The 72,089-nt window shown below is 41.2% G+C and overlaps 1 protein-coding gene across 1 annotated transcript; it reads left to right on the forward strand.

Moving 5' to 3' along the window:
* Positions 1-37,506: 37,506 nt before the first annotated feature.
* On the forward strand, positions 37,507-55,988 carry E2F7 (E2F transcription factor 7). The gene is made up of 12 exons (XM_051795718.1): positions 37,507-37,769; positions 40,912-41,187; positions 43,088-43,256; positions 45,325-45,606; positions 46,251-46,409; positions 47,454-47,591; positions 48,380-48,574; positions 49,210-49,294; positions 50,471-50,990; positions 51,875-52,136; positions 53,352-53,776; positions 55,063-55,988. Exons 1-12 carry the CDS (start codon positions 37,689-37,691, stop codon positions 55,237-55,239), a joined length of 2,769 nt encoding a protein of 922 aa, XP_051651678.1. The 5' UTR covers positions 37,507-37,688; the 3' UTR covers positions 55,240-55,988.
* The last annotated feature ends 16,101 nt before the right edge of the window (positions 55,989-72,089 follow it).

The following is a 72,089-nucleotide window of genomic DNA, read 5'->3' on the forward strand; positions in this document are numbered from 1 at the left end:
GGGACAAAAACATTCTGGACAAAACATTTTACCCCAAATAAAAGTTGAAAAACAAAACTAAGTTTAATTTTAATAAGGAGATTTAATTCAAACCAAAATTTTACTTAGGAAAAAACACCAAAACAAACATTAAAAAAAATATAATTAAAGTCACCCAAAGGTTTTGACTAAATCCACAAAATATCTCCCCACTGCTGCTCAGTCTGTGCCTTTGTAACTGCTAGATCTCAGCGAGCCAAAATTCAAAGAGCGTTTTACTCCCTATCTATCAACTTTGTGGAGGAAGCGTTTGTCCCACTGACAGAAGGATTATCAAGACAGTGGATTGTTTAAGAGCATGAAGATAGCTTTAATTTGGGATGAGAGCAAGAAGCTGCGTTAACAAGGGGGAATTGAGCCCAGCTATTCCCCTTCTTCCTCCTGTGCGGGACATAGACAGGATCAGCCCCAGGCATACTGCAGAGCCTAGCAGCCCTCCTACTGGGTTGGAGGAAGCCTCTCGCTGTAGGGCACCTCCAACCTGATGACTGAACTCCACATCCCCATGGCTGAGGTGCCACAGCATGCCTTCCCCAAATGTACCCTCCCCAAGCACCTGACAGGCAGTAATATCAGCCCTGTTGCTGCCCCTTTGGGCCTCACTGCTTGTGAAATGCCAGTCAGGATTGAATTGTGTACCCAAGGCCACAAGATGGCTTTGCAGCTGACCTAGGAGTTGTACCTGCACCTTGTAATGCCCAACAAGGCATCCCCCCAGCTTCACATGGCTTCAGTTTGAGAAAGGAGCTCCATATGGGTAAACGGACGTATAAAATGGTAGAGATTTATGGATTCATGATTTTATCCAAGATGTTACGGCGCTTTAGAGTTGTGTCAGAACCAAAACCTTTGATCATACACACACAGATTTGGGTGGCATTTGAAATCTGGATCCACTTCTAAGATCTGCATCTGACTCATCTCTAACTACAGACATGGTGTTTTACAGTTTTATTTCTATTCCGGAGGGACATTTTCATGCATGCCTTGTAGCAGACAGAGGGGGTGGGGATCTCTATATGATTTATATTCAAGGTAATGCATACATATCTACATCTCCATTTCTCTAGCACATAGAAAGATATAGATTTAACTTTATTCATTTGCTGCACTAGGAAGCAATGCAGCTCCCTTGGCAACACATCTAACCAGACAGGAGTTAGGTAGAAGAGAGATTCAAAGACAGTCTCCTAATTGACTTTTTGAAGACGTAAGCCATTTGTAGCTGTAGCAGTAATGACAGTAAAGATTGGTTAGGGACAGTAGAGAAAAAATTCTCCATCACCAGTCTTCATCTAAGTGAATGCTGGAACACTTCAAATGTTTTCTGAAGATGCCCCAGAAGAAGCATTTCTTGTTTTGTTTCATAAACTGCTCTGCTAGTTTGACTGTTGAACAAAAATTCCCAAACACTTGATATTTTAAAAGGTTAAGACTTCTGGTCTTTTAAACATAGTAAATTAAACTCTGTGTAACAGAAGATTGTATTACTCTGGAAGAAAAGGAATTTGTTTAGCAGGGAAGAAGTGACCTCTTTAAATATGATTCACTTATCTGTGGGTTTAGATGAACAGCTATTTTTAAACTGATCGGGAGCTCAAGGTGTTCAGCTGGCTCTGGCAGAAAAATAAAATGTTTTCTGAAAAACAGGTATTGGCTGCTTCTTTTTGTGGAGAATGTGAAGTCTAACAGGTGTAAGGCAGAGCAAAATGAACATGAAAGCTAGAACACATTTCTATATGCTATTTTGAGAGCTCTGGGAGAGACTGCATCAATTTCCACATGGAAAAGCAGCAGCATATGCACATGGAGTGGGATATTTCTGTTCTCCAACCAAGACACGTATCTACTCGATGGGCTACAGAAATGTGAAACCACTCTTTGAATTCCTGGGGCAAAACACTGATAAGTATCAGGAACTTGACATCCATTGCAGTCAGCAGTATTAGTGACAGAGCTCCCTCTTGGCTGCTCCCTCATCTCTGTGACCCAGGGATCTGACTGGATTTGTTCCTCCTTTAGTTGCTGCTTCACCTGTCTGTCGAAATATCCATGACTAAGGTCAGATTTAGAGTCCTTTTGGATTGCATTCCCATGTTTCACAGCTGTGCCACAGGATCCCATCTTCTGGTTTCTAACTCTGAGACACCTGACTAAGCGATGGACGCAAATTTACAGAAGGACCCAAATCACGGATCCTGAGAAAACTTAGGCCAAAGCCTGTGGGTGAGTCAAACATTAAGGAGCCCAGTTTCCACAGTACAAATCACTATGTGGTGGAGGCACATGGTTTCTCACACCATGGGGTGCATGGGGAGCACCAGACATCCAGCAGAACAATGCCGAGAAGTCACCATTCTGAGCAGGGAACTGTCATACTTAGTATGGTATTTTGACCTTGGCTGGATGCCAGGTGCCCACTCCACCGCTCTGTCACTCCCCTTCCCAGTGGGGCAGGAGAGAGAGTAAAGACGGGAAAAAACCCCAACTTGTTGGTTGGGACAAGGCAGTTTGTTTAAAGCAAAAAGTAAGGTGAAACTTGCGGGTGCAGAAGTGAAAGACAGCGGGGTTTATTCTCTACTTCCCATGAGCAGCGATGGTCGGCCACTCCTGAGAAGCAGGGCTTCAGCACGCATAACAGTTCCTCAGCAGGCAGCCATTGGAGACAATGAATGCCTGCCTTCCTGCTCCTTGCCTTAGCTTTTATATCTGAGCTGACGTCATATGGTATGGAATATCCCTTTGGTCAGTTTGGGCCTACTTGAGTCCCCTCCCAGGGTCTTGCCCTTGACTGAGGAAGGGATGTTACAGTGCTGGTGCTGTGCTCAGCAGCAGCCACAACACTGGTGTGTTATCAACACCCTTCTAGCTGCCAATGCAAAGCACAGCACTGTGAGGGCTGCTATGGGCAAATGAACTCCAGCTCAGCCAGACCCAAAACACCTAGCCAGGAGGAAATACAAGAAAAATGGGACTGCAAAGCTGACTAATTTCTCACACTGCTCTGACAGTGATTCTCAGCCATGCATCTCCTCCTGGAGCTATAACTTTGAGGCAGGTTGGTCACAGAGCAGTCACAGCTGTCCAAAAAGAAACATTATCTTAAGCATTTGAGATATCTTGGCATACTCAAGAAAGGGCTGAGCAAACAAAACAAAACACAACACAAAAAAAACCCACAAAAAAATCACCAAAACCCATGGAGTCCAGATTGCTCTAGAGCACTGAATATAGTACTAGGTATCATCCTGGCAGGTGAAGTTGACCCTTGTGCGCTCTAGCACACCAAGCAACCACTACTCCACTGGTCCTTCAGAAAAATCCCTTAAGAGCTGCAAAGCCATGGCTTCATGATCTTGGAATGCCTTTCAGGACTCCCTCAAAGGCCAGGGTGTTCCTGCTGAGCTCTGCCCTTCAATGCTGAGTGGAGAGCTGATGGCCTATGTTTAATCCCTCTGGAGATTGGGACACGCATTTTGAGCTGGCATTACAATAAATGCACCTTACTCCAGTTAGGTTTAAACTAATTATTCACTGGCTAGCACTGAATCAAGGCAAGCTCAGAATAAACTGCAGCAATTTCAACTCTGTTCTTACTTCCCATTTACACATAACATGTAAAGCAGAACTATTATCTGAACTGCTGTGAACCTCTTGTCAAAAACAGCATTAGTGGATACACGAGCTTCAGTTACTCTGTCCACATAGAGGACCAAACTCTGCTAATTCCACATAAGAAGGGAAATGTTGCCAATGTAAGCCTGGAATCAGAGAGCAAAATCTATCCTCCCTGTATGTGGCAATGTGCAGAAACCTCTGCCATGCAAACTGCTGGATTTACAAGGGTCAGCATGTTTTTCCAGGCCCAAAGGGTGCTGTTAATGATGCAGCTAAACAAAGAAGAAAGCTAGTTGTTGCTAAAAGGTTTGATGCCACTTTCCCCTTCCTCTCCACTTGGCAGTAACTCTTGATTCAACTAACAGTCTCTGGGCAGACAGGGTAGCGCCAGTACCAGGAAAGTGGTGGGAGTTCAGGAAGAAACACAAAACACCCCTTTCAGGGACAGTTAGCTATTGAATCAAACCATCCGCAGCATCAAATTGCAGCCCCAGAAATGGCCTCAGGCCTTTTCCAGTGCAACTTCCCTTTAACCAAAATCCCTGGTGAAGTGTCTCATCTCCTTTTTATCCCAGTTGCTGGATGGAGGGTACTGGCTTCTGCTGCCACAGGTAGAATAAACAGCAGGTTTCAAGTGTGATGTAGCTGAAGAGCCCTTGTTTGTGCAAGAGGATTTTGGTGGCGTTATTTATCACAGACATTTCTCACTCCCTGTTTACACATCTTTTTTAGCTTCCTCAACTGACTTGTGAAGGAATTCCAGAACAATCAGCAGAGGATGTAAAGTTGAGAGCTTATCACCCAGGCACCATAAAGAAACACTCATCCTGATATATATCATGATAGAGGAAGGAAGTGATTTAGTCTTCTGCAGTGTGAATGCTGGTGCTCTACAGCTCACAGAAGCCAGCACATACGAAAGATTTCCAAAGGCTGGTGAGTAATTCAGTGTCGACTTTTTCAGCTGTGTGGAAAACTACAAACACAGCAGCTCTGCCATATTTGTGAAATGTAAAATGAAAAGATATTGATGGCTGGTTTCTGCAGCTGGGTTTGTTCTGCTATTTAGGTCCTGTTTCAAATGGGAAAAATTTAGAATAGTATTTTAATGCTTACTTTGACAGTATTCACATGTCTAAGCTTGGACTATAGGCATATAGAGCAATTCTGCCTCAATTATTGTGCTTCTGAAAATGTCCTACAGGAAAAGAGATGGCAAGGCAGCATGTTCATGTTCAGTAGCTGTATAGACACTGGAATTCATCCTGATTTTTTCTGTCTGGGCCTAGACGATTTTCAGACTTGGTTTCACTCTGAAAATTTCTGCATGAAACTGTATAAGGCAGAGAGAGGAAAAATGAGTGAACAGAGACAAAAGGTATTAGATGAATGTATTAAGACCAAGAAAACTGGGTGTTTATTTAAGAACTCCAGGAAAGCATTAAGAAGAGAAAGATTGCAAGTTTTCACATATCTTCTTAAAATTATAATCTGGACAGCCATATTTTTGGTTTGATATCACTTTTTTTTTATTGTTTTCTAGACAGAAAAAATTGTTGTCCTTCCCCCAGACCCTGTAATACAGCTGATGTGTCAAAATAAAAATGACTTATGCTGTGAAGGCAGAGACATAAGTGAGGGCCAAGAACCTTCATACCCCCAAAAGGAATAGAGTCCTCCATGCAGGGGGCTCCCACAGGTTTCAGATGTATTCCTTCAGCTAGTTCTTCCTGACTCAGAATCCTATATGCTCATATTAAGAACACATCCTTAAAGTCTGTTTTTAAAGGTTGAGGTCAGAAATTTGTTATACGGCTCACCTTAACTTTAATTGAATTTTATGTTTATATCATTTCACATAAAAACTTGACTTTAAATTTCGTTTTTTTCATCTCTGGAGATTGCACAAGTCTGAGAAGCAAAGCATTATATTGCATTGCCAACTGAAAGTTGCTGTTTTCACAGTAAATGAGTATGATGAATTGGTGCCTGTGACTGTGGAGCCAGCTCACAGAAACACCATGTCTTCTTGATAAAGGGTTTGCTAATACTATTTGCAAGGCAGAAGCTTGGTCATTAACCATAAGCTTGATACTTTACATCACCTTTTAGTCTCACATCAGTATAAAAACACCAGAGGGGGTCAATTCTGTCCACTATACGGAACATTAAACCTTGTATTATACTGATGCTTTGTTCCATCACTGCGGTCATTACAGGTAATTTTTGACACAACCATTCTGAAGTGCAATGCAACTATTCATTAGGAAGAACTAAGCAAAGCTATACCTTCGAACTATGGGCATAGTGCCTTGCAGTATTAACAGCTCCCAGAGGCAAAAGAGGTTTTTGCCAGCTCTGGCTTGGACCCACAATAAAATTCCAGCTACTGCATTTCCCAGTCAGTGAACAGTATCAGCTCTATGCTATGACATTATGAATGCTGGACATACAAAAAGTTCCCCTGTCACTTTTTTTTTTTTTTAAATGAGTAACGGAATGATTCAGACAAACACTTGATCTAGGTTTATATTTTTCCATGTGGAATTTAAGCTTCATTTTTAATATAACCTGCAGCTACTGCTCATTGCTTGGGACAGACTGACACAGTTCAACAAACAACCCCTGTGTAAGACTCACGGTTTAAATGTTCGGAACAAAAGGGAACACATAAACATATGAAGCACACTAGCCTTCTTTAAGGCATGTTTTTTTCTCTATCTTCTTAAATACATGGAATCTACCAGTCATTTTCTCTTCTCAGAATAGTATATACCCTTTCCAGACTTTTGCAAAGTATTCAACTCAAGAAGGAATGAAAGAAGTGGGATTTGTGAATGCTCAAGACTGCCAAGAAACCAGCTGAATGTAGCACAAAATCTCTTAGGTTCCAAATATTTAATCTTCTTACAGTACTCTTGTGTTAGAAGACAATATTTATTTACTGCTTTCATACTACAGTAACAACATACATCCTACATGAGATCCAATACATTTTTCTTTTCATGGGGACAGCATCCTAAGAAGTGTCTGCAGGTAGATTTAAATCTCAAACTATGCAAGGGAAGATCATCATCAGTTGCTGCTGCCGCTGCTTTGGAGACTGCTGCTGGAGGTACTGCCTGCTGCCATCTATTGATGCACTGCGGGAAGGCACTGAACCAGCAAGTCCCCACTCAGGTTTTCTGTGAACATTTTCCTTTCTTGGGTTAGAAATCCTGTAGATCTGTGAAACTCTGAGAGGAGTCCTTACTTGGTGACTCGAGAGCAGCAGAATTATTTAACACAGCTCAAGCTAAGAGTTCACTACAGACAAACCTTAGCTATGTGGCCTTAGGATGGACTAAACTCCAGAGCCTTAAACACCGTGAATATCCTTATTGCATTTTCTTCCTCTTCCACTGGGAAGCATTAAGATCTTGACTTTTAAGAGGCCCATCTTATGGAGAAGTCACAGTACCTGTTCACTGCAGCTGCCTTTGTCACTGCTGTTCAGAAACAATTTTCTTTCAGGTAAAGAGAGAAATCAGAGTCTGTCAGCCTGATACTGGATGCCTCAGTCCTAAGCAGCTCAGCATCCTAGAGGTGACCTACCCAGAGGCAGTGCACAGAGTATCAGCTGTGATACAAGCCAGTCCTCCTGTATGCTCCTGGTGTACACTGAGAGAGCACAAAATGGTCACACTCACCAGCTACATGCTGCAAAATTCACTGAGGTCAAAAGAAAAGAAACAAAAGCAGCCCTAGAGGTGGAGTCTTAAGTATGGCTGCCAGTTCTTAACCCTTTGGGTGAGTAGGGACTTATTGGAGGTGACTGCATCTTTGCAAGCACAGAGCACACCAAGGAAATTTATTTGAGTTTCCCCCATGCTAGGCAGCAAAGGAATGGGAAGGTTTCAGTCTGTGAACAGACAGTAGAAAAATTATTACAGAGCATTGTAATGAAAGAAGCAAGTTTTAAAAGGGAATCTTTACTCATGATCTGATCTTATTTAACCCCACTGAGAGGAATGACAGGATCATCTATGATCCTGTAGATAGCAATAAGTTAGAGAGGAAAAAGACAGGCAACCAAAGAGCTGTGATCTCATTGGAATAGATATTTTACTTACTATTGGCATCCTGCTTATTCATTGCTTCCATGATCATCTTAAAACAAAAGAGCTTTCCTCCTTTCATCCCCCCTTATTCACTTTGATGCTGCTTTTATGTGCAGATTCAGATGCTGAAAGCAGAGAAGTACTGACCCATAAGGTCCCCAGTGGAGGTAACAAGATTTGGGTGGGAGTGGAGATTGTGGGCTCACACCTATTTTGTTTTGTAGTATTTTAATAATCTAATTTTTTTCTAAGTAACAGCTGGTGCTTCCCCTGGGTATTACCAGGGGACAGTTTTCATGAATGCTTTTGTACAGCCTGCACAGGATAGTGGGGCATTAGCAAAAGACTCCCTCTGCCCCCAGTTTTCATGCTATCTTATGAAAAAGTCACAAGGAAATTTTCAACCTTCTGAAACCTGGTCTTTTTCTTTTGGACTACACGTCATTTATGAGAGGCAGATGAAGCAGATGCAGCTATAATAAAACATTCAAAACTCCTGATTTTTGAGCCTAAGAATGGGCGGTAAGAAAGAGGCAACTGAAACTGTCTATTGAATAACAAATAAACACTTGCACCCTCTATTTGACAGGGAGGCCTAGACTTCATGTGTGCACTGTTTTTCTTCATGCTTCACATATTTCTATTAGATTGCCTTTGGAGTGTGAACACAAAGAAAATAGGTTGGCAACCTGTCTGAAGAGACAAATAAACTTGACAGGGTATCTAAGGGGAGTCCTGTACTTTCTGAGTGTTTCCAAGTTTAAGCTCAGTAAAAAGATTTGTTTTATAGATTAATTTCTTGAAAAATTAATTTTGATTTATAGAACCAAGCAAGACTTTTGTGAATTAAGATTAACCATTCAAATATCTCATTCCATAACTTAGCTCTCCCAGCTGCTATCTTGTGCACTGAGTAACCATTAGAATTTCAGTTTGGATTCTTGTGTTCTGCTGATATATGCCACAAAAGGTTTAGATGGGATATTAGGATTTTCTTCATGGAAAGGATTGTCAAGCATTGGAACAGACTGCTCAGGGAACTGGTTGAGTCATGTTCCCTGGAGGTATTTAAAAAACATGAAGATGGGGCACTTTGGACATGGTTTGGTGGAACTTGACAGTGTGGGTTAACAGTTGGACTTGAGGGTCTTAAGGGTCTTTTGTAACCTAAATGATTCTATTATTCTATGCTCAGCATTCCTCTTGCCTCCATGCAGAGAGGTATCACACTCCTTTGACCAGCATTACATAACGATTTGAAGAACTACAAAGAAAATACTGACATATAGTCAATCTACATGTATTACTTACTAGCACTTTCAAAAGCATGACAGTGTGAAACACAGCTTTTACCTCTCTTTTTTTGTTGATTTAGGTGGTTTCGGTTTGTTTTTTGAACTGTGTATGGAAAAGTCCATCCTGAATAAGTTGGTAACCAGCAAGGTCAAAAGAAAGATTATGTAACTTGTAATTTGCATGGGTGTATTTAAAAGCAGTACAAGTATGTACAAAAGAAGTTAAACTTCTATTTAATGTTTCTTTTTTATATGCTTTTGGAATTTTATGAATTCCAGTTTCATAATATAATATTTTTTCTAGATAGAGAGAAATCTGAATAGCTCATGCACTGCTAAGACTTTTAAATCAAATTTTAGGACTCATAGAAGAAGCAACTGTACATTCTTCAGCTTATATTTATTCTTAATGATGAATCTTTCTCTCTTTTCTTGGCAAGTGTTTTCTCTCACTACACGTGGGCACCACAATATAAGAAAGATATAAAGCTATTAGAAAGCATCCAAAGGAGGGCTACAAAGATGGTGGAGGGTCTAGAAGGAATGCCAAACTAGGAGTAGCAGAGGTCACTTGCTTTGTCCAGCCTGGAGAAGACTCAATTGCAGTCTACAGCTTCCTCATGAGGGGAAGAGGAGGGGCAGGTACTAATCTCTTCTCTCTGGTGACCCGTGATACAACCCGAGGGAATGGCCCAAAGTTGTGTCAGGAGAGGTTTATGTTAAATATCAGGAAAAGGTTCTTTACCCAGGGGGTGGTCATGCCCTGGAACAGACTCCCCAGGGAAGTGGTCAAAGCACCAAGCCCAACAGAGTTGAAGAAGCATTTGGACGACACTCTCAGGCACGTGGTGTGATACTTGGGAGTGACATGTGCTGGGCCAGTAATTGGAATCTGATTATCCTTGTGGCTCCCTTCCAACTCAGGATATTCTATGACTCTATGATTCTATGGTTCTATGATTCAATGATTCCATGATTCAGAGGCAGTAACATTTCTTTTTTTGCAGATCTGCAACAGAGACAGAGGTGTGGAATAGTTAGTAGCACACAATAAGAATATTCCAGACCCCTGGTAATCTGATCATGTTCTATAGGACTCTGTCTATTCCTTTGTGAGGTTAGTGCATACTGTATCTGCAGGTGGATCAGCAAGGACATTTACACATAGAACAACTTTCATCAGAGGACTAGAACTCTGAATTATCCTCCACAGTTTCCTGCAAGGATACTGTATGTGTATCTATATTACAGAATATGAGTTTGATGTACAAGGTCAAAAGGGACAAAAAGCTTATGCCAGCAGATTTTATAAATACATATTATAAATGAAATTTTAGTGTCAACAGAATAAGAAAGTGATTTAATTCCCAAAGATACAGCCCAGAGACCTCACTAATGTGGTCAAGAAATTTGAGCATGGTTATGTCATGCTCAAAACCAGAAAAATCAAACAAGCTGTGGGCAAAAGAGTTGACTAGGACAAGGAAATCTGGAAAGAAACTCTTAACATTTCTCTAACCATAATGACTTAATACCTTTCACTAACAACTCAGGTAAGGCAGACTCAGCTTTGGGAAATTAATTTATTGCCAATCAAAAATCAGAGTAGGGTAATGAGAAATAAAATCCAATCATAAAACACCTTCCTCCCACCTCTGCCTCTTCCTGGGCACAACTTCACTTCTGATTTTTTCTACCTCCTGCGCTCCAGCAGTGCAGGGGGAATAGGGATTGTGGTCAGTTCATCACATGTCTCTGCTGCTCCTTCTCCTCAGGGGGAGGGCCCCTCAAATTCTTCCCCTGCTTCAGCATGGGATCCCTCCCATGGGAGACAGTCCTCCACAAACTTCTCCAGCTCCCATGGACTGTAGTTTTTCACAAACTGCCCCCATGTGGGTCCCTCTCACAGGCTGCAGTCCTTTGGGAACAGACTGCTCCAGTGTGGGTCCCCTGCAGGGTCACAAGCCCTGCCAGCAAATCTGCTTCAGTGTGGGCACCTCTCTCCATAGGGCCAGAGGTCCTGCCAGGATCCTGCTCCAGTGCAGACTTCCCACAGGGTCACAGCCTCCTTCAGATATCCACCTGCTCCAGTGTTGGGTCCTCCAGGGGCTGCAGATGGATCTGTGCTCCACTATGAACCTCCATGGGCTGCAGGGGCACAGCTGTCTCACCATGGTCTGCACCATGGACTGCAGGGGAATCTCTGCTCTGGCACCTGGAGCACCTCCTCCCCCTCCTTCACCAATGACCTTGGTGTCTGCAGGGCTGTTCCTCTCACATGTTCTCACTCCTTTTTCATGGCTGCCATGTCACAGTATTAAACACATTATCCCAGAGATCCTATCACTGTCGCTGTTGGGCTTGGCCTAGGCCAGTAGCGGGTCGGTCTTGGAGCCAGCTGTCATCAGCTCTGTTGGATATGGGGGAACCTTCTGGAAGATTCTCACAGAAGCCACTCCACTACCAAAACCTGGCCACATAAACCCAATACAAGTATACAGAAAAGGGCTTTATGAACAGTGTTTAAAAACACAAGTTAAAACCTGTGAATAATCAGGAAAATAGAAGAGCATATGGTGTTTATCTGTCTCTACCTTGAGTTCAGACAATGTGTAGATTTAATTTAATAAATCCAAAGCACAGGTAACTTCCTTTTGTATAAGAAAGTTAACAGAAAACTGATTTCTCTCCCCAAACCCAAAAGCACTTTTTGTAAGCATTGGCAAACACTTTCTGCACAGGTTAAGCAGAACTTCTTCCACCTTGCTCATCAGTAGCAGTCTATTCCCCTTTCTTTACAGTGAACTGTCAAAAAAAAGGCAGAAAAATAAGGAAAATAAATTTAAACCACTATAGATATTTTTTAATTTTCTCTATTGTAGGCACTAGCTCTGCTATAAACAGGAATGTTTGATTCCCTTAAGAAAATGCTATTTTTGTCATAGATATTTTTGTCCCCTATTTTTATTAACAACAACCAAAAGCCCCACAACCACCCTTCATTTTTTTTTACAAAATCTTATTTTTTTGCTACCTCAAATAATGATAGACAGCTTGACTTATGCTCCCTAGTCTCCCCTCACTTCTCTTAACTTAAAATTGAATGAGAGTAAATAGATGAAACTATCTTTTCTATTTCTGATCACTTCCTTCAAGCAAGCGATCTACTGTACAGAACAATAAGTTTCAGAAAGTATTCCATGGGGAAAAATATATATAAAAAATGTTGTGATTAAAACAGTATCTGCTTATTATCATGAAGCTAGCTGTGTGCTTAGCAACAAAATATCATTGTTAAGCAAGGACTTAAAACTTGCCTAAAACTCTGCCATGCATGAACCCCCAGCACCTTACGCTCAAGTCATACTGTCTCCACCCCTCTGTCCTTGCCTCTGGCACATATTAGGTTCAAGAATCACATCTCCTCTCTTGCTCCAGAAGTAGCTGGCTGTTAATTTCAGAGACTTCTACGAATCTGGCCCTTTCTACAGGGCTTGTCAATTGACATCAGCCAGTAGTGGGTGAACTACTCTGCTCACAGTTATCTCTGCTACTGATCACACATCATTATTCATGATGCTGACCTTGGTAGAATAATTTCTATTTAAAATAAGGCAGTGGAAAGTATTCCTCAGGACTCCTCACTAAATCAATTTCAAATTTCTTTGCAGACATCTTTTTTTTTGTTGTTGTTCATATCTATGTATACTCTGGCCCAGTTATTTATCTGCTGAGATGATTCTGTCAAGTGTTGCTCATCTTCCTGTCTATTTTTGAGGCCAAACAAACAAAAACTTACTTTCTCTCTCCCTCAAAAAAGACAGAATGAAAAACAGTGGAATGAATAAACTGCTATATCCTAACAAAGATTAGAAGTGTTGCATTTTTATTGTCAGAAGATAGAATGCTGTAACTTACTGGAAATTCGCTATTCTGAAATAATTACTAAGCTGGTAATTTTTTTCAATACTTCATAAAGGATAAAAATACCTCATTTAAAATATGGCAAATAGACCTTATAACACAATGAAAGAGGAGACTTTGAAGAGAATCATCTTTAGATTTAAAGCAGGATTAATAATATGCCATTGGCTGCTGAAACTAACTGAAAAACTAATAGCAATTAGCAAGCAATCTTTCAGTATAATTCATCAATAATAACTCAGTTTTGTGAGGCCCCTGTGTTCCTTTTGTCTAATACAGAAAAGCTTCAACATTCAAAAAGTCTTTAAAATTAAAAGTTTGATCAAATTCCAATAAAAAGCTATGCCAATGATTTGAGTAGGAACTGGATTGGATAACCTTCGTGCAGGCAGTACTTGAGCAGGTGTAGGGTTACTATATTACTTGTTACAACTATTGACTGGGAAAGTAATTGGTGCTGAGTGCTAAAAGAGATGACCTATATGTAAGGAAGTATTGAAAAGTGCAATAGAAACATGGTTAGATACAAGATTTGGCAAAGGAAAAAAGCAGTGGAAGAAAAAGGCATTTCATGAGATACAATTAATTGTTTAATATTCTTTCCATCAGTTCTGGAATAGCCTGTTTTATAAAGTTCTTTAAATATCTGTATTTTCTAAGAGATAATATCCATCAACATCATCTGAAAACGTTCTAAGATAAAATGTTTTCTTTGTATTTCTCCTCTGCTATTCACAGACTATCTCCAGAAAGAAAAAATCACTCACAATCTATTGCTTCTACCTTCTCTTTGAGTAGAAACTGATGCAGAGAAAGTTCTAACTGAATACAAGGGTAACTGTGCACTGGAACAGACTGCCCAGAGAGGCTGTGGAATCTCCCTCACTAGAGATATTCAAGAACCATCTGGACACAATTCTGTGCCATATGCTTTAGAATGACCCTGCTTGAGCATCTGGACCAGATGACCCGCCGTGGTCCCTTCCAACCTTGTCCATTCTGTGATTCCTGATGAAGGAAGGAGCTGGTAATAAATAATGTCAGAATGAGATAATCTGTCCTTTTAAACCCAAAATTTACAGCTCGCTATCTGTCCAAATGTAGGTATAACTAAAGACAGGTGCAAATGCAGCAGCGTATATACCTGGAAGAAGAATTTGCTAAGGGGAAAAGTAAAATGCTTGTTGAGTAAAGAGTCTATAGTTCATCAGAACTTCTGTTTAGCCATGGTGCCAATGTAATACTGCTCCTCAGAGCAGACTGGGATCTCCAGTAGTGTCACAACAGTGACATCCTTCACCCCTCCATGGTGACTGTCATCTAACACAGGCCAGACAGCCAGCAATTGCACTGGCTTTGCTAAAAAATACTGGGTGCGATGGGAGGTTGGGTTCTCTACTGCATGGCCTCTCGATCAAGTCAAGGTAAATGCTGAAGAAAATCATACTGAAAGAAAAGAAAACCACACATATTGATCTGTATTTGTTAAAGTTTTCCTGCCAGCCTGGATCCCTAATTTCCTCTGAAACACAGCCAGTTTGAGTTTTATTAAGTAAGAGATCCTCCTTCGGAGATAGAAGCACGAGTTACATGGAGGAAGCAGATTTATCCCTAAGAGCCTGTATCAGATCCTGTAACAGATGGGCTGGCCATGCTTGCATTTGTGGAACTGGCTCCCCTCTCTGACTCTGCCTGAGGTTCACCAGCAGAGCCTTGTGCTGGTGAACATCCTGCAGACTCAGAGAGGGGAGGCAATTCCACAGACACAAGCATATTCAGTGCTGGCTGGGTCGCTAATCCTTAATTGTGCTCACAACTTTTCAGGCTGACTCAATGTCGATACAAAAATATACAAATTTTCCAGACTGAAGCCCTCCCACCTCACTCAACATTCAAAAAAGAACACGGGAACAGAAATGATGGTATGACATAAATGCTCTGAAGGACATTCTTGGGCTATGTTACACCCAGGTGGTGTGTGTGTGATGCCAGGTGCAATAGCATTGCTCAGAAAATGAAAAATTAAGACTGTTGGACTTTCATTGTTTAGCAAGGATACAGTCAGACTACCACAGGCAACCAAGTTAACCGCCAACAACTGAGTTACTGTGGTCTGAGAAGCTAACTCGTCATCTGAAGGATTTTAACTAACCATCTGCATGCCTCTGACTCATTGCAACTAAGGAATAAAACCTATATATTTAGCTTAGCTTAATATGTTTTGCTTTACTGTGGCACTAAGTCAGGAACACAAGCCAAGATTAAGGTAATTGAGCTTTCCATCTGCAAATTGATCATCTCTTCAGCCGGTAATACTTTCAAATATTCAGCACAGCCTACTAGGAAAAGTTTATAAAACGTTTTGGCCCCTAAGCATTTTGTTTTCATTTTGTGCTCTGAAAATCCCTATTTAAATCAAAGCTATCCCTCAAGCCTCAGAATCCTAGCTGGAGCTCCAAGGAAAGCTGTTCAATTTGCAGGGAGAGGTTTGAGCTTCTACAGTTTCCCATTGAATATTTTGCTAGCAAGATTTTGACTGCTGTTTGTAAACCCTCACAAGCTAATTAGTTTGAGTCAAGCCTAGATTTCTTTGGTTCAGTGAATGTACTTGAATAAGAAGCAGAATCCTGGTGACCTGTGGAATTATATAACACAGGTCCCTGTAGAAATAGATTAAAATTCCATAAGTGGAGTAGGGTTACATGGTATGTTTTTCAAATGGCCAGATTCAGGAGAGTTTTTGTTAAAGTTTTCTGGTAGAAAATACCTCAGATACATAGAAGCTGACTACAAATCTAGATTTTCACATTTCACATTACTAAACTTTCAGGGGTTATACTCTGTTTTTGTTTCCAGAACAGTTATTTTAACTGCATTCTTCCTGAAAATATGTTCAGCATTACAATCAAAGCCAAGACACTGAGAAATATTTTGTTTCCAGGTAAAAGAACATTTTCCTCCCAAGACAAATATTCACTAAGACACAAAGAAAAGAAATTATTGGCTCCCCAGACAAAATGTGCAGCCTTAGGCTATTGTGCCTTTTTGTTCCATTATGTCTGCAGCAAACCTTAAACTGACCAGTGATAAAAACACACTTTTTATTTTATTTATGATTAAGATTTGTCTTCATAAATGGATAAAATGATATGTGCCTAATGCAGTTGAAGATGTATTTGGTATTCTGGATTGCTTGAATATGATTGATTTTCCTGTTTTATCCTTATCTTTCTCAATAAAATAATATTGTCGACATATATCAGCATAATTCATGTCTAGCCATTCTCAAGGCTCTAAAGAGTTTCACTCTATAATAATAAAAGCTCTATAATGTTTCCCCAGAAGTCAGTGTATACTTTACTAGGTCGGCCGTTTGATGGTTTTATGTGTAGCTTAAGGATTCCTTTGCCCAGTCAATCCCTTGATGCTAGTACCTCTTTGATAGACTTGTGTCACTTTGGCAGGTGTCTAATTCTATCTACAGAGACCAAAACCAAAGAATGATTCCCAAACTTTACAGTGCAGGAAAAACATGAAATGGGAAGATCAGATTAAGAAGCACCTACGTAACAAATACTAAAATGGCATATAACAAAATAAACTATCCATCTTTCAGGTTTAGGTTTTGGTTAGTATAGGTGTTGGTTGGGGATTTTTTTCCCTTTTATCAAGGAAAAACATAGCTTTTGGAGGTACTCAGGAAAAACATCATATGGAGCACAGGAAATACATGTTTTGTGGGCAGAAGGACCTCACAGCCAGAGGAGACCACACACAGTAGAACATGAGATTACCTTTACCTACAAGTCAGCAATGGATAGTCACAATTCTGGGGTTCCCATTCTGCAAAGTATTTGGTAAACAGTTAGAAATTATTGCCTGCCCTGAAAACACAGGACATCTCATTAGCCAGCTAGGATTCAGTCCACACTTCAACCATTGTCTTCCTTCATGGGTTTACCAGAAAGAGAGCTAAATGGGATGATCTAAGCACATTGGAGCCCATTGGTATGGATCTTAGAGCAGAAGCAGCCCATCTCATCTGTTGATGGATGGAGAAGGTCCATATCTTTGCTGCTGCTCAAGGCCCCTTTATGTCTCACACCATTTTATGTAAAATCTATGTAAAATACATTCATCAAGTGACATGATGAACAAGGACAAATGTTTCATGGTAATTCATTCTGAGGAATACTTTCCTTAATTGGAACATGCTCAGTTTGCAGACCACAAGTAAAGAGAGGATTTGCAAAGGTCTCTTTGCCTCAGTGGAAAAAGGGGGAAAGGCAATTTTGAAACTTCCATGCTGAAGGCAAAGCTCACAAGAAAGGATTAGGTTGATAGTCATTATACTGACATAAAAAATGGCCGCCAGGTATATCACAAGGTCTGGTTTTATTTTGCATTTTTGTATTGGTAATTTTAGCAATTCTGGGTTTCACGCTTTCTTCTGACAGGTGGGATCTTTCTTTAGAGATGATGAACATAAAAGATTTCCTTGAGCACTGGCTGTCACAAAAAGCTTCAGGACAAAGACCAAATATTATGGGACTTAATATAAAACCTAAAGGAAATGTCAAAATTGCATCACTTTCTGGAGGGCCTCTCTTGCCTGATGGAGCCCAATGGACAATTGTCTGTGTTTTTCCCTCCCACTTCTTTTGCCAACACCTTCCTCCCAAGGACAGTGTCTTTCCAGACTTAATACATGTCTGAATGGCTTCAGCCATGTACAGTCTATCCTGAGCTGCAGATGACTGCCCAGTGTGTCAAGCAGGACCTTGAACCACCCACAGTTCCTCCTGTGTGACTGAGCCTCCACAGACTGTTTGAAGCACCCAGCTGGACCGTCCTTGGGAATCCTTGTCCGTATTGCAGTCGCCTTGTAGAGTCCCTGCTTAAAGCTAGGAAGGAGATATTAGTATTCTGTCCTTTATTTTTCACAGCTATAAGTTCTAGTGTGATGTCTACAGGTGTACTTCTCAGCATAAAGTAGCAGGGGGCTGCACAGTACCCTTGAAATCTCATAGCAGCAGAAGGAATCCTGCTTGGACCCAGCCAGATGCCAGGACCAGCAGGCTTCCAGCTACACAGCTCTCCAAGATCATTGAAAAGAAAAGCTTCCTATCCATGCAAGTCCAATATCTCATTATAATCACTTTTGCCAGACGTTAACTAATCAGCCCAGCCAGATCTGAACCGAGGTATTTTGGCATTTGAGCTCACTCTCACCCTCCTCAGGCTTTTTCCAGCTACTGCAATAGTCTCTCTGAACAACAGCAGCAACAGCCAGGAACTCACAGGCAATGACTGTCTTCCCACATGCATCAGCTGGTGCCCTCCCCATCCTGGCTGTGGCTCTGAGCTCATCTCTTTTCAAATTAAATGGTTCCTTCTATGCAGCATCCATTTCCTCATAGTGGAACACAACCTGCTGTCTAAAAAGGGGAATGTAGTAGTACGGCTTGTTGAGAGTAAGAGGAAAAGGATGATCTGGTGGACACATATGCTAGCACTGTCCCTCCAGAAGATGAGACCCATATGTAGACAAAAAAAAAAAATCTGAACTTCATAATTTGTGCAGCTAAATGATTGTTAAAACCTCCCCTGTTTTACTAGTCCACTCCAATATGCTGCCTTTGTCTCACATTAACTATTGCTGCTGGGCAATGTATACTCAAAGGCACATCCAGGGGCTTAGAGATGTTATGATTCCTAGCAAACAAACCCAAATATATGTTTACCACCTGGTTGGACAATCAAAATCCTTACCCACTTCCTCTACTATAATGCCTTATTAGTAGCTTTTATAATGCTATAATATAGCAAAGATCTGGATGTGGAAGAGCATATAAAACCCACTATCTTTTGTTGTAACACAACTTGATATGTTTTTTTAGGAATGACAACTACCTGTAAATCTGTTTTGTTTAGGGTACCTTTTGCAAAATCTCTAAATGGCCCACTAGAAAAAATATGATTATTCAGTTTACAAAGATGCTACCTGCCCTTTCCTAAATCTGATGGACTTTAACATACTTGTAGCCAGAATTTTGACTACCAGCAACTCATACAAGGTTTACATATGGTAAAAATCAGAAACTAGCTAAATTACGTTGTTGGGAGTTGAGTTAAACAAAAATCTATTTAATGAGCTTGAAGAACGGCCTGTACTTGTTCAGAAAAACCTGCTCTTATGTCCCTAAAGGTTCTAAGTTGCCTTGTCAGACTGATCTCTACCCCTGCTCCAGACTAGGCTGGACCACATTTCTCCCCCATTACACCACTGTGTAACAGAGCAGAGATGGTGGGACCTCCTGGGCAGAGTGAGCTGTGGGCTGTCCCGGCAGCTGCAATGGCACTGCTGTTTTATCAGTTGTGTAATGTTTGCAGTGATTAAGCTAGCAGTAGGTCAGCATTTCTGGGGGGATCTTTCTTGGGGATAGACCTCATTGCCTAACTCCAATTGCCACCCCTTCTTATGAACAAAAAGCACAAGACCTTGTGAACAGGTGTGCTTTGCTTTTTAAATGCATAGCAGGAATACTATCTTCCCTCCACTAATCTTACTGTTTTCTTCACTTGTTTCTTTTTTATGGAACCTCTTGTTCTCTTCTCCTTTCCTGCTTAACTTTTCTCTGCCTTTAACCTTTTACCTTGTTAATTGATTATTCCTTCTTTGTCTCTCTTTCCTTCACTCTCTGCGTTCTCTTTGACAGAAGGTGACACACAGCTCATGCTGGGAACATCTACCAGATGACTGTGAAAACAAGCTCTGGCCTGTAGACTGCTGGAGGAAATGACAGATGCCCCTTTCAAAGTGACTGCCACAAAAGTGCCAAAAAATTGAGAGATGAAAATCAATTCATTTTCAAGCAGGACCTGAGCAGTGACCCTGAGATAGCTCAGTTGGTTAGAGCATGCTGCTTATAGCAGCAAGGTTGTGGGTTTGATCACCCTATATGGGCCATTCACTGAAGAGCTGGATTCGATGATCCTTGTGGGTCCCTTCCAACTCAGAATATTCTGTGATTCATTCCTGAACTAGCTAACAGGAGCCTGTATGCAGTAGAAGTATGAGACTTTCTGCTCAGGCTGTTCCTCTGGTCTGGCAGCAATCCTGAAGCAGCTTTCCCAGGTACATTTCCCCTTGACAGACTGAAGATTTTGTTTCAGGATGTCCAAATTTGACTTGCACCACATTGCATAAATAGGAAATTGCATAAATAAGTATTAATATCTTCCTATTTTCATTAATAGCTTTACCAAGACCAGCACCCTCTTCCCTTCTTTGCAGAGAGAGACCGACACACAGCACAGTGCAGTGACCAGCTCTGTGTCAAACAACAAAGCAATGTCAGAGCCCATACCTCATGTGTCCCCAGCCACAGCTCCTCAATAATTATTATGGTGATATTTGGCTTTTAAATTCTCTTCTACAGAGATACCCTTCAAATATTATGTGATCTAACTAGACACCAATTAATACTCTAAATCGTCACCCTTTCACAGACTTTGCAGTGACAGCTACATGGCACTCTCTTTCTGAAACGGCCAAACCAAAAAATTCTACTGCCAACTGTTATTCTTCAGTTGTTTGAAAATTTCAGCACTTTAGAAATATGTAGGGTCAAAGTAAAGACCTGAGATCCATCTACTGGATATGAATTTCCATGCACCCTCCATCATTAAGGGTTGGTTTGACATACCTGACTAGAGCAATTACTAGATCAGTTTGGTTTCAAATGGTTGACTTGGGAGTCTGAAGAACTTAAGACTGACTGGAACATAAGCAAAACTTTCAAAGGCACTAACACTGACAGCACCTGAGAGATGGTTTTGGCTTCAAAGCTTACATGTATTTTTGGTCTAGTACGTGATATAACATTATATACTTTGTATAAAAGGTATTTATATTAATATTGGATGGCTTTAATGCTGCATTTAATTTACAACTGAAAGCTGCAGAACAACAAACAGTTAACAGGAAAGTAAGACCAGTTCTGAGAGCGCTTCCTCTCTTAATAGAGTTTGCTACAGTAGCTAGTTTATGCCTTGTAACTATAAAGGATAATATGAATAAGAGTGAATAAATCTTTCATACACTCCAATCCCAGAAAGCACCATTCTGCTCATCTAGTTTGACTCCTTTGTCTGAAAACAAAATAAAAATAGCAACAAAACCCCCAGGCCATAAAATTTCAATATGTTGCTGAATCAAACCCATAAATTTGACATACTAGAGCCAATATAAAGAATTCTGCCAACTGTGCATTTTAAAATAGCTCAGATGTGGGGAAACATTTTTTCTTGATAGAAATTGTCTTTAAAAGGTTTGTAATCCCAACGCTCTGCTGCTTCTTCCTGCACATTCAGCCCTGTCTTTGGACCATCAGGCAAGAAAGGGGGCTCTGCTACAGCTTTTACAGGACTCCTCTCTAACACAGCAATATCTGAAGATCCTTTCAGACAGCTCTACGCTTGTCTGAGCAGTACAAAAAGCTGCATGAAAAGACCAAATCTCCTTCTGGTTTTTAAAAGTTTTGCATATACCAATGTCAGGTGCATCAGACTAAGTGAAGACACATTATAGATGTAGTCTGCTATGGATAAAAGTTGGGCTTGTGTATAGTGGCTGTGTTTTTGAAGTGGTTAGGCAAGTTACATCTTCCAGACGCAAATGGTACCTCACCCCCATGCCCCACAGAAGTTTGCAGTGCTCGGCTGTGCCAGTTGAAGAGAGAAGGTTCTCTAAGCAAGTTCTTGTTGAAACAAAACCCTCATGCTTTTTCTGTTGGAGATAGTTGGAACACTATAGTTTTTTCCTTTTGTTGCAAAGCCAATTCAGAAGGGTTTTCCTCTCCTTGCCCCTCCTTTCTGGTCTCCAGAAATTATTTCCTTCACTCTTCTCCAATTTTATGTTGAGGCAAATCTTTAGCATGTCATGCCCTAAACCATACCAGTAGAATGATCCAGATTAAAAATGGATTTAAATTAAAAACATGCCATAAATAGACACTTTTTAAAGCCTGGTATATCTTATAGTCTGGCATGCACGACATCCTCAGAAAAAGCTGTATCAGCCTATTAAAAGGGTGCTGGTGAACTGCAGAATGAAAAGATGGGAAGGAGGAGAAGGGCTATGCAAAGATCATCAGCCTCTTGGCTGGCAGGATGTCCTTGGGCTGCCTGTGGTCTTCTGTAAGAGGCAATCTTGTCCTAGGAAGCTCCTGCATCTCTCTTCTTCCCACCTTCAGATACTTGGTCCCTGTTCCCTGTGCCAAGGACTTCTGGAGCTGTGCTGGGAACTGGGCCAGCCAACTCCTGTTGGGTCAGAAGTAATCTTTTTGTACCCAGGGGCAGGAACTCCTAAACTAGCTTGTCTGTTAAAGAAAGTATGAAATTACTGTAATCTGGATTTGAGAGTGTGTGTATTCTGTTAAACCAAATAATTCCAGATATTTGAGGGGCAGTCAGGCAAACAGCTCAGCTGGCAGTGACTGCAAGAAAGGCAAGGGGCAGACAAACCAGAACGAACAGCAAAGAAAATTACTATACCTCAAGCATGGTCATACTAAACATTTAATAAATAATCTAACTTCCTTTCTATCTCCATTTTCTTTTCTTGTCACATCCTTGTCAATCCATCAAGAATTAGTAAGAATATTTAAAGACTAAAGTGCAGGCTGAATCAAGTTAATCATATCATTTTACTTAATTACGCTACTGTCATCCAGCTGATCAAAATCAGATCATAGAATCTGGACGCAAGGCCAGATATATTGTGACATATTGAACAGAGAAGTCTAGTTGTTCATAAAATGTGGTTTCCAGTAAAACACAATAACACAACATGCTCCTTTCTGAGAACCTCTCTTTAAATACTCTGCAGAAACACATATTGTACTTTCATAAGAAAAGGGAATGTCTTCACTTAAAAGTGGTGTGTCAGTATTATTGTTCTCAATAATAACACATAGGGTGGAAAGATAGGAATGATACAAAAAATTCTCAAATACTTGTCCTGTGCAGTGTATCAAATCCCTTGTGTCTTTCAAAGTCTCAGAGAACAAAAGTTAAGAGGGTCAACTCTGAAATGACAGAGTATATCACCCGCTCAACAAAAGGTAAATGTTTCAGTTATTAAACATCTGAAAAGGTGTGTCAGGGGCATACTACAAGTAGAGTACAGAACATTGGAATCCCCAGGAGGGAGAAGAATTATTGATCATGAAATGTCTCGAAAAATCATCAGGAAAACAAGACCCCATGCTGCAGTATGGGACAAAAATGCCAACATCATCTCTAAACTCAAATCTGGTGACAGTGTAAACCAGAGTGCACAAGAAAGATGTACTGGCCAGATGTAAGTGCACACTTAAGTCCTCGCAGTTCATGTCCACAGCACGCTGAGTGTCTAGTCATGGATCTTTCTGTAGTAATAGAATAGTCGCAAGTGATTTTAAATACAGTAGCTGAAGCATGTCTTTCTGTCCTTCCTTAGGGTCTTTCACACTCCAGTTTGAGTTACCTTGTTCAGTGAACAGATGGTATGTCACTGTACTTTCATTGAAATCACTTGGCAAACAGAAGGCTGCCCATTGCATTTTTTTTTACCACATCCTCTACATCAACTGTTGTTTTCACCTCTAAACTATTAACATGGTTTTTTTCATTTCAGATGCAACTGTCACACCTATAAAAACGTCCAGGAAGGACAAATGAGTAGTGACATATACACTCAGACCTTTTATTCTGTCAAATTCGTTCCAGCAACAGTAAATTTCCAGAATCAATATTGACTGACAGCCAGTCCTTCTAAATATCAGATCCTCGTGAATCAAATCTTACTCCATATCACACTACATCTACACAGGCAGCATAAGAAAAGCAAAACTTCGAGAGCTTCAATTAGGCACACCTATGATTGATGTGGCTAAGCTCACTGTACACACACATGTACTTACTGAATGATTTGTACTTAGCATGCTTTCCAATTTCCAGGGGAATGCAGAAAGTTTAACCAATCTTTCTACATGTTTGCAAGGTTGATAATACAAGCCTTTTCCCAAGGAAATAGGTATTTTCCCATCCTCAGCTAGAGAAGTTATCAAGTCTCAATCAGGGTAAGGACATTTCATGCCTGTAAATACTTCGTGCTTATCTCTGGTGAAGATAACAAGCTTCTGACCTTGAGCCAATGTCACCAGCCAGTGGCAGCAGACTCATTTTTTCTGTGATTTGTACAAAAAGCCATGACCAGAATGCTTGAGAATGCCTACTGTTCTTGCATTAAGTGCAACCAAGATGCCTCACTGGAGGTGGCAGTGGGACGCAACTTTGCCTTCCAAATCACTCTTTGCATTTCCCTCCAGTGCCCAGCATTTCCCTCCAGTGCCCTAGGAACATCAATTCACTACACACCTTTCTGTGGAGTCCTCTAAAACACACAGGAGTGTCCAGATCCAACATAATTGGGAACACTCAGCATCTATGAATGAACACCATCTGATCTCAATTTCACATTGAATTAGGGCATTGCCAGGCTGTGTGTGGAATTCCTAAAGCCAAGGTTCTGCTGCAGAAAGTGCAGAATTAGGTATTCAGCACAAGATGTGCAGAGCCTGGGTCAAGCCTAATTCAGTAGACTGCAGGATGATCTGAAACCCTGTCTCTCCTCTGGGCCTGAAACAGTGCTTTAAGCATCCTTCTATGGCTGTAACCTGGTTAGAAATTCAAGACTGAAAACATCTCCTGAATTTTGGATACCAAGCTGTCCTAGTGGCTGTTAATCATATTTCCCTGGAAGCCAAGGAGTTCAGGTCTCAGAGGCAAATTTTATTCCAAGATAACCCAATCTTGCAGGCAGGAGTGTAAGCCTCTAACTGTGGACCCCAGAGTCCATTCAGGTTGGTATCCAAAGTGCTTTATTGGCTTTATTATTTTTTGTTGATGCAGCAACAAAAGAATGGTAAAGTCTAATCTGGAACAAAGGTCATTGTAAACAGGGCCAGAATATATATGCTAAAATTTTTTCATTACTTTCTTACATATTTGTTGAGTGAGAACAGGTGATTCTTTAAGTTCTGACTCCTTACTGAGTGAGAAGGGTTAAACAAAGGCACTAGATTATTAACAATTTTCACCAAGAAATGAAAGTAAGCCCTGAGCTTATATTTAACCATCCTTGGTATTCAGCCAAATCAAAAAGTATCAGTAGCTTTCATTTAATGTTTGGTGCCAATTCTCTAGGTTAGATACAGCATTCCTTCTTGACAGTGTAGGCAGTACCAGTAAAATCAGTTCTTGGTATTTCATTTAAAGAGACAAGTCGCTGCACTAAGCGTAATTACTGGCATTCCCAGCTACACAGGACATGTCAGAAGGACACTGGATATGTTGAATAAGCAATTCATTCAATGCTTGCAGTGAATATGAATGGCTTTTTTTTTAAAGGTATGTGATTGACTACCATTGACGGAGAGATAGACAACAGGTTAGCAAAGGCATAAAGTGCTTTCGGAAAACTCCATAAAAGAGTTTGGCGAAATAAACACTTGAAGAAAAGTACAAAGATCAGTGTTTACAGAGCCACTGTGCTGTCCACTATTTTACATGGATCTGAATCATGGGTCATCTACCGCCACCACCTACGACTCCTAGAACGCTTCCATCAACACTGTCACCGCACAGTCCTAAACATCCACTGGTCAGATTATGTGACTAATATGTCTGTTCTAGAACAAGCAGTAGTCACAAGTATTGAGGCCACGTTGCTGAGAACACAGCTGTGCTGGGCAGGGCACGTCTCCAGGATGAAGGACCACCGCCTCCCTAAGATCCTACTCTATGGTGAACTTGCCACCAGCTGCCACAAGAGAGGAGCCCCGAAGAGAAGATACAAGGACTCCCTGAAACAACATCTCAGCCTTGGCCATATTGATCACCATAAGTGGTCTACTCTGGCCTCCAATCGGGAGGTCTGGAGACACACCATCTATAACGCTGCTGCTTCCTTTGAGAACGCACGCAGGATCGCCCTCAAGGAGAAAAGGCAACGCAGAAAGAACCGTGTCTTGCCGATACCACCTAAGGAGTCTTTCTGCTGTGCCTTTTGCAACCAGACTTGTCTATCTCGTACTGGCCTTTTTAGTCACCAGTGCACTCATAGCAAATGTGAGTAGAGCCTTCCCCAAATCTTCGTTCATGAAGCCTAGCCATGAATGATTGACTACCTGTTCTTTGCAGCTTTCCAGCCATTCAAGAGGAAAACAGCACTGTTCTCTACTTCAAGCATTGCCTTATTTCAGACGATTGCAAACTATGTTAACAAGCTCTAGTGCAGGCATACTCGGAGGTTTCACATGATTATGAGGGGCCACAGATTTGATAATTATTTTCACTTTTCACCTGCTCAATCAAAGCAGTTGAAAGATATTAGTTTTATGCTATAACTGAATTCCCAAAGGAACCAGAAGCCTCTGGTTGCACACACTGCAGCTCAAACACAGCATCTCATTCATATACTCTAGAGGGCTTTGGGCAATAAGAACAGCACTGTCACATAAATATGCAATTTACACCTGTAAATCAACTAGCAGCATTAACACACTTGGAGATCAATCTTATAGTGGTACAGCAGACCTTTCATTTGTTCATTTTTACCATCTTAACAAACAGCTTAATGTAAAGAAACCTTTGTACTCAGTCAGAAGACAGCATATTTCAAAGTAAACTACTTTCCAGCTGTGTAATTACAGTGTGGAACTTGTCACTACAGAACACTGAGGTGACCAAGAGTGCAGCTGAGTTCAAAACTGAGTTTGTGCAGGCTAAGTTCAGAGGTAGCTGCTCAACATGACTGTCTAGATGCAAATGCTTGCTCAGGAAGTTCCTGAAAGTGCTAGATCTGGGAAGAATGATCAGGGAAAAGATCAATTCCTGTATATTCTGATTTTATGTACTTCACTTGAGGCTACTTCTAGTTGTAAGACATAGAGACTGAGCAGGACATACTTCTGTCTTAGTCTAACATGGTCATTCCTATGTTCCCCTATACTCATCAGCACTAAGACAATTGCTGGGTGACATGAATGTTGTACAGCTTTGCTCAAGGTAACCTCGCTGCATCTGGTACCCTTCTTATAACCGACAGATTGTCTGTACATGGAAGTCTTTAATAAAATGGATACTGTGTTTACACAAGCTGATTGCAGCCAATAGGCCTGACCAGACCCAATCTAAGTGATTTCCTTCTCTGTCCTTCCTCTGATTTCTTGTTATCATCTTCCCCACAGGGCATATGCCATATTTATATTTCAGAGAAGGCAATGTCATCTCTGCTTCCAAGAGAGGTATTGTTTGTATTTTTCTAAAAAGATATAAATAACTGAGTTTGACAATCTTGCTAGTAAACCACTGCTCAAAACATTCCAAGGGATCTAGCAGAATGTCTTATTTCCCATTTGTTTTGTATGAACTATATCAAGCTTAAGCACACAACTGATAAGTTAAAAAACATTCAAGAACAGTTCACTTGGAAATTTTACTGGTTGAAGAGAGAGAATATTTTCCTGTGACTTTGCCTTTAGTGTACTGAATAAAGAAATGCAAAAAGGGAAACACAAAGAGCAACAGTCTACACAGTAGATGGGCTTCTGGGCTTGCACTGTGACTGACAAGCTGTTGTACTAAGTTAAAATGCACCAAATTCCTAGCAGTTCCCCAGTTGATTTGCGAGGCTTGTAGGGCACGTCTTGAGCATCAGACAAATGGTACTTGGTTTTTAACAGTCTCATACCTCCATTCTATATTGGCATTTTAAACCCTATTAGGCTGGGGTTCTAGTGTTAATTTTATGGCATTGATTGACCCCTGCCAAAACAACCTCATTCATACACCAGAGAAAGAGGAAAATATTACTCTTGGCTTACAAACCTCAGAGACATGGAAATGTATTTAGAGAAATCTTTAAGTCGAGTTGTAATATAAGAACATATAAGATAACAATGTTATCCTGTTCTCTAGCCCTGACAGGATCATTACAAATAGGTATTTATTTCACTTCCAAAAGTTTCCTTTCATACTGGGGAGGAAATTTTGGTAAATTACAGCTTTCATGTGCTAACCATAAGTATTAGCTGGCTTCTATTTTCCTTGAAGTGCATTTTAAGTATAATACTGAATCCTTATGAATACTTAGAGATTTAGGGTCTGCTTCTGGAAGGTGCTAAATGTCTTCATTCCTTTGTAGGTCAAATAAGCCCCTACTATCTATCAAATGTAATGCTGGATCATTGCTTTCCTTAACTGTCACTATTTTTAAAAACACAGTTGTACGGGACTTCAGATATGTAGCCAGCTCTCCTCTGTTACTTATTGGCAATTTATCTGGATTACAGACTGAGCTCACCACAGGTGGAGATACATCATATTGCTCTGTGCAGAACCAGCTTAGTGCTAGTTTATTACCCCAGGGATAGCCCTGCAGGAGTGCATCTGCCTTGCTCCACACTATAGCCTGGAAACAATGCTTTTGGGTGGAAACAGTCCAGCCAGTAAGCATGACTGCTCTGCCAGATTGCAATTAGTCCCCTGAAGAACCTCTTTGCTCAGAACTCTAAGAAATAAAATATTGAAAAGTAGTAGAGATATCACTGCATATAAAATAATAGATCTAGGGCAGCTTCAAGCAAACTGGCTAGTGGTCTTGGGGCAAAGGGGAAGAGTAGGGGCATGGAAGAAAGAAAAGTTACATAAGCGATAGTAGTTCTGAATACTACTTCACCCATGATGGAAGGGAGGAGGCTAAAAATATGGGTTTATTAGCCTGAGTGCAGGGTCAGATGGCATCACACCAGCTTGTTCAACATCCAGACAATACATTTCTGAAACCAGAATCTCAAGATAATGTGACACATAGTCACCAGAGCACCTGTGCAATGTACAGTTTTGAGTTCCAAGACTTCACCCCAAAGTTCAGGTGCTCTGAAGACTGGTGCACCAGGCTCTATCACACAGGACAGAAACCTCCGTATAACTACACTTAGGGGCTCAGCCTTGTCCTTATTATCTCCTGCTGTCCGGGTGAAAAGGGAATCCCACTATGCACATGGGTTTTACATTTCAGTATGGCACCTACCTCTGCAAATGCTGAATGTGACTAGCACTGAATTTCAGATTCCACTCTGAGAGTAAAGGACCTGTAAGTTGGCATTGACATCCATCCCCAGGTGCCTAAACAGTGTATTATCACTCACTCCCACTACAAAAGGCAAACACATTTTGCTGTACTTGCCATCTAAATATGTTTGTATCAGTTTAGAGCTAGCTATTGACAGTAACTACAGCTGATGGTCATGGGGTAGGTAGCCCAGTGTCAGCCCTGGCTCTAGCCAAATATCTTCTCAGGTGGCAGGAACTGCTCAGGTGAAAACCCTAAATCTCCTTCTTCTGCAGAAGTGCTGACTTCTGGGGTTTGGTGGTCACAATTGCTGTTTGGTAGTCACAAGAGGCTGTCTTGGCAAAAACATTCTACTTTAGAGGCTGAAATCTGCCTAAGGTGCTCTTTAAGTTTGGATCTTACCAATTCCTTATCAATGTTTAAGAGCTTCTTCAGTCCTGCTGGCAGCAGAAATTTTCCCCATTTTTTTATTGGGTGATTTTCTTTATCTAATTTGGTAGCCTTGCCTTACAGAAGCTGGCACCAGCCAGGCAGTTTTGTTTAAGCACAGCACATATATAACATGAGGGACCAGTGGGAATTGCTCTCCTTTCCATACTAGGTTGATGGGCAGTGAGTCCAGTGACAGTTTTGCTGATGCATGGTAACTTGCCAAAGCAGCAAGCCTTTAAAACACACTGTAAAAGAACAGTGGTGCCCGGTATCTTCTCAGCAGGTACAAACTTTAAACAAAGACAAAAATTAAAAACTGATCAAATTTGCAGGGTTGTCATATAGGAGATAAAGACTGCTTAACAATAAGAGCGCTAAGGTCTCCCCTGAGCCTCCTTTCTCCAGGCTAAACAACCCCAGCTTCCTCAGCCACTCCTCATAAGACACATGCTCCAGACCCTTGACCAGCTCCACTGCCCTTCTCTGGACATGCTCCAGCACCTCAACATCTTTCATGTAGTGAGGGGAACTGGACACAGTACTCAAGGTGTGGCCTCATCAGTGCTGAGTACAAGGGGACAATCACTGCCCTCATCCTCCTGGTCACACAATTGCTGATACAAGCCAGGATGCCATTGACCTTCTTGGCCACCTAGGCACACTGCTAGCTCATGTTCAGCTGCTGTCAACCAGTACCTCTGTCCCAAACCTGCAGTACTGCAGGAGGTTATTGTGATCCAAATGCAGGACTCGGCACTTCACCCTGTTGTACCTCATACAATTGGCCTTGGCCCATTGATTCAGCCTGTCCAGATCCCTCTGCAGATCCTACCCTTCAGATCAACACTCCTTTGTCTGTGCACTTGATCCCCTCATCCAGATCATCAAAAAAGATATTAAACAAGACTGGCCCCAGTACCGAGCACTGGGAAACACCACTTGTGACCAGCCACCAGCTGGATGTATCTTCATTCACACCATTCCCTGAGCTTGGCCATCCAGCCAGCTTTTTACCCAGCAAACAGGGCACCTGTCCAAGCCATGGGAAACTAATTTCTCCAGAAGAATGCTGTGGGAAATGGTGTCAACAGCTTTACTGAAGTCTAGGTAGACAACATCCACAACATCCTCATCCACTATGCAGGTTAATTTGTCACAGGAGGTCACATTGGTCAAGTAGGACCTGCCTTTCCTAAACCTATGCTGTCTGGGCCTGGTCCCCTTGTTGTCCTGTACGTGCTGCGTGATGGCACTCAAAATTATCTGCTTCATAAAAATAAAAAATAGCTTCTAGGGAGAAGTGAAGGTTCTTATTCTGAGTTTCTTAAAATGAGCAAGAGGTGACCTGCTTATTATTGCAATGGGAAAAAGCAATATTTGAAAGGCCTTGCAGTTTAAGGTAGAAAAGCATAACAGGAACTAATTACTTAAAACTTAAGCCAGACAAAATTCAATTAGAAATAAGAAAAAAAAAACAAATAAGGACAATTGGATAATATCTAAAATAATAATTGTGGAAATGATGGATTCACAGTCTTTTGTTGTGTTCAGATCAATACCACATGCTCCTCTGGAACACAAGCTTTTGCCAAGCATAAGTCCTTGGAATCAATACATGGGTAATGAATGCAATTTTAATGGCCTTCAACACGGGTGAGGTCAAACCAGATGATCTAATGGTCCCTCTGGCTTTATAATCTAGAGACAATCATATCAGATCAAAGAGTACAGGGCAGAGAAATGAAACGAGTCAGGAGTGTATATGTCAGTCTCGGTCAGGACTACAGTGCTAAAAATTAAGAAGTATGAGCCTTTCTTTTTCTGTCATGCCTGTCAATCAGTTGATTTTGTTCCTCCACTGGAGGGTATTTTGTGGATAGATTGTATCACTGACTGTAAATGGTCTTACAGAATTCCCTGGGTATCACATCACTAGGGTCATATTGAGGCTTCTGTTATAATATTTATGATAATAATTTCCAGGTAAGGATCTGTTTTTCAAATTCATATTTTCCATGTTGGTCTCAAAAGAAATTTTTTAATTATTAAGGTATGCAGTTTTCCTGTTTCTGGGAAGGAAATCAGGAAGGAAAACCATTTATCTGTAAGAAGATACTTGGAATTCTATTTCACTGCTCATTTAATAGTTAAACTTTCAGGTAGCAGGTCCATGGAGGAAACTAGCACTGATGAACCATCCTGCACAATGAAATAATAGTAAATAATCACTAAAGAGCAGTTTTGAATATTTACAGCACAGAGTACATCCTTCTTTGAGTTAAACCACTGACAGTTTTATGGAACAATAAATCTTTTCCTGTAAATTTTTGGCAGGAATGGTTGTGCATCAGTATTTTCTTGATATTCCACAAAAGAAAGAAAGAACTCTAGACTTTTAATTTGAACCAATGGAGATTGCAGCTGCATGGGAAGTGTATGGTCTCACGTCTGAATAGCATCCTATGCTGTATGGTCCTGATTCATCTTAGGATGAATCTAAACAAAGCAGAGGTACTTAAGCACTTTTCACTAAAGGTAACCTAAGAGGACAGTTTGCACACAGCGTCTCTCTGATATAGCAACCACCTGAAAGATATCCATAGACCCTTACCTTTTAGATTAAGGGCTGTCCAGGGTAAAGATATTATATGATGTGCAGAAAGATAGGGCTTCAACCAACTATCATGGTGACCTTCTGGTGTCACCATGTAATATTTCAGTAATTGTTTTAATAACTTTAAAACTGTTTTGCACCAAACACATTGATTCTTTTTGCAATTCTTTTTAATGAAAAATTATTTACTTGAGCCCTAGTAGAGAAGGTTTATGGTATGGGACATTAAGCAAACTATATCCCACTTAGAGTAGTGAAATTGGAACCTTACAGAGACCTGAACATTCATTTCAATATGCAAACAGCAATTTAATTTCAGTATGCAATAATCATCAGGAGTGCAATGCAATCCTTCGTGAAGGATTTTTTAACAGCAGCAGTTGAAAATTATTTTCAGGTGCAAAGCTGATTCAAAGGCCATGTGATTTAGTGAGCCACCTCCTTCCCTATGTGACCTTTGGCAGGTTTCTTGACATCAGACCCATAAAAGGACCGAGGCATGGCCATGCCAGTTGCTCCACTGCTGGAAGGGATTTTTCCAACCAGCTGGAGCGCCTGCCTACACTATCCACTAGGCAAACAGTCAGCTGCCTCCTGTGAATCTGCAACCCTCAGCAGGATGGCACCTGAATTAGGCAATGGGAAATACCAAAGATCTGAAGCCCTTCTACCAACTTGTAGCCTAAGCATCATCAGCGCCTTCCTTGATTTGAGTCCAGGGATATCACCCACTATTTTTATAGATAAGACAGAGCCAAGGGACAAAGCAATGATACTGGTAGAGTAGTTAAGCAACTACAGCACTCAGAAAATGGGAGACTCATTCAATGCCTTCCTCTATTGGAATGGTTTTCAATGTACATATCTTACCTGTCATTTAACTGAGCCACCCAGCTGTAGTTTACTTGTCCCTCCTCTCAGAGCAGGGGCTCTGCATCATAGTGAATGCAAACTTTAAAAGCACAGTGGTGAGAGAAGGGCCTTGCTGGGTCCAGGTCCCACTCCCAGTCCTGCTTCTGTATTTTAGCCACAGCTACTGATGCCACATGTCCATAGAATCACTCCTGATGCAACCTCTTCTGGCTGTTCTTGAGTGTCAAGTGCCTATGCCAGTGCAGAACACGCCTAGCCCCACGCAGTCTGAGGTCCTTGAAGGGTGATAACTTCCAAGCTGCTGCAGGGAGGAGATGATACCTAAGCCAGTAGAAGCTTGGGAAACAAGCAGCAACAGACACCGGGCATGCCACTACCTTCACTGATGAGAGCACCGGCGTACAGATTCCCTGATGACTCAGCCACTGGGTGACTCGATCTGGCTTTTAATGGAAATAAAGGCTCATAATTTGATCTGTATGGGGATCTGTCTCTTACTCACTCCTAGCTGTTGAGCTGAAATTTCAAATATCAGCCAAAACAGACAGAGAAATATAATTTTCCATCATGAATGAGTGCATAGAAAAAGGCAGCTGGGAAGAGGAGAGAAAAGAGAAGAAATACTGGGTCTTTGGCCCATCATTTTTTGCATTACAAGAAGTCATACAGGTTTAAAGACCTTAAAAACTATTTTCTATTCCAAGATGAAAAGTACTGCTGAACACATTGATATGATTTGGTTTTATCCATCTCCTCTGCCAAAGTTATTGCCTTTCTATCACAAAGAATTGGCACCTTCATTGTTACCTTGCGCAAAATATTGTATTTTCAAGTCTAGAAACAAATAGAAAGAAATGAATGGGAATGCTTAATTCTTAATAATATTCGTGTTAAATAAAATATATATATATTAGTCCATGTATCATTCATTAAAAATCATAAATAATCAGATAGTGGTTTTTGGTCCTGTAAAAAAATTATATAAAAAAATCCTTCAAGAACAGGCACTTGAGCTTAAATTTAGTAGTCAATTTGTTAACTTATTCCTGCCAGTTGTAGTAGATTACCTGTGCATACAGAGATAGATGTAAAAATCATCTTGGAGCATATTATGATATATGTGTGTATGGCTGCAACAATTAATCTTATCTGATAATCAGCTACCTTCTTTCAGCTCCTACAGATAGAAAAGGAAATGTAGTGTCATAGTTTTGCTATGATTAACTCACAAGTTTACCAGTTAGGGTTTGCATTTCACTATCAGAGGTCTGGATTTCTGTTTATTTCACTGAACAAAGAATTAAATGCATTACAATACTGTGTATTCATCTTATGGAAAAGATTAGCATTGCTTAGCAAATATATTTATATATAAAATCATATAAAAAATAACAAAATATATTTTTATTTTATATATGTTCTTCACTTTTTGTAACAGCTTCATATTAATATGTTAATTCTGAACATTCTTGCTTCCATATTACAGAAGAATCCAAATCATTGCCAATACCTTCCATGAAAGGAGCTTCTCCAGGCTAAATTCTCACGATTTCCTCAGACTAAACCAGCACCCAGTGTCCCTGCACACCCACTGCAGGTCCCACAGCTGCCCATGTGGTGCTATGTCTCACTTCTCCCACCTTAGTCTATGTATGTGACTCATATGCCTTACTGTACCCAGTGCCAGAGTGGGCTCCAGCATCCCCCTTAAGCACAGAAGGGACGCCTCTCACCCTCCAACTCTGCTTTTTTGCTTCTCATCCTCATGCTGAGCTCCACAACACCTTCTGGAGATGATTTTCACTTAACAAGCTTCCAGCCCATCAGAGATCTGACTCACTCATCTCATCGTCAACAGATCATGGCTTTTCCAGAACAGCCATTACATAAATTTCAGCCAGTGTCCTTCAAGCAGTACATGGTTCTGCTGCCAGGAATACTGTGCATGTAAAACCATAGCAAAATTAAATGAAGGTGTCAAACTTGATTCAAATTAGTTCTCCCTTGAGGACTTATAGAGCTTTAATAGTAACACAATTTACATTCAGAGGCATCCTTAACCTAAAGTAAGAAAAGTCACAAGTCTTGAGTGTCATTTAAGGCCCCAGATCCATTCCAGTCAGTAATTTCTCAAGCAGAATGTGCCCCATTGCCTACACAGCCTGTAGTTGATGTTGACAGGTATTAGGACTTAGGCCTCACAGGTCTCATGCCAACATAGGGATATTTTGATTAATGGTTTATAAATTACCAGATTTCAAAGGCCAGAAGCAATCATTGTAATGATCAAATGACCTTCTACATGCACTTGCCATGATACTTCAGCAAGTGACTCAAATATTAAGGTCCTAAGCACCATTAAAGTCTTAACCAGAAAGTCTCTGTGCTAGAGCTGCAAATGCAGTTAGACCTATTAAATTTTCACTGCATGTAATACCCTATAATAGGTGTTATTAATTGACAATGGATACACAATTCCTGTGACAGATCTAAGATAAGGATCTGAGAATGTATTTTTCTATGTCACTTTTGTTTAAGTAGATGACTAAAGGGGCCAGATGGCAATTTCCTATCACTGGGACTTCAGCATGCAAGCAACTTAGCTGCTAAACTCACTTCTCAACTTCTTTACCTCAGCCTAGAGTGCATGCCTGGGCACGTCCGCAAGGCAAGGTTCTTGTTCAGATTTTCCATGACTCTGCATATCTTACAATTCTCACGAGTCTGTTTTCAGAGTTCCTTTGAATGACAGCAGCAGTAATAGTTTACACCTTAGAAATGTCTCTTTCTATATATCTGCAAATACCTACTAAGATACATACTTTGCAGTTACATAATTAATGTTCCTCTAGACAACAGGAAAGCACACAGGATCACTCCTGAGGAGAAGACAACGCAGAAAGAATCGTGTCTTGCAGAATATACCACCTAAGGAGTCTTTCTGCTGTGCCTTTTGCAACCGGACATGTCTATCTTGTATTGGCCTTTTTAGCCACCAGCGCGCTTGGACCAACGTGGGTAGAGCCCTTCCCAAATCTTTACTCGCAAAGCCCAGCCATGATGATGATGATGATGATGAGACAATAGGAAGACTAAGGATTAAAAAGTTTGAAGGGTTTTTTTGTATAGTTTTTGGTTGTTTTGTGGGATTTTTTATAAAAAGAGGTTCTTTTAGAGTTTATATTTCAATCTCTTCAGCAAACTGCAGTATACTGGAACTTGCTGAAAAGAAATAAATCAGAGTACATTAAAAGCAAGTAAATTACAGTTAATGCAAGAGATTTAGTATCTGTCTGTTTTCTACATCCCTATTGAAAAGAAAGTTTGTATGTCCCTCAAAAATTACCAAATTAGTATTTTTATAATCAGAACTGTGCATTGGACTTTTTCTTCTGTGACAACTCATTACTAACTCATGAACTATTGAGAAGGAAACCCTCCCACAACATAACAAAACAGGAATAATGCAACAAAAAAACAAAACAAAAAAATCTTAAGTACAAACTCACTTTAAAAAGCAAAGTTAATTACACTGCACAAAGCAAATTTCTCAAGAAAGGGTCTCAAGCTTAGAGCAATCACTTTCAAGTCTGAAGTAGTTCTGCACAGTAGAAAGCTTGATTTTGACAATTTCCTATCCTTTTTTTAATATTGTCTGCATAGTCAAAACAGATACAACTGAAAACTCATCACTGCACAGCTCCACAGGCTGCCAGGATTTGTTGTGTTAACTTCGGACAAGGTTCTCTCCCAGTTCTTCCCTAATGTCGGTAGGCTGCGAGGTACCAAGGGAGGGAAAACCACAGAGCAGGCTGATATGAGGAGAAAGTGAAAAGTCTCTTGTGTCCAGACCGCTACTCATGGCGCCTGCTCGCTTTACCTTCCGGGCAGCAGGCTCGTTTCAGGGGATGTCGGTGGAGGATCACAGCCTGTCCGGGCTGCCCAAGGCTGCTGTGCCGCACGGCCACAGCCCGGGCTGCGGAGCTGCCCCGGCGCGGACACCCACGCGCCGCTTTCTGCGAGCCGGTGACCGGGCGACCGAGGCGGCACCCGCCTGCCGCTGGCTCAGCCCTTGGTCCCCTCTCTCAAACTTACGGACGGATCCGGAGGCACCGGGCAGGAGCCAGCCCGGCTCCCCCTGGCACAGACGCCCGCCGCCCCTTTCCCGCCCGGCGCGGGGGCCGGCGGCGGGAAGGGCGCGCGCGGGGGAGGGCGGGCAGCGCCAAGAAAAGGAGCGAAACGGCCCCGCGCGGGCGGGAGCCCCGTCCCGCGCGTCCGACGCCGCGCACCGCCCGCCCGCGCGCTGATTGGCCGGCGGCGCGGCCGGGGCTCCCCGGCGGCCGCGCCTGATTGGCCGGATTGTAAAGCGATGTCTGAGGGCGCCTGGCGGGAGCGGCACAGCTGCGCGCCCCCCGCGCGCCCCGGCTCCGGCCGCGGTGAGGGCGCGGAGCCCGCGGAGACTCCCGGCCCTCCCTCATTCCCCCTCCCTGCCCGCTCCCTGCCCGACTGCCCGGGAGCGCAGCCCCGGCTCCGCGCTCCCCTCGCGTCCCGCCGGGGACGGGAGCGGCTCCTCATAAGGGCCGGGCTAAGGGCGCCTTCTCGCTTTGCAGATGGAGGTGAGCGTCCTGGCGCTGCGGGATCTGGCGAGCGCCCGGCCGGGGCGGCGGGGCCGCGCCGAAGCGGCCCAGAAGGTGAGCGGGCGGGCGCGGGCACGGGCCGGTCGGTGCCCGGCGCCGCGAGTTCCCTGCACGCGTTGCGCCGGAGCCCCGCGCCGGCCCGGGCAGTGTGCGGAGAGGAGGGAGGGATGGAGGGAAGGAGGGCGGCGGGACCGGCGGGCGAGTGCAGGGCCACGGTCCAGGAGGCTGGGAGATGGCTCGGGCTCCTCTCGCTCCCCTGGGCAGCGTTTGGGGTTTGCCCATCGGACCTACTCTGCCCTGCTGTGCTGGTCTGCACAGCAGCATCTTACCTGTGAGCACTTGGAGCACTGGGGTGTCCAACGCTACCCTAAAGATAAAGGGACAATCCAGTGAAAGAACTCCGAGTCATGCCACCCTTGTCAGTAAGTGAAGTTATTGCACTCTGGCACTAACTCCTAGGGAAACACTTTAGCTTTCACCTAAGTCAAACTCACTAAGTGATCTCAAGCACCCCAATGGCTACCATGTGGAAAGGTGGTGGGCTCTTGTAGAAACTCACCATTCTAAAGGTAAGAACCACCAGCCCTAACTTGACATGGGAATTGTATGGTCCTGTTATTTAGCACCACTTTGGCTGTGCATATGCACATATCCCCTCTGCTTGCCTTCTGGTCTGTATACATAAAGCCGTGTTCTCAAGTCAAGAGGCTGAGTAGGGGCCACTCAGGAGAAACAAGCTCATTGTTCCCCTACTGCCTCACCAGCCAGGAGACAAGATATCTAGTCTTGGGCATAACCTTGCTCAGTAATGTCTCCTGAACTACACGCAATTCATGACCTGCTGTCCATGCTCAGTCTGAGTCCTCCAAGGATCACTCCTGTTATCTCAGATTTGTTTGAATTCTTGGTTACATAGTAAGTTCATTAAGCCTTTCCAGTCGTCTTGTAATCGTAAGCTATCTCTGCTTGGATCAAGGTCAATCTCATACTTCCACCAACTGCCCTTGCAGTTTTGTGCAATACAGATGGATGGAGATGGTGTAGCATTGCAGCTACTGAAAAAAAAAGGGAGAGAGGGTAAAAGTGTTTCTTACCTTAGTAGGTAATCATGGTAGTAGGAAATAAAGATCTGAAAAGGAGTAGACATGCTTCTCATGTAGAGCCACTACTTTTTTCACTGTGATATTTGCACAAACATGAAAATTTGAGGTGCTGAAACAGCAGTTTCAGTTGCCCCCACTGCAGTTCCATTACCACTAGTGACAGTGAACAGGAACTTGAGGGGAAGGTAGACTTTCTCCATTCCTTAAGTGTTGATTCACTGCCAAACGTGAAATTGCGAGAATATATTGAGTGCCATCATGATGTGAACATACATTCTAAGAAGTACCATGGCCTCTAAACTGACCCCTAGTTATCATAGTATACTAAGTTACAACTGGCTGACTGTTAATTGTAAAATGAGATGTATTTATTATATCCTTTTGGGTCATTCATAGATGAACATATGCAGAAGTGCTCTTCATCAGTGCTCAGAGAACAGTGCTTTTGATGTGCCAAATTTGTTTCTAGTTTGAATGCTACAAAACTGCTCCTAGTAAAAGCCAGTTTCAATTGTTACTAAAACTTTTTTCTCCTTTCTAGTTAGACTGTACCTGTTAGGATGATTTTTGGCATCACCTATTTAAATATCTATTTCAGCTAGTGAATAGTTAAATTACTTTAAAGAAAAGGCAAAACTTAGGAAAGTTCTTGCAGCAAACCAGTATAACTTAATATTTAATATTAATTGGCTTTTTTTGCCATTTCTGAGTTGGATTTGTTGCAACACAAAATATCCAGCCTCAAAGTTGTCATGTTAGACTTTTAAAACTAATTTTCAAAAAAATGAAGCAGTAATCTTAATCTGAACAGGAAGACTTGCTCAATTTGAGACCAAAAAGCCACAGTTACACTGAAGAGTTAATAACTTCAAACCTGAATTTTAGATTAAAAGCAGTTTACTGTGATTTCAAAGGCTTCATTGCCCATTACAGCAAATTATAACTTCTTCTAGGTTTCTGATGATAGTCTGTTCAGTTTGCTTTCTGTCTCACTTCACTCAAGGTGCATAGTAAATCTAGAAACCGCTGAACAATATTAGCTAGAGTTCCAGAAAACAGTGTCCTGTTTATAGGGTATTAAGAGGAATTAAGTGATATCTGAACTATCTAAACAGAACATTGATTTCCCTGGGCAAGAAGAAACAGTGCAACTTTCTGCATGGGTATTTCTGGAAGTCCTGTTCTGTACCAGGCATAGGATATTTAGGTCACAGTTTTTGATATCCTGCAAAGAAAGCCAATATGGCATCCTCTTTACTTAATTCCTTGAATCTTCATTAGCTATTTACACTAGTAGGCTAGAGTGAAGTAGTGTTTCTTGTTGCTCAAAAAACAGATCTCAGCTTAAGGATACCACTGATGCTTCCTTCAGTCAGTCCCTTGAAATGAGTTGATCTGTAGTGATAATTCTTGAAATAAGGGAAAGGGGTAAAATTGGATCCAAAGAGGAAATATGAAAAAAGTTTGATTGCAGCTAGGGACTGGAAGGAGTTGAGCTTCATTCAGGGAATGATAAAGATCAGCTGATGAATTAGACTTTTCCTTCTAGCAGCTCTTAGCTGTAGTCAAGGAACAGTTATGAAGATTTTCTTTGTTTCTTTGAGCAGCGGACAGTGCAGATGCAAAACTTTTCTCACTGGCACGTAAAGTTACATCCATTTCAGTTTGACATTTTATGACAGTTTGAGCTGCATCCCCAGCATGGCTTTTAACTAGGGACCTTTCAAACAGAATAGTGTGTTTTCTTGATAAGTGTAATATGAACAGTGCATTATTTCAGTTTTGCTGCAATTTGGTGATTTATGTTTGTGGGCAATGATGTCTTGTAATAACAGTCAGAGTTTAAAAGCCTAATAGGCCACAAATTGCATTCGTTGACCTCCGGTTCTGTATTTCAAGGCAGTATCTCATATACACTTCCTGCAGTACAGCAGCATGTAGAATATTTTACCACTTCCAACAAAGGCAGAAGAACTGTGCTAAATATATCTATGAGTATCAAGGCATGAGTCACTACAATTACCTTCATAAGAACGGTGAAATTGATTGTTGGAATGTTTCCTGTTGTGTCTAAAGAACTTTGTTTTTAATAGGAAAACATATTTGATCGATCCAGGATGGCCCCAAAGACTCCAATTAAGAATGAACCAATTGATCTATCGAAGCAAAAAGGCTGCACGCCGGAAAGAAATCCAATTACACCTGTTAAGATCATTGACAGACCTCAGCCTGATCCCTGGACCCCTACTGCTAACCTGAAGATGCTTGTTAGTGCTGCTAGCCCTGACATGAGGGACAGAGAGAAGAAAAAAGAGCTCTTCAGACCCATAGAAAACAGTGAGCAGAGTGACACGCCGGATTCATTACAGGTGAGACTCAGAACACAATTACCTTATGTTCAGTTAGGAATCAGACCTTCCTTAAATTGTTCCTCAGTTTTCTTCCAAGCAATCCTTTGCTCCCTATGGAAAACTGCAGAATTATAAGACACTCCCAAGGACAGTTGCCTACACAGCAACTGGCTGAGCAGTAGGACATCAAAAGACTAAAAGCAACTGTCTTACTAGTAACTGACCTGAGACCCCTCAAGAGCCTGAATATTACTTAAAAGGACAGTGAAGGAAGTAGAGTTTAAATGTTCCATTTTCCCTAGTACTTCTGAACCACATTGGAAAGTAAATTACCAGATCAGTTTTAAACAGGCATCATTTTCAAAAATAAATTCAACAATGGAAGAGCATGCTTTTCAAGTCTTATACCTTGTCCGCAACAACCCTGCAAAGTGGTCAGCTGAAACCTTTCTCCCTCTTTCCACCCCAGCCCCCAGACTAGTGGTCAAGTGTTAGGAAGATTTTTACTTGCCGAGACTTGGGCAATGCAGGTGTTGATCCTTGTCCTCACTTTGGGAAGTCTGTCCCTGGAGAAAAGGACGTCAGGTTGTAGTAGGCATCATTACAGTTTTCTTCCTTCATACTCTTTTTTTGTTGCAACCACTACTTTCTATCTCCTGGATTATTTCCTGTATAATACCCTTCCCTGGTGATTTCAGTGACAGGAAAATTGTTTGAGGGTCCTCCTACTGAGAAGCATCATTTGATAGGCCACAGATCACACTGGAAGTGTAGTTTTACAGCAAGTACAGTGATTACAGTAGTCTAGAGAATTCTGCATGGTCATAACGAAAGATCATTCCTAACATAGCATCCAGTAAGTAAAAAATAGTTGATGTTAAAGATTACTTCATTACCACTCCGAGCTGCTAAGATCACACAGCATTTTTGGGGTGACTACTATAAAGAGTTCAAATATTTTCTAGTTAATAAAACTTACCCTTAATAATCTTCTTTGCTTAGAAAGGTAACTTATAAAAGAAGTAGAAGTGTTACTGTAAGAATACTACTATTTTGATACCATATAAAACTCAAAGAATTCTATCAGAGCAACAGCCTGCCACAAGGTCACTTAGTCACTAGCAAAGGATGGTTTGAGATCCCATACACAAGGAAATATGGCCACCATCCTCAGCCTTTCTTTGCCAGAGAGCAAAACTTATTTTCCCGTTTTTGACACAGAAGAAAACCCAAAGGTTACCAGAAAAACCCTCCATCATTCTCATTTTGTGATAAATAAACATACCTCTTCGTACATTCTTGGCATCACAGTTTTGTTGTTTGTTTGTTTGTTTTTTTTGTCACTTCAGGGACCATATTCAGACCATCTTACAGAATTCCTTAACATAACAGTTTGACTGGTTCAAAGACCAGGTAGTGCCTTTTATAGTCTCTTAGCATTGTACCCCCAACCCTTCCCCAATCACTGGTTTCTTAAAGTGATAAAGTCACTGTGAAGGGCAGCAAAAGCTTTTGAAAGAGGTTTTGCAGGAACTCTTTGATGTCTTCTGCATCTTCTGGTTTATTAGATCCAGAATTGTTTGAGGGAATATTCCTTCTCCTCTCAAAAAGAAGTACTCTTTTCAAGTAGGATCTTACCATCTGCAAGTCTTGGGTTTTTGATATTACTGTTTTTTTTCCTTATACATGACCGTTATTTCATGATAGTGCAGATAAGAGTTTTTCTGCAGATATCTTGTGTGATGAATTAAAAAGAGCTTGCGTGTCACCCAAGTACTCTGTGCTTGCAAGAAGTCCATGGTTTTTTTCCTTAATAGAAAATCTGAGCTTAAATATTGCTAGCATCTGAAATATGTCGCTTGACTATGTCTTGCTTTTAAAGCTCTGCACTAAAGGGTTAACATTTATTTTTTAACAGTATGATATAGTAGACGACACCACGGTTGATGAATTTGAAAAGCAGAGGCCCAGCAGAAAACAGAAAAGCTTAGGACTTTTGTGCCAAAAGTTTCTAGCTCGCTATCCAAATTATCCATTGTCAACAGAGAAAACTACCATTTCTTTGGATGAAGTGGCTTCAGTTCTTGGTATGTATACCTGCAAAAATGGGGTAACTGATCACCTGGGGTAACCCAACAGTTGGGCCTTCCAAAGATCATCTTCTAACAGACTACATTCAAAATCTGCCTTTCCCATGATCTGGATGCTCTTTTAATCATACTAATCAAGAGCTGGAAATGCCTAAAATTCCTGAGTGTCTTTGCTGCTTGTTAATGCTACCATTTTGAAATCTGCTTTCTGACAGTACTTTTCACTGGACAAATCTTGCCTCCAGCTGTTTACCAACTCTGTTACTTTCTTAAATATTCAATTTATTGAACACTGAAGGACTCAAGAGTTGAAAAACCTCTGAAAGAGGACTTATAAACGACAAATTTTGTCAAAATGAAACATTTGAGGAAACGCTTGCAAACTACTAGGTGTAGGAGATTATTTGGGTTTACTGCCTGACTTCTGCAATATGTCTGACATTATACCTTCCAAGATCTCATGGTTCTCAAGGTTATCTTAGGTTTAAATGATGTCCTCTATGACTCTGTTAAGAAAGGCCTTGAAATACTCATTTATTTGCCTTGGTAATGGGAAGTGGAAATAGGATAGAATTCAGATTAGGTAAATAGTTAAATTACTTTTAAAATTAATTATTCTTTGGGATTTTGCAGTTACTCCTTTATGTGTTTGCATGCGATGCTTGTGCTCCAGCCTTGTACAGCTGAACATGAATAGTTCTTTATTTTGTGTTGGAAGTGATGTTACCTTGGTTTCCTAAATGGTAGAAACTTTCTTTTAAAACTTATTGTTGGGAATTTTGCCTCCCAGGAGGGGGCGTGTTTGTCCTTCTCCCTTTGTTTTCCCTTCCTTGCTTGCTTGTATCCACTTGCCTCAGTGACAACAAAATTACTCACATGTTGCTGCTCTCTGTGTAAAAAATGATGGCTGTGATACAGCTTTTGCTATGAATATATATTGCTTTGTTCACTGAAGATCTATGGAAAGGCCAAAAAGGGGGCTATAAAAATGCTGATGCCTGAAAAACACCAGGATATGTGTAGCACTCTTGTTTTTCTGGAGTATGTTTCAATCCAAGATTTCCACACTCTAAGAAACACTCATAAATTGTTTCATCTAATTTTCATATGAGGCTGGTAAGTATTATCCATATTCTCCAGAAGGGTAAACAGATGCATCAAGACTTTGCATTCCACAGGGAAGTCTTTCAAAACCTTTCTCCCTAACTAGCTCTTGTTCTGCTCTGCTGGAGGGCATTTCAGGTTCAGATGATGCCACCAGCTTATAGTGCCCTGTGTTATATGTAACAGCCATGCTTCAAACAGCACGGGACATGAGTACTTGGAACAGTGAGCACAGCCACCAACCTGTTCTTATTCAGTCCCCAGCCTTGCTCACATCAGTCAGGCTGAACTCGAGTTGGGTACATTTCATAGATTTCCCATAGGCGTAGAACCAGCCAGCACCAAGGACTCATTTCTGCTGCATTTGGGAACAGTGGGTCATATCCTACACTGCTTTGCACTCTGTGAAGCTTTTAATGCTCCTTTGCTTGGTACTTGCTTAGCAAGTAAAAGTAATTGTGCCCTTGGAAACGCAAGTGGAGGACCACACTCGCACTAGTTCCTATATGAGGGGCTTTTATCTCTACACCATGTCAGTTCCAGGCTCAGACCCTTTACTGCCCTCTGTTCCACACAGGCTTGTGCACAGTTATGTGTCTGAGCTCTGAAGCTCTCTGTCAGGAAGGGCCAAAATGCTCTGAAAACCTCAAGGCAGTCTGGGTAGGTCTTAGTGAGCAAGGCTGGGCAGACTGCAATCAGTTCTAAACACAGTGTAAGTGCTTTAAACTGAAGCCATGGCTGGATGGGAAGTTAAGAAAATAGACAAAGGGCAGCATACAATGAGGCTGACCACACATAAATCAGGTCTTAATTGTGCAAATATGGATGTGTCCAGATGAATAGTGAAAAATGTGTTGTGGACACTCCGTACTAGAGAACAGCCAGTTCTCTATTCACTTCTGCTGAACAGCACATTAAATCTGATGAGCATCTATGTCTTTCCTCCCCAACCTTAAAACAGGAGTTGAACGGAGACGAATTTATGATATAGTGAATGTCCTGGAGTCATTGCACTTGGTTAGCCGTGTGGCCAAGAACCAGTACTGTTGGCATGGCCGGCACAACCTCAGCCAAACTCTGAAAATGCTTCAGGAAGCAGGAGAGCTGCAGTATGGAGAGGTAATGACCTTCCAGCACAAGGAACAGGACTTAGAGTACAAATTTGGAGAACGGAAAAAGGAAACTATTCCTCATTCCCAAGACAGACCATTACTGGACTTTTCAGAACCAGATTGCAGCTCTGGTAAGATAACTGTTGAGTGTGATAATACAGAGACACAAATCTCTTTCTCAGTTTACCATGTGACTTTTTCCCTTGCTTTGCATTTAAATTAAATAATAAAAAATTATCTATCCTTCCCAAAAAAGTGCTGAATTCACCATGGAGGGTGCAGAATTCTTCCTTCTATTTTGTTCCTAACATAAGTCTCAAGACAGATTTTTCCCTCTGTGCGACAAACTGGCAGAACTTCTACTAGATACTCTAGTTCTTTACTCACCTGTACCTGACAGTAAACACTTTATCCTGCCAGAAGGTGCCATCTTCATTTGTCCACTGTTTCATGCTGCCCATGTGACACATTATGGTTTAAGGTACTTAAACAAAGGACTTTGGTCCATTGGAGTCACAAAATTATAGTGGCACAAAACTGTGTAACATAGCATAACATCAGTCTTGGAATCTGACTTTCTAGAAGCTATTTCTGCAATTTTTATTGCCTTTTGAAGAGACACTTCTGTCTGCATTACTCAACTGCCTTTCCAAAGATTTCTACTTCCTGACAAGTAAATACTTTGCTCCTTTTGCGCGTGAGAAACCTACTTACTAGTTTTCTGGCTGTGATGGATGACATATGCTAAGAGGCTTGGGTATTATTTGTAACACAGCATCTGCAAACAGCAGAAAGGACAAGTCATTGCGGATTATGAGCCAAAAGTTTGTCATGCTGTTCCTTGTCTCCAAGACCAAGATAGTCACTCTGGACATCGCAGCAAAGATACTGATAGAAGAAACCCAGGATACAGTGGACCACAGCAAATTTAAAAGTAAGCTGCCTAATGAGAGGCAAATGAATCAATCAGTGAGTAAAGAAAACAGGGGTATGTTTGGATTGACACCAGGAAGTAACAGCAAGAGCGAGTCATGAATCTTTTGCTGAAGTATGGTTTGGGGTTTTTTAATTGCAAGTGTCAGTTTGTGAAAATAGAGCTTGATATGGGGAAGAGTCACTTTGACAATTATCTCCCAAGTTTTAGCTTCAGAATGAAGGAAATTATTTTTTTTTTGGTTGATTTTTTCTTTCATACTTAAACCCTGTTTCCTGTATTGCTCTGAATGATGTTTCAGAACTTATTGAACTATGATGTTTAATTGGATGGAAATAATTCTCTTCTCTGCAGAAATGTGCTACTTCTCCTTTTTACCCCAGAAGTCTTTCACAGCTGGATGGTATTTTGCTTTTCAGTTAGTGGGGATTAGTACCTCGATCCCTTGGACAGCATGGAAAAACTCAGCATTAGTAAATAATTTTTCTAAGATAAAGACTTTTAAGTCTTTAAAGTACTTTAAAAAAAAAATACTTGCACTTCAGTCTTAAAATTCTACCCCAAATATCAGGAGAAATGTGAGGAGTATAACTGAGCAACATGTGGGTATCATAGTCAACTCAAAGATGTTGTTTACTAGAGTCACGGAGATTTTTCTGAATGTGTTACAATTTTTAAAAATTATGGACATGTGTCCTCTTTGGATCAGCTGTGCACTCTTGTACCTCTTGCCCCCAGCTTGTCTTTACTCCACGTGGAGGCAGCTGCCTTTTCTGGGAAAATTGTTGGTGTAATCATTTCCTAACCTATTTCCATCGAAATGAGGTAGATGAGCTTAAACCTGAGCAGCAAACATATGAAGCAGCAGTGACAATGAGGTGGAAGCTGGCATGGAGGCTTCATAGGAGGTGACCTAAGTGCATCCCAGTTTGATTTTACCCACCTCATTTGTGAAAGCTGTGGTGATGTTCTGGAATGAAATTACTTATATACTGTATCCATTGAAACCTGACTGTCTTAACTATTTCTGTGTTTTGTTGTTAGCAAAGGTACGAAGACTGTATGATATTGCCAACGTTCTCACCAGCCTAGGCTTGATCAAGAAAGTTCACGTCACCGAGGAACGAGGACGCAAACCAGCCTTCAAGTGGATTGGGCCTGTGGAATTCTCTGGAAAGACTGGTAACTTGTGTAGCTTGCACTTATTTTCTTTTTGCTTTGACAGGCCCTTCCCAAGTGGTAAAGGTTGCTTTCCGTGTGGAAAGAATGGTTCAGCTTTCATTGTGTACCCTGTGATTATTAACTGCTGCCAGCTCAACATTGACCCTTATTAGACTTTGTGCTCAAGAGCTCGGGCTGTGGAGGGATGTTGAAGGATACTGTGTCTACTGACTTATATAAATATATGCATAACTGTAGGAATTGTAGAGCAATGGCAGATAATGCCAACGTCTTCAAATCTGGGTCCACAGCTTTTTTGATTTGCAAAATCTCAGTAATTCCATAACAATTATACAGTGAATTATTGTCTTTGTAAGGGGACTTACCAAGGTAGAGCAGGGCTGTTTCTTGGAGATGTCCCCTTGTACAAAAAGTTTGAGTGCAAAGAATGAGGTGGTGGGACAGAGTGTCTCTGTAAACTGATAATTCTTGTCTGGAAGCCAGAGCAAAGGGAAGCCCTTTGGCTTTGATATTTGGGTCAGGCCAGTGCCAGCACCAAGTAAAAGTGAAGGATAATGTTAATGCCATCTTAGTACCCTTTCTCCTCCTGGCCTCTATGGAATGGGTAGGAGGGGAAGCCCTTATCTTGTCTACTGGTGCCTACTGAGCTCTAAATCTGTTTCAGTGTTGTGGGGTTTGAGATAGTATGGAGGTTACGTCTTTCCTTAAGCCCAAGTTTGGTAACATGGAAGAAGCCTAAATGAGCTGTGTTGCCTGAAGGACTGTTGTACAAAATTATGTCTCTGCAGATGAGCTGAGAGGGCATAGCCCAACATCTGATTCTCTGCCAGGGACAGAGAGAGGAGCCTGTGCCCAGTATCAGATCTGTGCTACTGGAAAGCAAAGGTTTACGCGTCACGCTTCATTTAATGGTGCACAGCCTTTTGAAGGGACCAGAAGGAAGGTCAGCTCTGAGCCCAACAGCCCACATCAAGAGAGGCAAGGTAACTACTAATGAAACATGTTCTTTTGTGTCCCACTGTATCTGCTCAAATGACAGCCCACCAATTTAAGACGCTTGAATGGCTGAATCAGTGTAATTAAATATGTGAATTACTCCTGGGAGGTACCTATATTTCTACTGTCCATGTGATGATGAGATTTGTCTTTTAGACCTTCCAGTCAAGTGCCTAAAGTTAGATGAGGTCAATCTGGGCCATATTGTTTTAAATCTGCAGTTGGTTTTCTGGTAAATATTTCTGTTCTCTACTAACTGCAACTATACTACAGTTTCTTATGTTAAAAATTGGCATAGATAAAGAAAGATTCTTTAGCCACAAAATGCTTGTTTATTTTATGGTTCCTAATGTAATGAATTTTTACAGTAACAATCTAATAATGAATAGTTGTTGAAAAAGATAAGCAATTACAGGGCTTTTCACAGTCCCCTCTTATAGGAAATGATGATGATGAACACCTCTCCAGTGGGACTGAGAGTTCTGAGTGTTTTGCAGGTTCTGGCTCTAGGTGATTAGTGGATGTTATAAAAATGTCTCAGGACTGAAAGATTATAGCAATTATTTTATATGGCCAGTATCAAAATACTCTTGGTAAACTGAATACCTCTTTGTTCTTTCAGACGGTATTGTGAATTCAGATGAATATTGCTCCAAAATGATAAATCTAGCAGCTGTCTGCAGGCAGAAAATAGAGGAAGATGCTAGGTAGGTTGGTCTTAACTCTTGTCCAGTTTCAGCTTTGTGCTTGTCATGTTTAGTTTAAGGATAGATTCCAGAGACTGAGATAAAAAAGTTGCCAGACAGTCTCGTTATTACTATTTTAATACTGACAGGTGTCAGCATGGCAGGTTTTCTTGTGATCATTTTATACCCACTTGTACCACCACTGTTGTTTCGCTTCTGTAATTCTTTGTATCATATATGTTTATATAGGTCATCCCTGTGTCCTTTGACCTGTTGTCTATATAGGCTAATGATATGGTTTGAAACTGTCTCCCTGCCAAGTCTCCAAACCTTACCACCAGAAGTCCCCCCCCACCCAAACCTCAGGGAGAAGAGGGAGAAAAAAAAACTAAGAAAAACCCGAAACGAGAGAGAGACAACCAAAGTGATATATATAAATATATTTACACTTATATACAATTAAAATATACAATTTCACAAGGGAAAGGGAAGGGAAAGGGAACAAAACTAAAATAAAATATATATATATATCCCAATTAGTGACCCAATATCTAACAACTAAAAGAGTTAGCAAAGAGATAGCTCACTGCTCTCCTTGGGACAACGGAGAGTTGCTCTGGAACGATCGCCGGCAACCTCTGTCTCCCAAGGTCGGCAAGGCCTAACCAGGCCTCGCTCCCCAACATGGCAGACTCAAAAGCAGGGAACCTGCACCTCCAAGCTGCCGGAAGGAAAGAGAGCAAAGGCCTCTCCTCCTCTCTTCTTATAGTCTGGCTTACGTAAAAATTGTAGGGAATACTGGGTAAATCTGGACCCTTCCTTGGTTACAAACTGGTCACCAAGAAAGGCCTAGCCCAAACCACCACAACTGAGCAAATCATGATTCTATGGAAGAGTGTTTCTGTTTCTCATCTGTCTTCTCTACACCTATCCCTATCTGAATTCATTTGTGAATGATTGACTCTAGTCAAGTGCAGCCAAAAGCATTATTGTTCCACCAAAAGCCAGAGAAGTCTACTTCTGTGTAATTAGGAATAATAAAAAGTGACCCTCTTTTTAAACTGTGTAAAAATAGTGGTTGGGGGGGAATTTTTCCACATTTATGTCCAAAATTGTACCTGTTTGCTTCTAAGGATAAAATAGAGGTTTAATTTGGGGCTAAATGTTTTTCTTCTTTTCATTACTGTTTTTTTTTAGGAATAAAGCTTGTGACACAGAAACTATACTAAATTCAGCAAGGAACTCAAGCATAACCTCACCTTTCTCCCTTATTCCGGTTCCTGGGGACTCTGATTTTTGTGTTAACCCTTTGCCTCAGGCTGTTTTCCCTGTGGTTCATACAGAGGTGCCAAGCCTCTCACTACCAGTTGGCATCAGCAGCCAAGCTCCACATCCTTCCATGCCTGCAACTTCCAAAACAGAAAATGGAAAAGCTACCCTGATTCCCAACCAACCCTTCTTGTGCTTCCCATCTTCATCCCTTTTTATGTTGTGTGGTGGTCTTCTGGAAAATAACTTGAGCGAGACCCTCCCCACTGCAGGAGACAAGGGAGGCAGGAGTGCCGAAGCTCAGGCTGCTGTACCTTCAACTGTCTGCAAAAAACACAGCTCCCACAAGTGCACATCACCCTCATCACCTGCAGATGATGAAGAGCCACCTGCTAAAAAGCAGACTATGGAGCAGAGTGATCTGCCCCTCTCACTTGTAGTACCCAAGGTAAAGTGAATTTCGTTATCACTTGGGTTTTCTCATAGTGAGGAAAGACTTTTGCCTAAGACAATGTTTTCAGAAGTGAAAACTCAGTACACCACTCTTGTTAGAGGTACAAATGCTGCCTCCCACATGTTAAGAAAATTGTAAGGGAACTGTGTCAGGGAGTACAGGCATTAACTGTATTAATTTTCACATTACCAGGGGAAAATGGACTGTGATTGCTTTCCCTAGTGATGTGATGCTCAGCTGCTCTTTGGAAGCAGTGTCCTGATCGTTGTCTTGAACAAAACAGTGTATCAGAGGGGAAGAAATCAATGTAACTATTCTTCCTCATCTTCCTCTGTTAGCTTGGGCTTTCCCAGACAGCAGCAGCATTGCTTATTCTGCTGAGCTATAGCAGATATTATTTGTACTTTCCCACTACTCTACAGCCTGAGTCCCTCTCTCTCAAGTTTGGTGTTGCCCACAGCAGACTGATGAGAGAAAGATGATGGTGAAGGTGATGTGTCTCAGGGTTCTCTTAACTACTGAAAGTAGGGGTCAGGCTCAAGGCTGTATCATATAAACCATTTGAATGTTCAATATAAACCATTTGAAACAAATGTTTTTCCTTATCAATAAAAAAATAATCCCAGAGATCAGGTATTTCTTACCTAGTGTTTCCAAGTACTGAAAGTGAACTATAGCAAAGGGCACAGGGCTCAGGCATCACTAATATGGCTCTTCAAACCCTCAATCAAAATTTCTAACTTGGTGATTTGCTAATCAAGTTTGTGCTGCTCCTTTGCAGATACTCATTTTATTCTATAGGCAAGGAAGGTGCATGAGAGGCATTGCACTGTGTTTTTTCAGTTTAGACTCTTTGTTTCCACTTTTGTTTTGCTTAGAAGCCTTTTGAGTCACCCAAGGCTGAATCTACCCCAGGAAATGGCTGTCCCTCTGCTGTACATCTAGAAACTTATCGTCTTGACCTCACAAGTCCTGCTGCTCCAGAGGCTGCAAGCAAGGAGTCTTTAGATTGTCAGGAGCAACAAAAACGATCTCAGAACACAGACCCTGATGAACCCCCTCCAGGAAATGAGCATATCTCTAAAGAAAATGCCAATCAACCTTTCCAACCACAATATCTTTATTTTCAGCCTACCACTGGTAAGGACAGCCAAACCTCTGTATCTGTTCACTGAGCAAATATGGTGTCCTACAAATGGGTGAATAAGTCTATATTGGGCACAGAAAACCTGACAGCAGTTCTCTGTAGTAGTTTAATAGCTCTAAACTGTCTTGACTTCATGTGAACTGCTGCTTCTCTGAAAAGACAGGCGTTTTTCTCAAACATTAATAGAGATAATTAATGTGTTTTGCATGCTTGAATTATGGGCAGCAAAATGGACACTTATCCAGCATTCAAAACTCGGAGGAGCTGGAAGTCTAGGTTTGGCAGTAAGGTGACCAAAACAGCAGCAGCATACCCCTGAGTGGATGAATTTAGTCACCTACAAACTTTGTATTGTCTTGTAATATGCATCGTCAAGATAACCCCCCAAAAACCAAGGCACTGCAAGTGTAGTCAATCCTGCTTGTAGGACACTGTAGGGATAGAGGGGAAGCAGCTGAAAATATTGCAAGAGAATTTTGTGTCCACCATGGTTTGTGTCTGTGTTTGTGTGCAGTAAAAGACTGTTTTGTTGGAATAGGACATGTGTGGCAGATTGCCATGACTACTGCATTAGTATTTGATTCCCTTGTGGCACCGAGTGGGGTCTATGGATATGACTTAGATGGAGATGGTCAGTTTGAAAATGCTGATCCTGGTGTTTTGGAAAGTCAGACAAACTGGAAGCCAGAGCAGCTTCTGTTTCAACACAGCATTTCTTCTGTTTTCAGAAAAATTAATGTCTTTCTGGTCTGTCTTTGTGGGTGACTCTCATCTGTTGAGTTTGGTTTAGTTTGGGGTTTCTTTCTTGTTAAAAGCAACGTATATGTTTTCATATATCAGAGGATATGATTCCTGTTAGTGAAAAAAGAGTTTGTTTAGCCAGGATGTTGCTTTTAATTGAAGTTAGAAGCAGAAAACAGCAAGATGTGTGTGGTTGGTACTTAATATGACCAAAGTAAATGGATGCAGGTACAGTGAACAAACAGTAGGGGGGGAGATGGAGGAAGGTGAGGAAAAGCAGCTGGACGGAAGAGTCAGGCATTTGTGACAGATTTCTTGCTTATTTTTTATTATTTTTGCCATAGTTTACTTCCTAGTCAGACTTTTCTTTATTTTCACACCTTTTTCCTATTCTGGGTGAAGTTACAATAATTTACTTCCAATTTGTCAACTGTATTAATGCTTTGTTTTCTCTCTCTTTGGTTTAGGACTAAGCAGTTTTAATTTCCTGTTCTCTGCAAACCAAGCCCCTGGTGCCATAAGCCTGGCTTCGAACCAGTTACCTTCTCTAAGTGTACCCTGTGTCATGGTGCCATCGGCAGCCTTGGGTTCCTTCCCTCTCGTCTGTTCTCCCTCATTCACCAGTCCTGTTTCCCCAGTTCCTGATGGTTCATTCTCAGCTGGTGCCTCCATGAATTGCAGTATGTCCAGCCTGGCATCAACAACCCCTGTTTTCATAAGCACCACAGCAGTGGTCACCCCCAAGGTCTCACCTGCCCCTTCTGTGGATCTGCAGCAACCAGCTCACCCTGCTCTGCACCTGAGTCCTGTGCTTACAAGATCTTGCAGTGCTGTTAAACTGGACTCCCCCATGTGTGTGGGGCACCCAGTGACCCTTCTGAAGCTGCAGCAGGTAAGAGTGAAAGGTGTGAGGGAGTGATGATGAAAGACACATGCCAGGTCACAGGGCCTGAAGTCACTTTGTGCCACAGTCTGGTGCTGCTGTGTCAGAGTGGTGAGCTGGCACGCTGAGAGCTGGTGTCTTCCACATAGTTTGTGTGTGTCCATCTGTAGCAGTGGCACAGGGCTTGGGACAGTGTTGAAGACATAGCTCAGCATAGCACATCTATGGTTAGTTTCAAAACTCTTACAGGAATTTTAAAATCCCCCAGAAATCTAAGTCAGTGTTTTTTCCCCATTTGACATTATCATTGTGTGTTATGCAATGGCTACAGAAACACATTAGGTGGATAGGAGGATTGTTTGTCAGAATTCAGGAGTCAGTTGGCTGCAACACTTCTTCAGGTAGTAGTGTCCTGGGTTACCCCCTCAGCCCCATTCTGATCTCTCTTCACTACATAATGGAAACGTAACAGCAGCATCAGAACTGAGAGACACCAACTATTCTTGTGGTGTTTGCTGATATTTTTTATACAGGTATTTTTAAAAATTTACCATAGAAACAGGCTCTTGGGTAAAAAAATGAGAAATCCAAAAGTGAAGGAGGACTCATTTATCTGAAATACGAGTGACAGAAAACACTCAAGTCACACTGTGTTACCTGGGTCTTTACAACTATTAGCAGTGACATTTTGACACTAATTCAGCTTACATTCTTAAATCTGTGGTTTGTTTTCCTATTGTTTAATGCAGTGACAAGCAGGTTGAACATTTAGAAGCTTTATGAACATTATTGTTATCTTGTTTGAGCTTTAGAAAAAGGCTGTAATAAGAGACTGGTTGGCAGCCAGTCTTATTACAGATACTAACATTAGAGGTTACAGTAGAGTGGCACCTAAAACAGAAGTGGTCAGGGTTTAGAAGACTAATTTTTGATTTCTCTTGATGCTAACAAATAACAAAAGTGAGTAAAACATCAGGGAAGGGAAAGAGCCATTTAAGCTAAAAGACAAGATTGGCATAAGAATGAATGAATATGAACTAATCATGAAAACATTTAAGTTGGAAATAAGATAGAGGCTTTCATCTTCTAGCAGTGATGTACTGGCATACAGTTCCAGAACAAAAAGGGGCAAAGCCCATAGCTTTTCATGTGGAGCTTCTGAAAGGATTTGTGAGTGGTTCTCTCTAGTAGCAGGGTACAGGGATTAATGTCTCCCAGCTGTCCTCTGTTTGCATACTTGCATGTAGGCTTTGAGAAAACTCTGCTGAATCACTTTGGTTTTGTTTCACAAATAGCCTTCATCAACTCCCCTCACTCCCAAGAGCATTCGTCCTGCACATCATGAGGCATTTTTCAAAACTCCTGGAAGTCTTGGAGACCCTGTGGCTTGGAAGAAAAATGAAGGCAACCAGATCAGAAATGCCAGCTCTGTGCAGAGGAGACTGGAAATCTCTGGTACCAGCCCTGACTAATGCCGCTCTTTGCGAAGAGTGGACAGATTGGCTTAGGACCCTGTATTGATTATAAGAGAACAAGCTCTTACCTGGCAAGAGGAGCACGTTAAAATGTCACCCCTTTCGGCATGCTTCCCCATGTACCCACTGGTTCTGTTAACCATCTTCTTCACAAATCATCCTTGGTACTGAAATCCTTTTACTGAATTGTTCCTTCAGTACTGATTTGAATTCAGATTCTGTGCTTCACACAGCCTTGTGGGCATCAAATTTTATTTGGGATTTTAATCTATTGCTGTGAGGAGATGCAAAGAGATTTTGGAGTCCCCAGGGGTTCTTTATTTGTGGTTTTAAGTGAGATGTCTAGCACTTATCTGGGGTAAGCATTTTATTTGCATGTACTCTACTTACCCTGAGTAAATCTGTGGTGAAAATGATAAACTTCTGCAGTGGTGAGAACAACTGCTTCCTTGGTTCCAATCTGTCAAATCCTACCTCCGCAGTGCAGCCTCTTTGCTATTTATTTTGTATGTTGGAGTGGGATTAGTGCAAAAAAGGATTTTTGCAGCTTCAGAATAACAGATTTTCTCAGGGTAGGATTACTTGAATGTCAGTTGGTTGTTGTACAATTTGCCCAGCACTTGTGGTTAGAAAAACCTAATAATAACACAGTATGATTGAATGTATACATATGAAAAATATTACGACCAAAATAACTGTGAATGTTAACATTTTTATAGTTGTGTTAATGAACTGTTATTAGTCCTTGGGTTGTATTTTTCTTTTACTTCTACTCTAAGCAAAATATGCAAGTTAGATGTAAAGAATATAAAACCTGATTCCTTAAATAGGTTTGACAGAATAATTTGAGTGACAAGCCACTGAGAGGACTGTGCTAAGATTTCATCTCCTGTTTAAATATCTAGTCTAGACTTTATGACCAAGGACCACTGGTAAGTCATTAACCACATGATTAGATTCAGTCTAACCTGAGTCTACTAAGTGCCTACTTAGCTGTCTACTTAAGGGGTATGTGCTTAAGTGCCTAACTCTTCACTTACAGGAATTTCTTAGCATTTGAACTAGTTAATAGAGCATTTGAGCATATTGGGAAGACAAGGGAGATCTTGTCTATCTAAACTATAAAAAGAAACTGAAAAGAGCAGGAGCCTCAAATTTTGAAATTACCATAAAAAAAAATTTAAAAATTATCTTTACGCCTTAGGAGAAGGTAATGAGGAAGAAAAGTCTTAACATTCAGAGTCCTCAAATAATGGATGGTGCTATTAATAATATAGGACATAATTTTAAGAGTTAATGCTCTTATGTTTGGGTATGTTTTCACTCATAGAGCAAGCTGCAATTAAATTTGTGCAGTTTCCTTTTTAAAAGACAGAAAGTGTTGCTTTGACATCACATTATTCTGGATTTTTAGCAAACATAAGGCCAACATGATCAGCTCTCTCTTTGGTACTGGTACTGATTTTCCAAGCGTAGATATGCTGTTGGATGTACTATTTTGAGGTCAGGGGAGCCTAGGACTTTGTTTGAGGATTGGGGATTTGATGAGGGGGGTTTATTTTTATAATGAAATGTATTATGAAAATGAAATTTAAGAAAGAATTTTAGTGAAGCTGAGAGTTTGAGTAATGTGGCCTTTTCTTAGAATAGACCAATAACAGCTTTTTAAGGAGGGTTTGGTTAGCCCTTGTTGAAAGAAAATCTCTAGCAGAATTATCATAGAAAATTTCAGGGGTGGTAAAGAGACATCTTCAGACTGCTAATTTTTTTATATTTTAATGACACTACAGTTATGAAAGTTTACAGTTTTTCCTTCTGGATTATTTCTTCTTAGAAGAAATAATAAAACACCCACTTAGATTAATTATTCTTTGAAAAGGAGTGTGTAATTAGCACAGCGCTGCCCCTGCACTTCTGCTAACATACATGTCTTGCTGTTGGGGCAGGAAACAGGCTGCTAGGGTTCCAGGTGACATGGTGGGTGCTGATTCTCCAAACTTGTCTTTTCTCTTTCCCTCTAGTACAGTGCTGCCTTTTAGTGAAATGGCAGCTGGGTGCAGAGAGGAGCATTAGAGCTAGTGTTGGCTGTGTGCTCCAGTTGAAGCATCATCACCAAAATTGCCTTTCTTTGTCAGTAATGTTACTGTGTGCCATAACTAACCTAATTATACTTGAAAATGCAGGGACTGAAAATGAATTTTCAGTTTCCAATTTCTGCTTCTAGTTTTGGGTTTCCGTAAATACAGCAGGTCTGGAAATGAGGATCGACTCCCTCTTCAATGGGTCATGTTTGGGAAAGCAGATTTTGGGTCTGGGACAAGAAGGATGCTGATATGCTGTCTTGGTTTTGACAATGCAAAATTTTCACTAAAATAGAGTGGGACCACCAAAGCTGTTGGGCAGCAAAGGGATCAAGGCTACTTTCAGTACCTGAGCTGCTGAACTAGACCAGTGAGGGCGAAGAGTTTATGGTCATGAGGGAATGAGTTTACCTTTCCTATCTTTACCTTCACTGAAAGCTAAGAAGTTAAATAAACTAGGAACAACTCATCAGCAAAGTAGCTTTGGAAAAGCAGAATTTGTATTTGCACTGAGGCGAAGTGCGTACCCAGGATGTTCTGCAGGGTTTGTGAAACCTTTCTGTCCCAAGACAGTTGTTGAGGAGGATGAGCATATAACTTATACTTGAATCTATCTGCCACGTTTACATTTCTGATTGTCTTTTGTAAATTGGTGCTATTTCTGTATTTAAAAAGCTGTATTTTTAATGTAAAGCTGCTTCCAGTTTGTTTCTTTGCACTGCTAGTTTAATGTAGATATTAATTTTATTGCTTTTTGTAACTGTTCTTCAGTGATTAGATGTCCTGCTTTTCCTGCTTTCTAGCTATCTTTTTACCTGTCTGCATACAGCTTTACTCCAATCACACTGTCGGGTTGAATATTTTTTTAAACTATCTTTTAGCAAAATATTAAACTTTTACAGAATAAAAAATGGAATTGAAACTGAGTCTGTGATTTCAGTATGGAGGACACCTTTGAAAAGAAATATTCATGCACTATGTGTCCAGGTGAGCAGTGCCTTTTGGATGTGAGCATGGAATGAGTGGCAGAGGACAACAGCTCGCACCAGTGGCTCTAGTGTCCAGCTATTTTCTGCAGCATGGGCACGATTCCCACTCTGGCTGTTGCAGGCAGAGACCAGTGCAATGTAAATTGGCTTTTAAAGTCCTTGAGCAGGCCAGGTCAACACCCAGTGGCCCTGGCCCAAAGCCATGTGGAGTGATGCCCGCCCCACACCATGAGGGCCCATCCCACCACTGCTGTGGGGCCTGTCCCAGACACCCCGTGGCTCTTGCAGGCATCCCTCAGCCTGGCTCTCCAGAGGATGGCAGCAATGCCTGCCCGACTGCTGGCCACAGACACTCAAGAAGCTGACGTTTGCCTGTGCATCCTTATAACCACCAGCTTCTTGTAAAGAACAAGTGAAGAACACAGCCATAGAACTTCTTCCCTTTCTCTTCCCCTTCCTTAATCACACACACACATAAGACATAGCTCAACCCAAACCCGAGTTTGCTCCCAATTAAAATCAATAGCAGGTTCACTTGATTTCAGCAAGCCCAGTACTGCCACCTTACCCCTCCCTGCAATTAAAGAGATGTGAGTTAATGTGTCACCAACATGGCTGCAAAATGCTTGTGACTTGCAACTGGTTGAGATCCTCAAAACTCATTTCTAAAAGAAAAACTCAGCAGCTCACTCAGTATTGTTTTGGGTTTTTTTTTTACCTGTTACTCCAGCAATAATACCTTTCTCTTTCAGTTGATAGAAGAAAAATTATAAGTTTAATAAGATTAAATATTGTATCCGAAGCACTAACAAGCCCTAACCTTGCTCCAGCTCCACTGACAGGACCATGGCCATCGTTTCTTTAGAGAGGAGCAGGGCTGTAGCTTCCAGCAGTTCTTGTCCTCCCTGGTGCATTAAAATGCCCTCTTTTGAAGTAAAAAGTAATTAGAGGGTAACATCAAGCTGTCTGATTTAGTTCTCTCAGTAAAAAGGGAAATTCACAAGCAGTGCCATTGTGAATGAACATCTTAATGCTTCACAGCCTGGGCTGGGCAGCCCAGAGCCATCTGGGAGACAAGTGTAACCCCCTGATGCTGGAAGGTGTTGAATGCTGCCAGAAAACCCAGTCAGAGGCAGAAGCGAAAGGGAAGCCTCCAATGAGTGGCAAGGAAAAGCCTGCTCCCACTGTGTCCAGGGAAGCAGATCTTCACCAGCTACCCTGATCAACAAGGAGGGTTTCCTGAGAGGTGCTTGGGTCATGGCAGTTCTTTCTCCTTTCAGCCCATAGAGTTCTTGAGTAAGGCTCTGTGGCCTGCTTTATAATACGAAATTTAATAGCTTGGGAGGTAAGGGAGTGAAAAGAAAGGCTTCATACACAACCATGCTGACTGCAATCCTTTGAGAAGATCTGTGTGTACAGTAAGCATTAGCATCCAGTTTCTTTCCAAATTCATTTATTGTGCCAGAAATGCAATGAGAATTTGGGATATTTTTTGAAGCACTTTCTCCAAGGAGTCCTGGAGCCATGAAATGAATCCTATGGTGTCAGCATCAGCTTAAGGTCTGAGAGCCTGAAGCTTTCCCCTATTCCTCTTGCAGGGCACGGCAACTTTACTGGTGGGTAGTAAAAGGGAGCCTTGCTTGTTTGCAAAGTGCTGTGACCTCCAAGTCTGATATCACAGGACCTCCTGGGGGACACAAAGTTCTGCCTCAGCTGGAGCTCCTCTATTTTACTGCATTTCCCAAATAACTTGTTCTCATTTTGGCCCTGAACATGAGATGCCAGACTTTACACATTTCCCCCCTCACTGGCTGGATATTTCTCACCCTGGATGTGACAACAGTGTAATTTCATAGATGATATACCAAATCTGAGTGGGAGGGGATCATGAAACCTGTTTTTTTTCCAACAGTTGCTTTCTTGTTTCAAAACTGACAACTGTGAACCAGCAGTTTACAGTCTTACCCCCAAAGCGTGGAGTAATAGCAAAGGCACTGTAGTGAAATCAAACAAATCAGCAATATGTGTAAAAGACTGCAACTCGGGAAGCGCCTGTAACAATAGCTAAAATAGGCCAATTTGGATCAGGTTTAATCTTTAGGGAAGAAAAGAGAAACAATTTAAAGCCTAGAAAATAAGATGTAGGTATAAAGATTTCACAATAAATTGTCCAGAAGAAAACATCTCCCTTACTTGGGCAGCCAATTCTTCAGTGCTAAGAAAAATGCTTTGCCTCTTCACAGTCTCTACATCTCACTGACAGCCAACCAACATGTGCTTTAATCACTCTACACCCCTTCAAACTCTTGATTAACTGGTAACAATTAGTTCTGTGCCTGAAATGCACCAGGAATTTAATAAATGTAAGATAGAAGATGTTAGAGAGGAGTTGATTGGAGCTCTGCTGTCAGGCTTGCCTGGAGCAATGACAAAATCACCCATTGGCACCTCACCTACATTAGGGTTCCCATCATTATTGCACTGAAACTAGGACTTTTGCAAGATGTTGGTTAAAAATGTTTCTACAGTCACTCTAGGTCTAAGTGGCAAATACTCAAACACTTGTATTCTTCTCTGCCTTTATACTAACAAAATGTCATTGGCTCCAGTGGACTCACTCTTGATTTACTTTGGCTTAAAGGGGAGGAGGATCAGTCTCCTGGTTCTGGGGAACCAAGATTTCTTAATTCAACCCATCATCTACTGCACAACACTGACCAAAGCAGTCTTTGACTTCTCTAAGTCCTGAGTGATGTCAATCAACCAGGAATATCATCTGGCCTCACAGGAGCTGAGGCCTGTGCAGGTGGTGTGCAGGGTAAAAGGGAGATGGAAAGAGGCCACGGTCCAGCCCTGTTGAGCAGGTGTTAAGAAACAGTCAGGCAAGTACATTCACTGATCTGAAAATAATTTAGGGCTTTTCTGCTCAGGCTTGCTTGGGATTTCTCATTATTTAGACATATCAGGACATGGCAGAGCCTACTAGCTTGGGATAGCATCAAAACAAACCTGCTTTTGTGGTCCTGCAGTACATGCCTGATTGCTTTGGAGTGACCTTCTCTTGCTGTCTGACCATTGATTTTTTAATGTAAGATTTCTCTTCATAAGCGTAAAGCTGAAATCGCACAGATTGAAGTCCATTATATGTATAAGATATTTACAAAAATATTTCAAATGCACTAGATAAAAGAAGATTTTAAGAGGCTGAGAGAGCAGAAGGTCTTTCAGTCTTCCCAGCATATACAATTAAAGATGAAAAAATGTTTCAGATGTAGTCAGGGAATATATTTTGCTATAATCAGATAACTATGCAATGCCTTGCCAGAGTAGCTAGGGCTGAACTCCAGGAGCCTCTGCAGGGGATAAAAGGATTCTCTTAGGCACCAACCTCCCTCCTGCCCTGTTAAGAGTCTCTTCAGACATCTTTTCAAGTTAATGCAAGCTGCAAAGTCCTGCATGACCCTAGAGAATTGTTTTCTCTGGGAGAAACCAGTGGACACAAAGAAAGTACCAAACCACCAGCTTTTTCCCAGCAAAGTCCTCACCATTTGTTATGCAAGCTAAACACAGCTGTAAACCACCCTTTGGCTTCCTCAAGAAACAAGTCTAATTAAGGAGAGCAAAATGAATCTCAGAGGGTCAGAAACATTTTAAGTCTGTTGAAGCTCAGGAAATCTTGGTCTGGATTATAATTTTATAGAGAAAAATGTTATTTTTATAATTCTACACAAAATTGGGTCATACTTATTTGCTCTTTTTCATTTTCAAGGAGGGAATCTGCCTGGCCAATATTAAAAGAAAAACAAGAAACAGAGTGACAAGTAGCAGAAATCCCTCCCTGACATATCTCCCCATGAGGGCCTATGAGGCATCATCAACAAGGTCTGAGTTATGACACGGACCTGGATCCTTCCAGATATTGAGGCACCACTGGGAACCCTTGCACACCTCTTGGGGCCTCACAGCTCCCATGGTCACCCAAGGTGGGGGGAGGTCTTTGGATCTGTATCTCCAGAAACAGCCTATCATTTTAAAAGACACAGACACTTGGGAACAAACCCGTCCAATTCACGCACCTCCCACCTGGCATGGTGCAGTGTGTCCTCTGTCTTTGGCTTTGCAAACTCCAAGTGCCTGTGCTCACCGCCACTGCCTTTTATCATCTTTAAACTCCTCTTCAGATAGGGCAGAGGAAACAGAATATCAGTCTTTCCCCTCTTGGGCCCAGAGACAGTGACCATGGCCAGATGCAGCCCAACACCCAGCTCAGCAACCAGGCTGCTCTGAGGCCAAGCCAGGAACCCGAGCCAGCAAGTCTGAGTCTGGGCCAAGATCATGGACAGAGGCCGTAAAGCCTCAGCTGAAAAGCAGATGCGAAGGGACAGGAGGGGCAGTGTCTTGCCTTTAGCTCCTTTCCCTGTAACCCTTATCAGCAAAGGAGTCCACCTTGGACTCCAGCCGGCTAAATTCCTCAGTTTAGCCAATGAGATGCCTGGAGCAGGGATGCTCTCCAAGACAATGACTTCAACATGCCATTCAAGTTCAAGTGAATGATAAGAAGACTAAAATCAACTCAATACTAGCAGATCTCTGCAGAGCCACATCCACACAGATACAAAGCTTGATCATATTTGCCAAAGGAAGTTTGCATCTGTTGTGTAAGAGTAGATAGGGAGGAAGGTTAAAATGACTGTTTAATCCAATAGTGCACTAATGAGACAAAGTGATTAATTACACCTCTGTAATGAGAAAGAGATTGTGTACAGACTTGAATCAGCTTTAATATATCACCTTGTAAACTGGCACCACGTTCACATATACCTACTGGCATTTCAGTACTCCAATTACTAGTGTTTCTGTGTTAAAACAAAGGGTAAAGGCTGTAATTAAGAGGGAGAGAGACTGTTCCTGTCTTGGGCCCCGCCTTGGCCAAAGGGAGCCTGGCTGAGAAGATAAATCATAACCAGATGGGAGTAAAAAGAACTTCTCTCTTCATCAGTGCTTCAAACAGAAGACATTTGGACCAAGGACCAGAAGCATAAAGAGCTGGATTACATATCTTTTCAACCAGAGGATCTGTGGTCACTCTCTATATCATACACACAGAGGACAAGGCGAACACAGCCATTTGTGGGATGATGGCAGCAGCCACTGCTCACTGAACAGTAATCCATCCTCGGGGTACAAGGGGAATTTTGCCCCACTACATCTGGCTAAAGCTGTCTTCTAGCTAAAAGATTCAGAGTATATCTAGAATTTTGCTCTTAGCAGTTTATCAGAAAGCTGTATGATAAGAAGTTTGCATATCCCCTCCAACAGCCCAACTGTGAAGGGTCTAATCACCACACTGGAAGTACAAATACCTACCTAAGCACAGCTGATGATACTCAAGCTCTTTTCTGATGGGAGTTCATTTTTTTATGTCCTTCCTACCCTTTCAAACTGTTTCCTGTCTGCTCACCAGCAATACAGCATGTTTACAGCTGCTTGAAATTGTATGTGAGAGGGGGAAAAAAAAATCCTGAAAACACTTTGGAGGACAAGATGCTAAACTGAAACCAATGCAACGGATGAGGAGAATAAGAAAAGAAATTCAGAGACCTTTGTGGCAACAACCAATCAACTACAGCCAGCCAATCAACTACACTGAACCAGAATAGAAATCTAGGTCATTTCCATTTCAGCCTAGGAAAATGAGAAACAACAGTGAAATGATCACAGTTTTGGAAACAGTTCTGCAAACAGCAAACAATGTCAGCTAATCCAAGCACTCAATTACTGAGTATTGCACCATGATGCTTTTTCATGATAGTCCGCTGAAATTATTCACCTGGTCTTCTATGGGATGGCAATAGCTGGTGCAGCTCTGGTGTTCCTCCAGCTCTTGTACAGAGCAATGTACCCAGCAATGCTGTGTGAAACCCTTTGTGTCAAACAGCCTGCATTTCCAAAAGAGAGCCTCTTGTATGAACATCTGGTTTTCTCCCATGTATTGCTGTTATATCACTGCATTTTGACATACCCTAATGGGTCCCATTGCTCCCCACACTGCAAACCAGAGGCGCATCCTAATTACGTTCTGTAAAATGGTAAAGATGTTTCAACTAGAGGCAAATCTGTAAATATGTTGCCTGGAAGGTGGTGCTACTGTTGAGGCATAGCCCTCTGGGGCACAACCACCCTCACTCATCCATCTTGTTTCAGGGAGAAATTTGCTCTAGGACTGCCCACCCTGCACTGACTTTTGGGGGAGTGGACAAGTTTGTTGTGTTCACATCCCTTGAGAAAGTCCTCAAAAGGGCAAGTAACTGGATTGCTTCTATACAGTCCTTGATTTCTTATCCCAAGTTGGCATTTAGAAATCAGCAATTCTAATAAACAGGAAATATGGAGAAGCTCCTGGAAGCAAGGAAAGGAATTACTGTCATTGCAGCAGTTCTTGAAAAAAGCAGTAGAGAACTGTTCCACAGTACTGTCTCCAGAAGAACACTTGCATGCCACCTAGTTACATTTTAAGGAATAAAATTAATTTGTCATTCTGTTCTCAGGAACTTTTCTGGTGTATTTTGAGTTCTTGTTGCAGTATGATTGAGCTTCCATAAATAAAGGGTAACGATCCTTTTTCTTTTCTTTTTTTTCCCTCCTATATTATTGAGCCACTGATTCTACTGGAATTGCAGAATAAAAGTTTTGCTACTTTAGATGGAGTCATGAGTTCTGTCAGCAGAAACCTGTAGATCAATTTGAATCACAAATCACATTTGTGATTTCTGTTTGAGGAATCAAATCTTTTTGTGCTTCCTCTCAAGATAGTAAAAGTTATACCATAAGTAAAGCATCCATATGTATCTATATATAAAACACTGGAGGTAATTTTTCAAGTCTCCATTTAAAGGATTCAGCATTCAGCCTTACACAATCATCTCCTATTTTTATGAGCCTGTAACTCGACAGCACAATTTTGGTTTGTTACTCAGGAATAGAATATTTTAATGAATATCCTGTTGCATAGTGACCCAGTTCCAGAAGACATTAGGGAGGAGAGAGTCATTCCCTATGGGACACCCATCATACCATAACATAGACCAAAAAAATCTCACTTGGGACCTGGATTAAATATCACTGGAAAGACATCAGAATTCATATTATGACATACTATAAGGAGGGAATTTGTTGCATAAACAGCAAAACTATCAAAGGAGCTTGCTTTGATCTCTGCTTCCTAAGGCTTTCAATTTCGCGAGGCTATCACAACACTGAGGGCATTTAAGCATCTGAAAGTGAATAAGTCAGTTCATGCCATTTTTAGACTATGAAGACAATTGACATCAAGGTAAGCAAGAATCTTACTCAGGCTGTTTGTCAGTTAAATCTGATTAAATGGACTGGTGTTTCTCTTAGGGATTGGCAAGGAGCAAGCTAATCCTTAGGGCACTGTGCTGAAGTTAATCAAGTTGCATCAGGAACTAATTCGGTGCAGTTTGGCTGAGGAAGCGAAATAAACAGGAGTTAACTTTGCACATCTTCAGGAATGGTAGGGCAAAGGAGGATAAAAATACTGATTTCCCTAGGTACAGGACAATTGGTATATCTGGAGATGCTGAGAAAATTAATGCCCAAGAAAAATATCTTGGTAGCATGCTAGTTAGGCTAAGGTGTCTCATTGCAAGACATTTTTTAATGTCTGCAGTAAGGTCATATCATGTAATATTGTTACCTCGTTGCATTTATCTCAATTAAATTCTGTCCTATCAACATTTTGTCCCCAGAGCCAAGTGTGACAAGATGTTCATAGCTTCAGAGTTTAAATTTTTAAAATGAACATCTGGAATGGGAGCTGCATCCATTGAAAACATTTCAGTTGATATGAAACTAAGCAACATTTCTACTTAGCAGCAAATTGCTGTGAACACAACACTGCCATGCCCAAACTTCTATCTGCTGTGGCCAGGAAAATCTCGTTAATTGCCATACCAAGTATGTTGTATTTGAAGAGCTGAGGAAAGTGCTAAATGGGTTTTCTAGCTAACACAGACAGAAGAAGTCCACTATCTTATAAAACTACTATTTGGCTACATGGAGCTTGATATTTCTTCAAAAAGGGAGGAATGGGAAGATAGAAGTGGCATAGTCTCCAGAAGTTCCTAACAGCCCACCTAGCAGTGTTCTTAGTGCACTTGTAGCCGGTTTGCCTTCCAAACACCCTCTTCAGACAATACATTAAAAAGATTAATTTGGCCCTAAGAAACCTATAATTTCCAGAAAATCCTAGACACAGATGCCTCTCAGTAATGGGGATCTCAGAGGACAGGCAAGTGGGAACATCCTTCACTACAGAAGTACTGATATGTTCAAGTTCTGATAAGCTTTGTTCACATGAATAGCAAGAAGCTTTCTTAACTCCACTGAAACAATACACAGGTCCCCAGCAGCAGCAAAACTACAGCCACTCAGTTTTGCACTACAAAAATTCTCACCAAGTGACCTCAAATTGATGGTGACCTTAGACAATGAAATCAGTAATGTTGCACTCTAGACCCAAATATACTCATAACTCAAATATACTTTAACTGAAATGTCAGATTTTGGTGTTGGGGTTTTTTTTACTTGTGTATGTGACATACAGCCCCATGTAGGAGGGGTATAGAAGGACCCTGAGCAAGTCAGTGCATTAGTCTGGGGTTCTAACAAGCACTAACACAGGCTATGTGCAATGCATAACTTGTGCACTGAGTATTTATTCTGCTGGATGGAAATTTCAAACAACTGTGAAGGTGCATTAACTGCTGCCTCTTTATGTAGAGTTAATAGCTACTAACCCTACGATCTTTGGTCTCAGATAATGTCAAAGATACCAGCTGTGCCAAGGCTCAAATTACACTACTGCCTCCAGGAACAGTCTAAGGCAACCTACTCTTTTCCCCAGCTTTACAAAGTGATCATACAGCACTCATATTCCAAAAAGCAGTGTGTAATTCCAGCTTTCCTTATTAAGCAAGAAACTAAATCTATGCATGATATAAACAGAGTGGTTTTTTTCCAGTTTCTAAACAGTTTAAATAACATAGATGACACTATTTGGCATCTCTTTCAGTTTTCCTTAAGTTTATTACTCTTCTATCCAGATAGGAGCTTTCACAAGTAGCCATAAGTTCTCTGAGACTGGAAATATCTCAGCAGCAGGGGGTTGCAGACAATCATTTCTATTTCTGCTCGTGATTTCCATCTTGGAGAGAAAGATATCATTCCTCACAATTTCTGATTTGGTTTTTATTTCAATTTTTTGCAAAACATTTTAAAAAAGCTTTCATCTTTTGAGAATTTTCAGAGAGCCTTTTCCTTGATAGCTCTTGACATTTTTTCAGCAAAGCTATCAGCCTTCACATGACAGAACAAACAGTTTCAGTGTGGGTAACATCATGCTTCAAAACTGTGGTTCCTGGAGCATTATTCCATGACTGTGCCTGACATCTGCTGAACCTGTAAGTCACCACTGGAAGCAAAATTGTCCATTCAGTTATTTGTACACAAAGAACTGTTGGTGTGAACAAGAAAGTGAAAATCTTATAGAGAAGACATTAAAAAAAAATACACCTTCTCCTTCTCTGGGAAAACCAGATAATATGTTAAAAGGAATGAATAAAACACACTGAAGAGTGAATGAATACCATCAATGTATGTTAAATGACATAAATGCACATTTATAACAGAGATGGTGGTAGTTTAGGCAGCTTTGGTCCCACAACACCCAAGCTTTTTCTCTGAGCAGCCCATGCATCCTGATGGTCCATGGTGGTTTCTTGGACACCCTCATTCTCCAGCTCCCTTGTTCCAGCCTGTCACCCTGTCAGTCTGAAATGTTCATAAGGTGATGTCTATCCCATCCAAGTCTCAGGCCCTGGTAAATTATATCCTGATGCACAGCACTTGGAGAAGAGCTGTGGCTCTGGAGGTGCTGAACATGTGAAACAGCCCTCTGCCTTTGAGAGCTTCCCCATGCTCTGATGAAGGGGATTGTCCAGCTGACAACTACAGTGAGGAAGGTGAGGCATGCCCTGTGCCTTTCAAGGATGAAAGGCTGATCAACTTCCCCTCCCCTCCCTTTAAAAATATTTGCATTCAGATGACATGCAATGTAATTTAGAGACCTCGAATGTGATTCAGGGTTGAATTCATAAGCCCTAGGAAAAACCAACAGCCCAGAACTCAACCTCATTGCTTCTGACATGCTCCTTATAGACATATTGCAATGTCCGATAGAAAAAGAATGGCAATAAAACTTCTCACTTTATCTTTAGAAAATTCAGTATAATCAGATCTGGCACAAAATTTAATTACCTTCAATCATATAATGAACACTGCTACAGGGTAGACTTAACTGTATGATTTGACTGTATAGTCCTGTATCTTAACTTGCCTCAGTTGCTTTTAAAGCTTAACCTTCAGTTTGAGTGATCTGGTTAATCCTTTGTTTGAGCCTAAGCACAACATTTTCATAATCTTTCTCAGCCTCACAAGAAAATTTCAATGACCTCAACTCAGGTTTAGTCGAATTTTTTCCTTCCCTGGAAAACACATGTGAGCTCAGTTGTTCCAGAATATGAAACATTTCTTTCTGCAAATTTTTAGCCTGTGTTACATTAGCAATTGAACTTCTCCTCAGCAACAAAACCATTATAAATGTTCAGTTTCCATTGCACAAAGGGAAAAATCAGAGTAGAGCCTGCTTAGCTTCTTTTGCCTGTGAACTAATGAACACAGACCAGAAATGACTGTCTGCAAGACCTAGTTATCTATCCCTGCAAAAGGAACATACACTGCAGGAGAAAATGAGATTGCAAGAAAGAGGAAGGCTGGAGGATTAATAATTACAGGAAAGGAAACTCATTTAGGAGCCTAACATGATCATTACGTAACTAAGCTTTGTTCAAGACCGTTCAGATGATAAAGCAATATACACCCAGAATCAGCTAGTGACTTGCTTGAAATGCATTAGAAGCTAAAGGGTTTTTTAGCATAAGCCTTGATCAAACCTTAATCAAGGTGACTGATATTATTAACTGATTATTATTAAATGTGGTCTGTACACATGAGGGATGCTTTCCTCTCCTCAGATAGGAAAATGGCTCTTATCTTGCTGAGAAGGTTTATCTTTAAAAGGCATATCTGAATTCTTCCAAGTCCCATTATTTTTGCTGCATGTCTCCTTCAATCTAACAGTGCTGGTGGGGTAGCACAGCCTGGTTCACTCCTACAGAAAGATGAGTCTGCCACAGTTAGCTCTGCTTCCAAATTTGCTCTTCCAAAAACAAGCCACCTTTTAAGAGTCAACCAGCATTGCAAAGAGGCCTTAGGCTGGAATGGCCAGCTCAGGCCTCAACCATAATCCACATTATCCCCCACCTACCTCAGCGATCTAATCTAGGTCCCAGTGGATGGATGGGTGTCAGTCTTTCCATCTTCTGCTAGATGGCAGCAAAATCAAAAAACTTGTTGCTTCACAGTTTGTTTTGTCATCAGTGAATGATGCTCACGGCTTTCCTAGTCTTCCTTCCCAGTAATCCTTCCTGATAAAGGAAAGTAGACTTATCCAGTTTTTCAGGACCCATTTCATTCCAGTTGTTTCCCACTTCTCCACAGATCCTTCCCTTCTTCATGGTGGAAATGAACCCATTCAACCTCAATAGAAAAGAACAGAAAAACAGATAAATCAGAGCAATGTTGAACTACTCTAATAGTTGATAGGTCCTGTTTATTTCCATGGCACTGTCATTCCTTTTGCCAAAAAAGACCAAAATACGTGTTACCAACCAATTTGGGATAAAGTCTAATTTCATTTTCATTGGTGGAAATCTGATGTTCAGTGAATTATTTCTACTCAGACTTTCATGAGCATTCACATTTTTTTCAACAGCTTTCATCAAGACTTCTATCGCTTCACTGTGCTAGAAAGATCTTCTGTTGCATATTAAACTACAGCATAAGCAGAGGTACATCAGTTTGGTATATTAATCTGAAAGCACTATAACAATACCTGCCAATGTCTTCCAGAGATTCAGCATGAAATAAACTTATGAATTTCAAACTTACTTGTTTTAATGGTACCCCGAGGTCCAGAGAGAATTCTGCTGGTTGCCTGGGAAATTAGTTGCTCTGGATTAGATGAATAAAGGAATGACTGAAATCAAATCACCCTGGAGTGACAAATCATACCACTGCATGAAGAAGATTTGCATCTCTAGGGTACAATTTTTGTTAAAATTAATATAATTTATTCCTTAATTGTTATAAAAGATTGGGCATTCATAGACAGTGGACAGCCAGCGACCATGTAGACTTATAATGACATTTAGTAGCAGATAACAGCTATGTGTAAAGACTAATGTGAAAGATGCATTTATTTATTGGACAGTTACTGTGGCCTCTTACTGGCGAATGGGATGCAGAGGGTAAGATGCCCTCTTAATCTCAAAACTTAAACACCATTAAAATAATAACCATATTTATGTCTGTCTCACTTTGTAAACATTAACTAATGAATCTTCACTACATATCCGTGAGGAAGACATTTTATAGATGAGGATATGCACAAAGACATGCAATGATTTATCCAAAGTCACAGCACAGTCAACATTAACAAAGATTAGAACACAGTATTTGTTAGACCACATTCACATTGGGAACCGGGTCTTAAATATTTCATTAAAAATTAACTTTCACACCCTTCTCATCCAAAGCAGAACACTACTGCAGCTATGACATATGTCCCATTCAGAAACAAAACAACCTTGTATAGGGTCATCTCCTCTACCTCTTGCCAAATATGCCACTCTCTGCTTGGTTTATTCCCATAGTATCAAATATAAAGAGAAATTATAGTACAGTGAAATTACCTACACTTTCTTTCACAACTTGAATTCTTTTCAATTAGTACTATATATAGAAAATAAGAGTATTGCTTGAGGAAAATTTCTTTTACAGATCTATCTAGTTTCTCAGGTGCCGTAGCTGAGTGTCCTAATGCAGTTCTAGATGAAGGAGTTGGTAAAACATTACAATTATATGCCTGCTTTCTGAATTCACAGGTGGAACCAGCTCCATGTTCACAAGGGGATAAATTTGCTGAGCCAAATTCACAAGAGGGTCTGATACTAAGGACAAATACAATGGCAACACCTGAAGAGATCAGTGCTTGCTTGCTGCAAACCATTCATCACCACTCTCCCTTGCTCCTCAGGAGAGCATGTCCTCAACCACATCTGTTATTCCAAACAACTCCATTCATAGACGTTGGTTAATTCAGCTCACGTGGACTGAACTGAGGAAAGGAGTTTCATGAGTAGCCCTACTAGCAAATCTGAGCAAACAGGAGCTTTTTGTAGCACAGCAAAACCACTGTTGCACCTGTTTACAGCGCATGTTTTCTTGCATGCTGGGACAACACATCAGTGTCACGTACATCTTCAATCATAAGGCACAAGGGATGCTTCACTGCCACTCCTACTTTCACTCTATCATAGCATCATTTCCATTATGCCTATAATCCTGTAATCCCTCTACAAAAAGACCGGATGATGAGGAGAAAGCCAGAAGCTTTACAGAGTGTGGTGTGTCAGAGCACCTCAGTCATGGCAGTCATTCCCAGCATCAAGATATTTAATCTTAAAGGTAGGTACAGCCCTTTGGTACATTTTACTACAGCTTCAGCTCCTTGATGATCAGAGCTTGGGAAGCAGATGAAGGTCAGCTAGGATGGGAACTTAACCTGCACCTCTTC

Source organism: Manacus candei, unplaced genomic scaffold, assembly GCF_025592945.1.
Source record: "Manacus candei isolate 608988 ecotype Guabito, Panama unplaced genomic scaffold, ASM2559294v1 h1tg000043l, whole genome shotgun sequence".
In the NCBI taxonomy this organism is placed as follows: Eukaryota; Metazoa; Chordata; class Aves; order Passeriformes; family Pipridae; genus Manacus; species Manacus candei.

Bases quoted from the DNA above. Each gene is read 5' to 3' on its own strand.
- E2F7 (XM_051795718.1), top strand. From the start codon at position 37,689: ATGGAGGTGAGCGTCCTGGCGCTGCGGGATCTGGCGAGCGCCCGGCCG. The intron at 47,592-48,379 runs GTAACTTGTGTA...ATGTCTCTGCAG, and splicing joins GGAATTCTCTGGAAAGACTG to ATGAGCTGAGAGGGCATAGC. The intron at 52,137-53,351 runs GTAAGGACAGCC...TCTTTGGTTTAG, and splicing joins TTATTTTCAGCCTACCACTG to GACTAAGCAGTTTTAATTTC.